Source organism: Loxodonta africana, chromosome 1 (assembly GCF_030014295.1).
Source record: "Loxodonta africana isolate mLoxAfr1 chromosome 1, mLoxAfr1.hap2, whole genome shotgun sequence".
NCBI classification, from domain to species: domain Eukaryota; kingdom Metazoa; phylum Chordata; class Mammalia; order Proboscidea; family Elephantidae; genus Loxodonta; species Loxodonta africana.
Genome location: NC_087342.1, coordinates 182007798 through 182069087, shown reverse-complemented (window position 1 = coordinate 182069087; position 61290 = coordinate 182007798). Strand labels below are relative to the sequence as shown.

At 38.0% G+C, this 61290-nt stretch overlaps 1 protein-coding gene across 2 annotated transcripts; it reads right to left on the bottom strand.

Annotated features, from left to right (window-relative positions):
- Positions 1-1602: 1602 nt before the first annotated feature.
- RSPH4A (radial spoke head component 4A) lies at positions 1603-17535 on the bottom strand. 2 transcript variants are annotated; one of them, XM_023540957.2, is made up of 6 exons: positions 16703-17535; positions 11621-11855; positions 5738-6475; positions 4296-4449; positions 3292-3409; positions 1603-1870 (listed from the first exon to the last, which is right to left on the bottom strand). In XM_023540957.2, exons 1-6 carry the CDS (start codon positions 17374-17376, stop codon positions 1636-1638), a joined length of 2154 nt encoding a protein of 717 aa, XP_023396725.1. In that variant the 5' UTR covers positions 17377-17535; the 3' UTR covers positions 1603-1635. The 2 variants fall into 2 exon arrangements, with proteins under 2 accessions (XP_023396725.1, XP_064123309.1); XM_064267239.1 differs by lacking the exons at positions 1603-1870; positions 4296-4449 and having other exon boundaries at positions 3090-3409.
- Between the last annotated feature and the right edge of the window lie 43755 nt (positions 17536-61290).

The following is a 61290-nucleotide window of genomic DNA, read 5'->3' as shown; positions in this document are numbered from 1 at the left end:
ATTTGCAAATCATTTTTCCTTAGTCCAGACCGGTTTCTATGGGATAAAGGAGGAGTCAGATTAAGAAAGTTCTTTGAGAAGTAACTAGTAAAAGATAAAATTTTGACTGTTCCTACAGTCTTTGAACAGGTGATGGAATTATGAACCCTCTGCTGAGAGAGAAGAAAAATTTAATATATGCACATACGGTATTTGCAGACCATATCACTTGTTAAGAATAGATACTCTAGATGAGTAGTTATTAATTTTTGGCCTCAGTATCTCTTGACACTTAAAAAATACCAAAATCACCAAGAAGCTTGTGTGAATTACAGCTTTTGATATTTACTGTATTAGAAATTATACGAGACTTTTTTTTCCACAGAATTAAAAAAAATTTTTTTTAAATTGTACTTTAGATGAAGGTTTACAGAGCAAACTAGTATCTTATTAAACAGTACACATATTGTTTTATGACATTGCTTAGCAACCCCACGGCATGTCAACACTCTCCCTTCTCAACCTGGGGTTCCCTATTACCAGCTTTCCTGTCCCCTCCTACCTTCTAGTCTTTTGCCCCTGGGCTGTTGTGCTCCTTTAGTCTTGTTTTGTTTTATGGGACTGTCTAATATTTGACCAAAGGGTGAACCTCAGGAGTGAGTTCATTACTGAGCTAAAAGGGTGTCCGGGGGCCATACCCTCGGGGTTTCTCCAGGCTCTGTCAGGCTAGTAAGTCTGATCTTTTTTTGTGAGTTAGAATTTTGTTCTGCATTTTTCTGCAGCTCTATCTGAGACCTTCTATTGTGATCCCTGTCAGGGCAGTCAGTGGTGGTAGCTGGGCACCATCTAGTTGTACTGCACTCAGCCTGGTGGAGGCCATGGTAGATGTGGTCCATTTGTCCTTTGGACTAATCTTTCCCTTGTATCTTTAGTTTTCTTCATTCTTCCCTGTTCCTGAAAGGGCGAGACCACTGGAGTATCTTAGATGGCCACTCACAGGCTTTTAAGACCCCAGACACTACTTACCAAAGTAGAATGTGGAACATTTTCTTTATAAACTATGTTATGCCAGTTGAACTAGATGTTCCCTGAGGCCATGATCCCCACAGTCCTCAGGCCAGCAACTTGGTCTCTCAGGGAGTATGGATGTGTCTATGGACTTCCGTGACCTTGCCTTGTACATAAACTTGAGACATTTTTAAAACGTAAGACTACACAAGCATAAATTCTATAGCTGTAGTTATCAAAACAATGATGTAATCACATGCCATTTAGCCTTTGGAAAATCCATAAGCATCTAGTAGTAGTTTCAAATATAAAATTCCAAGTTTGACATTTTTAAGGAATAAAATTCTGCATATGAATATATATATATATATATGTATATGTACAAAACCAAACCTGTTGCCCTCGAGTCAATTTTAACTCAGCAACTGTATAGGTCAGAGTAGAACTGCCCCATAGGGTTTCCAAGGAGCAACTGGTGGATTCAAACTGCTGATCATTTGGTTAGCAGCTGAACCATAACCACTGTGCCACCAGGGGTGTGTGTGTGTGTGTGTGTGTGTGTATGTATATAACAATTCCCACATAAGATGTGTGTTTGAGTGTGTATGTATCAGCCCCACATAAGATACTGGGCTAATTTTATTCTTGTTAGTCATCATCATCATCCTCATCTTCATCTTCAGTTTCCTCATTTTTCTCAGCTGCAAGTGCAGCTGCTTCTTGTGCAGCCCTGAAAATCTGCTCCTCTTCCACACTTGGGTCATCCATTTCTGTAATTTCTGGTCCACTGGGATACTCTTGATAAACTGGTGGTGGAACTGGTGGCGTATAGTTGTGAGGACTATACTTATGACCCCAGCCTATGTAGAAATTTTCAAACTTTCTGTAAGTTAAAAAAAAAAAGTGTAGATGATCATTATATATTTTTTTGGTAAGAAAAATTGATCCATAAAGATAAAGTACCTCAACTTTATCAACCCATAATTTTTTAATACAATCCATTAAAAAATGCCAGAGGTGAAATATCTCCCAATAATTCTTGATCACAGGGAGTTATTTTGTTCCAGACTACTTAAGCTGATTGAGAAAACCATGGGGACAGACTCTGTCAAAACATACCCTACACCTAGACCACAAGAAAAAGGCCCTCTTTGATCATTTATGTCATGGATTGAATTGTGTCCCCCCAAAATATCTGTCAACTTATCTGGGCTATGAGTTCTAGTATTGTGTGATTGTCCGCCATTTTATGTGATTTCCCTATGTGTTGTAAATCCTATCACTATGATGAAATGAGATGGATTAGTGGGAGTAATATTGATGAGATATACAAGATTAGATAGTGCCTTAAGCCAGTATCTTTGAGATATAAAAGAGAGAAGCAAGCAGAGAGACAGGGTGACCTCATACCACCAAAGAAAGGAGTGCTGGGAGCAAAGCGTGTCCTTTGGTTCCTGCGCCGAAATGCTCCCAGACCAAGGGAGGACTGATGATGTGGACCTTCCTCCAGAGCCAACAGAGAGAGAAAGCCTTCCCCTGGAGTAGTCTCCTAAATTTGGACTTCTAGTTTACTGGACTGTGAGAGAATAAACTTCTCTTTGTTAAAGCCATCCACTTGTGGTATTTCTGTTATAGCAGCACTAGATGACCAAGACAATTCATTTTCAGAAAAAAAAAAAAAAAAAGAGTGCAAGAGTACTTAAGAGTTAAAAAGGTACAACTTCGGGAGAGTTAAAAAGAATTTAAAAGCTACTAATCCATCAAACTCTTGTCTGGATTATTAGGTAAGGCATATGGAAGCATAAGACAAATAGACGTTTATGTCCTAGATGAGAGATAAAAGGGCATTAATATCCTCTTCACCCTAACTCCCTTGAAAATGATAGCCTAAATAACTCATATTTTAACTGTTTTTATGAAAATACCTAACAAAAATGATCAAATGATCCTAGACTGAAGAAAATTTAAACATGTCTTAGTGTTTTTTTTTTTTTTTTAGTGTTACCACCATAAATCCATTGAAGTGAATGAATAAGTCAATTATCCAAATAATCATAGAGGAAAAAAAGAAATATTTTAGCTTAATTAACTGGACAATTCAGATGAAAGGGCAGAAGCCTAAATTACTCTGATTTCCTGACTTTAATGCTTTACTTACAATATAAATATCATTTTAGTCAGTCTTATGCCATACCTGACACAGCTAAGAGGAAAATGACAGTAGCTTAACATTCCAATGATAATTCATAATTTCCAGAGCTTAAATAGTCACAACAATGGCTTTGTAAGTGACCAGATACTTACTTGCCATTGGAAAAGGCATATGCTCCAGGCCAAAGGTTGGAACGAAGGACTGCGATAGCATATTGAGGAATGAGATTCGAGGATAGCCGTGTTGACCATGGGGGTGTAGTCTGAATCTCTATAGACCAAAGAGAAATTTAAAAGCTTAGTTCCTAACAGATCTAAAACAAAGCTGTGTGTAAAAGAGAAGTCGATTTTCTAAATCTTAAAAAAAGAAAATGCCCATACGTATTATACACCGAAAAGTTAAAACATTAACAGCTTAACATAAAATCAGGAGACTACTATATGTCATTGTTCTGGAACAATGAAATTTGAATGGAGGGAGTAATATTTAATGACCAAATGAAAGGTCAAATCATTATTATGAAAGAGACAAGCACATATACTCTAAAATTGAATAGGAAGAAACAAAACATGGGGAAGGTAGTAGATAAAAAACAGTACTTCATGTGATGTTTTATTGTAACTAACAATGCCAAGTGTTTATGGCCTGTAGAATGCAAGACACACAAGGATGATACACAAAATAACCATCAGCATCTCCAGTAAGAGCTACAACCAGCTTATGTTTCCTCCCCTGCATCATTCCTTCGACCTCTGTCAGAGAAAGTTGGTGTAGCCAACTGCATGCTTGGCTCCTCACCATCCCAGAACACATGAAGTAAAAAGGGGATGGAACCTTGGCTCCTGTTAGCTTTTCAGAGATTTCCAATTCTCATTTATTTACCATTAAATATACATAGCATATTACATAGCCCTGGTGATACAGTGGTTAAGTGATCGGCTGCTAACAAAAAGGTCAGCAGTCAAACCCACTAGCCACTCGGTGGGAGAAAGTTGTGGCAGTCTGCTTCCTTAAAGATTTACAGCCTTGGAAACCTATGGGGCAGTTCTACTCTGTCCTATAGGGTCGCTATGAGTTGGAAATTCGACTCAACGGCAATGAGTTTGTTTTTTGGTTTTATATTATATAGTTTATGCATCTGGTTATAGAAAATCACCTAAATCTTCAGAGATTGGTGTCAGAAGTGGAGGCCCCACTTCCTGTTCTACGTAGTCAGGCTCTTCTCCTTTTTCTTCTTCTTCTTTTTCGTCATCTTCTTCCTCCTCTTCTTCTTCACTTTTTTGTGTGGGGTTGAACCAATTACAGCGACCCTGGGAACGAATGTTGCAAGATTTAATTTTTAATGAAGACCTTAAAATCTCAGGCTATTCACTTGGAGTAAAGGCAGTTATCAGCATGATTCAAGCAAAGGTCCCACTGTATGAGAATTTAAACTATTCATTCATCTATCCATTCATTCAACACATTTACCAAGTACTATTTCAATCTAGGTAAATTTGTCAACTTCTTGAAGTTAAAAAACATTTATATTTTAAACTTAGCAGGACCCTAATGAAAAGAGTAATACATTTTCCAACCCTGTTGCCACTGAGTTGATTCTGACTCATAATGACCCTATAGGACAGAGTAGAACTGCCCCATAAGGTTTCCATGGAGTCGCTGGTGGATTCAAACTGCCAACCTTTTGGTTAGCAGCCATAGCTCGCTATAGCTCTTAACCATTGCACCACCAGGGAGGTCGTAATAAATAGTTTTTGTGAAGGAGGCTATTATACATTATATATGATTATTAATACAATAAAAATGTAACAAGGCTAGGTGTGGAGGTTTGGGGGTTATAAGTTTTCTTTTAATTATCTTTTATCTAGAGATGTCTAAGGGTATCTCTTACCTAGATCTAAGTATAATGATTTTCTACTTGTGAATGAGGGCCAAGATAGCAGATTGTTTAGAAGACTCTGGACCTGTTCTGCCTGGCCTCGCATCTGACCTTGCTACATATTAGCTGTGTTTCTTTTATCACATTTCCTAAACTCTGCATCTCAATTTGTAATATAAGGGTAATAATAGTGCAACTTTCATACTGTTATTGTGAGGATTAAATGAAATAATACATATAAAGTGTTAGAACAGCACCTGGCTCAATTGGGGCTATATAAGCGTTATACAGCACAGTTTGCTTGTTTTTGTTATAAACCTTTACTGTTCTTGATAAAACCTCCATTACTGCCACTGTATTATAGAAATAGAATTAAAGAACTGTTTCTAAAATGAATGCACCCGTATATATTTAACATATAAAAATAGTAATTTAATAACATACATACATATACATACATACAATCTTTATGTCATTTGTCAAGTATTGCATATAAACAGTTAATTTTATTCTCCATTTGAAAATAAAAATCTCTTTGAAAATGTCTCATCCATACTATTTGGCAATTACATAGTAGTCTGTGGTCTTACTTGATTTTTTAGGTCTTTTTCTCTGTCTAGAGTTTGAGGGCTTCATTTTGTTAATCTTTGTGCACTATAGAGAGAATTTAATAAATATTTCCTGATCAGCTGATAGACTGAGAATTGTAAAGCACCTACCTGAGGGAGAATATGTTGTACATGATGAACCCAGTTGGATAGGGATTCTACTAGATCAGTCACTGGGATGCCTTCGAAATCAGAGTTTTCCTCAAAGCTCTCTCGTCCACCTTCTACCTCTTCTTCCTCTTCTCCCTCTTCCTCTCCAAACTGATAGAATCCTAGAGGGCTGACGTGGGTCCCTGCTGAAATTCTGGCTATTTGTGCTCTTAAGTAATTGCTCTCATTTCCTGGGAAAGGTGGATAACTTACGACAGGGGCATCCAATCGCCCAGTGAAAAATTTCTTGATTTTTCTTGCAATAACAATTTGTGCGGGTGTAACTGATGGTAACTTAATCCATGGTCTTCCTGGTTCACTGCAGACAAAATAGACATATTTGTTGGCACCTGTTCTATTTTCTTCTTTTGGTACAGCCTGTGGGACCTTGTAAAAGGACTTTGGTAATTCATTGTCCTCCTCATCAGCCTCACTTTCTCCATTGTCCTTCTCTTCAGCTACATCTTCCTCTTCCACCTCTTCTTCATCTTCTCCCTCACGAAATTCTACTTCAGCTACAATGTAATTTATTTCCAGACCCAGGATCTTGCCCCAGAAACGACATCTGTGGATTGGGTGAGTGTCAGTGAGCTGCTTGAGGGCGAGAAATATGCGGTAAGTCTCATCTGTGCCCAAACCGACTCCAGCTTGCTCGAAATAGAAAGCTGACTCCATTACATTTGGAAGAGGGTTTTCTGCCTGGGAATACGAACACTGTAGTTAAAATTTTATCCATAAGAGAACTGCTTGCTTCCCTTTTCTTTTCTGCACATGTTGATACTAGCTCTACTTTCTCACTCCACTAATTGTTCAACATTTCTATAAAGATTTAGATCAAACTGGGATAATTCATGAATTTAAATTCCTCTCATTACTTCTACCACTGTATTTTATACTCATTAATATACTGTAGTAGTTATTTTATGTGTATATTTTAGGCAAAAATAATTTAATAATCATTATTAATAATAACCATTCAACATCCCTTTTTTATAAAAAAAATATTTAACTCCCATGTATGGACTCCCATGTATATATGTATATACACACACACACACACACACAGACACTCATGGCATATCTATATCTATCAAGTTGTTGGGTGTGCAAATGGTTAACAGGTTTGGTTATTAACTGCAAGGTTGGTGGTTTGCGTCTACTCAGAGATACCTTGGAAGAAAGGCCTGGGGATCGACTTCTGAAAAAGCAGAAATTGAAAATCTTAAGGAGCACAGTTCTACTCTGACACATATGGGGTAGCCATGAGTAAGAATTGACTCAATGGCAACTGATTTTTTACTGGTTATGTCTATATCTGTATAGATATGTGGTATCATTTTTTCTCTGTAATGCATATTTATTTTCCTAAGTACATATATCTCATATGTAGGTGATATATAAGGTAAATAAAAAGCAATATGCTGCCCTACATTTAGGGTAAATATATAATATACATTAAAAGGAATATATAATAATTGCTAAGGCATGACTTTCAGCAAGCAACCTTGCTTAAAGTGAAGAGGACTTGAAGCACTTACTAATGAAGATCAAAGACCACAGCCTTCAGTATGGATTGAACCTCAACATAAAGAAAACAAAAATCCTCACAACTGGACCAATGAGCAACATCATGATAAATGGAGAAAAGATTGAAGTCAAGGATTTCATTTTACTTGGATCCACAATCAACAGCCATGGAAGCAGCAGTCAAGAAATCAAAAGACACATTGCATTGGGTAAATCTGCTGCAAAAGACCACTTTAAAGTGTTGAAGAGCAAAGATGTCACCCTGAAGACTAAGGTGCGCCTGCCCCAAGCGCATCATATGCATGTGAAAGCTGGACAATGAATAAGGAAGACCGAAGAAGAATTGATGCCTTTGAATTGCAGTGTTGGCGAAAAATATTGAATATATCATGCACTGCCAAAAGAACGAACAAATCTGTCTTAGAAGAAGGTCAAACAGAATGCTCCTTAGAAGCAAGGATGGCGGACTGCATCTGACATACTTTGGACATGTTGTCAGGAGGGATCAGTCCCTGGAGAAGGACATGATGCTTGGCAGAGTACAGGGTCAGCAGAAAAGAGGAAGACTCTTGATGAAGTGGATTGACACAGAGGCTACAACAAAGAGCTCAAGCATAACAAGGATTGTAAGGATGGCTCAGGACCAGGCAGTGTTTCATTCCATTATGCATAGGGTCGCTATGAGTTGGAAACCAACTCGACGGCACGTAATAACAAGAACAAGGCATGACTACACTTGAAGACAATGTAGTGATCAGATACTTGCCCTTACTTATAATAAATAAGTTTAGATTTAAAATAACGAAGAAAATAAGAAATAATTCCGTAAAAGAGGTACAGGGAAATGAATAAGCAGAGTCTCAAGTGAACACTGGAAATTAAAAAAAAAAAAAAAAAAATGTGAGAAAGTAGGAAATAACTTTAACTGAGGGAGGGATAACTTCAGGACAAATCCTAGATTCTCAAGGTGGAGAAACTGCAATTCTTCCCAATGACCTGGTCTTATTTCTAACTATAGTGTCAAAATAGGTGTAAAGACTTTGTCAACTCTCAGCTCCTTGATATAGGATTGTAAAACTCTTTCTTTGGCATCTGCCGTACCACTCACTATTGATCCTCTAGGACTATTTCTTCTTAGTTTTTTCAGTTGCTTCTTTTTTTCTTCATTACCTCTTGAAAGTTGTTGTCCCTCAAATTTCCTTTTCAATCATCTCATCTCTCAATATCTTATACTTTGAAGATTTTTTCCCACACCACTTCAGTGATAAGTGTTTTAAAAAATTTCTCTCTTTAACTCTGATTTTTTTCTCACATGTTCCACACTTGTAGTTCCAGCTACATACGAGAAATTTCACAGACACGTTGAGTTAAGATTGTATTCATATTTCTCTCAAAGTCTTTTATGTGTATACCTTATCTTTGCCAATGACATCACTATTCACTCAGTTTCTCAAACTGAAAAGTTCAGTCATCTTTGCTTTCTCTGACTCCCTTGAACTTTCATATTTAATTAGTTGGTGCCTATTGGCTCTGCCACCTTAAAATTTCTTGGCATCATTCCCTTCTGTTCAACTCATTCCCACCACCCTAGTCCCCATCCTTACTGATTGTCCTGTTACAAAAGCCTTCTAATGCTCTCCTTACTCCTACTCTAACTCCTTTCGTTCTCCTCCACGTTACTACCAGAGTTATCTTTCTAAATCCAAAGTCAGACCATGTTTTTCTCTATTAAAAACCTCTACCGGCTTCCCACGGTATACAAGAAAGAAATTTCTTATCAATGCAGAAAGAGTAGAGTCTGGCTTTCACCACCTTGTTTGCTTCATTTCTGTCACTCACTCCCAGAAACTCATGATCTACCTTTCTAAATATTAAGTACTATTTCCCAACTTTTTATTGATCCTTTTGGCTGGAATTTTATTCCTTATAGTCTTTACCTGGTGGACTCCTACTTATCCTTAACCATCATGACCTAAATGAAATATCACCTCCACTACAAACCCTTTCCCAATTCCAAACAGCACAGTTATAGCTGTTGTTAAAAGAACGTAATAGTTACTACCTTTTAGTAACTTCTTGTTATGTGTCTCTTTCTCTCATTCTCATTCAGGTTGTTGATACCTGATTACCCCTGAGGCTTGGAAAGGTTTAGTCACTTGCTGAAAGTCACACATTTAGCAAGTTATTGAGCTAAGATTCTAACTCAGGTCTAACTCCAAAGGCCATGTTCTTTCCACCACATCAGGCTATCTCTATTGCCACACTAATCAAATGGCTTTAATTTGTTGCCTCTTTCACTAGATTGTGGGCAACTTAAGGTCAGAAAAACCTTTATCACGTGTGTATCTCACTACTTGTCATGAAATAGGTAGTCACAGATGTTGGCAAATGAATGAGTGAAGGAATAAATGAATGCTGAAGACTAAGCACAGGAATTCTGCCGCAGCCAAAGACAGGAATAGAAACATGATCACTCTAAGCATATAAGTCCAGGACACACTTGGTCACATAGCTCATATTTCAGTGCTTCTGAGACTTGCCTGTCTTCTTGTTGCTGTATACTTCCTCTCTCCGAGATGAAGTTTTCAATGTCCTCCTGTTGACCCAGATCTTGTAGGCTCTAAAACCAATCCTATCTTTTGTTAGGAAGAATTTATTGAATCCATTTGGGGGTAGAGGCTTCAGGATCAAAAGAGATTATTTGTGTTCTCACTCCATAACCTAGTTCTAGGACACAGATCCCCAACTTGTAATGCTGTGCCTGGTCGAAAGCCCAATGCTCCATTCTTATGCTGGAGCCTGACCTTTCTTTGATTAATTCCTCCACGAGATTGCCTGCCTATCTGCCTAATACCCACATGCTGTTTGCTTCCAGACTCATCATCACTGTACGTGAGTACATACAGTGCCAAATGCCACCTTGCTGAAACAGTCCGATGAAACAGTCAACTGAAACAGTCAACTCCTTAACGCCTATCATCTGTTCCCTCTAAGTACTCTGGATCTCACTGTGTCAAGTGGGCCTCCCCCAAAGGCTGCCAAGCCCTAGAAGGTTCACCTACTGTCTAGGTCCCTGCCCTTCCTAACACTAAGCCATTTTCTGACTATATCTTATCCCAAACAACAAATTCGCAAGTATATAGACAGATTTAAACCATCTAGTGGTAACAAATCGTGGAAGCTCAGTCAATATGTATAAATTACAAACATACAAGGCATTTAGGAAACAGAATATTGGGTTTTATTTTGAAACAATTGAATCTAAGGTTTCAGTGATTCAACACATTTTATTCTCTAATTGTGACTTTTGTCCTCTGTCAACAGCTTTCTCTGCAAATACTTTTAACAATTTGCCTATAGAGGATAAAAGAAATATTTTATCCTTCTCTGCTTGCATCATATCCCATTGATATGATGTGCATAATATCAAGAATAATATGAACACATAATGTGCATATTATCAAAAAATAATATGAAGAGCTCACCTTGGAAGAGAATGCAAATGACATTTGGAGTACTTCTAACTTTTCCAGTAAATTAAAGGGAAAAATATGCAACTTGATATAAAGCCTAACTTTCAATTATTTGACATTCATTCATTCATTCATACAACAAATGTTTAATAAGAAAGAGCTTTAAGCCCAGATCTGTCCTAGGTCTGCTGGAGATTATAAAAGATGAAGAAAGCATTTTCTCTGATATCAAGGAACTTAGCCTCATAGTCATACAAGAAACAACTAAGGCCTGTAAGATAATAAAACACAATGTGAAAAAATGAAAAACCCCTAAACAAAGAAATGAGTGTTATGAAATGAGGTTGACTGGAAAAGCTGGAGAGATTTAAGAAAAAATAAAATTCAAATACTGTTTCCAAAAACCAAACCCATTGCCCTTGAATCAATTCTGACTCATGGCAATCCCATGTGTTTCAAAGTTGAACTGTGCTCCATAGGGTTTTCAAAGGCTGTAATATTATGAAGGAGCCCTGGTGATGCAGTGGTAAAGAACTATGGCAAGCTACGACTGAGCCAAAAGGTCAGCAGTTCGAATCCACCAGCCACTCCTTGGAAACTCTATGGAGCAGTTCTACTCTGTTCTGTAGAGTTGGAATTGACTTCATGGCAACACTTTTGGTTTGGTTTGAATTTTATGGAAGTAGATCGCTAGGCCTTTTTCCACAGCACCACTGGGTAGATTCCAACTGCTAAACTTTTAGTTAGTAGCTGAGTGCAAACTGTATTTAGGAGGTTATAAAAGACAGTTGGCATGAATTTAAAACCCCAAAATTGAACTACTCAAATTTATAGAGTAACTTACTATTTCATCTTCCAGATCTTGATCAGCTCCTTCCAGATTTCCCTGGAGAAAAAGAGCCTTTTGCTTCTCTGCTATTTCATATGTTGGGAGCATCTCATTCTTATTTTGGAGTGTATCTAATTTTTTACTAAAACGTGCCATCTTCACATCTTTGCTAATATTTTCAATGATTTCGACAGCATTTTCAGGACGCTCGTCTAAGATCTTGGTCAGCAAGTTAGAAAGATGGTCATATCTACCCCAAAAGAGAAAATTACAGAGAATATCCATGTCAAGCACATTTGAAGAACCATTTTTTTTTTTTCTCTCAGTTAAAAGGCTTTTAGGGAACTTCAACAACTTGAAGCCTTCTGAGATTTTAAATGGATAAACATTTAGGGTAACTTCTAACACTACCAGGAAGGACATTTTCTAAAATTTGCCTTAGGAAATGTTTTCAATATGATATATTTTTTAACTTATTAAAAAAAATATTACACCAAGACATGAATTCTACATTAGCTACTACATTTTCACACTTTGTATCTGAGATTAAACTCTCTTGGTTATATATTTAAAAGTAATCAATGTTATTTTTCACTTTTTTACCTTAAGTTTTTTCTCATCCTCCTTCCCTGCCTTCACCAAATCCATTTTGATTTCTCAATTCTGTTGACTCTAAGATTTGTTCTCTTCCTTCCCATTTCCTAAGCCAATGATCACGTCAGTGTTTTCCAGACATATAAGAAATACACTTCATATTGCAACCCCCCTGCCCACACACAACTGAAAGAAGAGTGTCATCAGATGCTGCTCACTTTTACTGAAATGTCGGGTGTGCTAATATTGTTTCCTATTCCATGAAAAACACTGACTAGCTTTTTATTTTATGCCTGGATTAGTGAAACTATCTTTAATCTCTCCTTAATTCATTACATTCTACACATAACTGCTAGACTGCGCTTTTTCAGATACCAGTTTTACAATGTGACTTTGCTGTTAAAGAACCTAAAATGTCTGTTAAAATATTCTCTTGTTAAATAGGCTGCTAGGAGAGGTTGTAGAAGAACAGAATCTTAAGGATTTGTTGTCTGATTTGGTTCCGAGGTTTCTGGAATTGGTTTTCAAGTCTGGTTGGATTTAAAAGCACTAGTGGCTCCATCTACACTAGTAAAGAGGGCACCGTTAGTGCATGGTGTGATGTGGCTATAGAGATATGCGAAATACTGCCATTGGACAAGCCTAATCATAAGAGACAAAGTTCTGGGTGATTGTATATTTGATACCTTAGAACATTTTTGTCAAACTGACGAGTATAATGATGTTAGCTGGTTATACCTACTTTCACTGGGGAAAGAAAAGAATGAGCTAAGGGCGTCGACATCCCGGCTCCAGAGTGCAAATACTGGGGAAGACAGATGTCACCTGAGGATCACCAAGAACCCAGGAGTGCCGGGGGCCACCAACAAGGAAGGAATCGACACTGCTGAGACCAGACTTCTAGCCTCCAGAACTGTGAGAATAAATTTCTGTTCTTTAAAGCTACCCACTTGTGGTATTTCTGTTACAGCAGCACTAAGACTGAATTTGTCCAATATCTGTCCAGTGTTGAAACTTGCATAAATTGCCTGACTGGTAGACATGCATTATATCTCTCCAACTTCATTTCTAATTATTCATCCATTTAGAACTTCTGCCACAGTGAGGTAAATATACTGAAAATCGCTTTCATACAAGTGTTGTGTCCTCCCTAGGAGTTTTTGCTCTGGGTATTCCCTGCTGTGTCCCATACATATCATTTATCTCAAGAAACAATTTAAAACCCATTTCATCCTCAAGGCTTTGCCACTGAAATCATTCCCCAAAACCAATTTTCCTCAGACTGGATCTTTTTGAGATCACTGATATGCTACCATGTAATTAGGCACATTATCTACTTCCTATTTCAGCAACCGCATTAGGCTCTTCCATGGCAGAGATGAGGATTTTATTTTTCATATGTCTCCTCCCTTATGTTAAACAAAATCGATGCTCAATAATTGCCTACTTTTCCATTAATTGACCCTACCTACTATTTTATGTGTTTTCTTTATTGTCTGCATTTATCTAATGAATTTGAGGAACTTCAAAGATGTAGATTATGTGGGCAACCAATGTAAAAAAAAAATACTATGTTTTGAGTATTGAACTCAATTGAACAGTACTGAAACTCTTGGAGAGCTTCTCCAACTGAAATTATTACTGCTCACTAGACAGTAGCTGGGTTTCTAACTGGAGTGTTTAATTTTCTCCAATGTAGGCTATGTTTGACATCAAATTAGGGACACGATGTCCAAATTTAATTTTACTTTCCAGGTGTCAGTATAACATCTATATGTGCTTTAGATATAGTTCTTCAGACCAGATATGGTATGTATATTTTTAAAAGAAGACCATGTCTGAAAATGCCTTCATGTCAAGTTATAAACATATTTATTATATTTTAATTCATAACTATAATTAAAAAAATTTGGATTTATGAATACTTTGTTTTAATAGAATGGCAGAAAGGATGGAAGCAATTTTTTTCTGAAGACTTTTTATTCAGTGATGCAAAACTAATACTAGATCCTGCGTTTTAGCTATTGTTATAATTGAAAAAAATAGCTTTTATGGTTGTTAAATAAAATCTGCATATAAGTAAAGCCATCCTTTACCAAGCAGTGTTTAACTGTAGTCTCTGAAGTATTTAGAGGATGACAGTTAATATTATGGAAGATATTCATTTATTACCTCAGAGGCTTAGTATTTGGAAATGAAATTATATCTAGATATTTAAGTAATATCAATTATAAAATAATTCAGTAAAGGAAATTTTCCCATTTTATGTTTTGTATTCAGGTTTTAAATTATTAGTGAATTCCCAAGTATTAAAGTGAGCTCCTTTGGAATTTTAACAAAGTTTGTAAATTCATGCTTGTTACTTAACAAGCATTAAATGACAAGTAGTTTATACATGAAATTCAAGTAGAATCCATTAAAAAAAAAAAAAAAACAGTTGTTGAGTCCATTTTGACTGATAGTGACCCTATAGAACTGCCCCTAGCGTTTCCAAATTGCAGCTGGTGGGTTCCAACTGCTGACCTCTGGTTAGCAGCTGAACTCTTAACCACTATACCACCACGGCTCCATTTACTGAGTAGCAAATCACATCCTTTCAGCTTAAGTAAATTGTAGTTAAAAAAAAAAAAATGACATAAATAATATTTTAGATTGTTCAATCTTGGGTTTGGTGAAAGATTTCTGACCTCAAACATTAATTGCTTTTTTATTGTTTAGACCATAGAGTTTTATCTCATACTTTTAAAAAGCCTATTAACAGCTTCACACATTTGCCACATGCTGTGTATTCAGTAAGCACTCAGTGTTTACTGGTTAGTCAGGAAGCACCTCAGCAGAATATGATGAGAACTGAATTAGATTCAGAAGGTCTGAACTGTATTCCCCGTGTTGCCATTTATTTATTCATTATTTCTTTGCTTTATTCAATAACTATTTATTGGACTAGGCTTCCTTGAAGAAGGACATCATGCTTGGTAAAGCAGAAGGTCAGCGAAAAAGAGGAAGACCCTCAACAAGATGGATTTACACAGTGGCTGCAACAATGGGCTTAAGCGTAAAAACGATCGTGGGTATGGAGCAGGACTGGGCAGTGTTTTGTTCTGTTGTACACAGAGTCGCTATGAGTTAGAACAACTCGATGGCACCTAACAACAACAAGAGGCACATAGTATATAGTGATGTATAAAACTGACACGATACCTCAGCTCTTAAGGCTTGCAATCTAGTGGGGGAGTCAGATATTATAAAATAAGTCTATAAACATATACAAAATTATAAATGGAATTAAGTGTTATGAAGAAAAAGAATAGCAGGTTATAATAGAGTTACATGGAAGCTGGGTTCTGAAGGATGAGGACTGAGGAAGACTTAGACAAAGACTTAGGAAGACTTGGGGAAGAAGCCTTCTGGGCAGAGGGAGCAGCATAAGAAAAAAAGAGGCCCTGTGGTTGGAGCATAGTGATGGAGGGCATGGTGAGAGCCAGTGAGTGCTGTGAGTCAGCAATCTTGAAAAAATTAATGAATTTCTCTACGTCTCAGTCCCCTCATTTTAAAAACAAGTAGGTTGTATTAGATGTTTTCTTCTAAGACGGTCCCATCTTGCCCTGAAATTCTGTGACCCTGTCTATGATTATGGAACTCTGGAAGCAAGAATCTCTAAAAATCTGTACTCAGTTTTGAGTTCTGAAATTAAAGCAATAATGGGATGACCAGAACATGCCTGGACTATTGGCTACCACATTTTAAGAGAGATTTGGGTAAAACAGACTGTATTCTGAGTGATCTGTAGTGACTTACTGCCCCAGTTTGCCTACGACTGAGAGGTTTCCTAGGATGTTTACTGCCATCACGATTAAAAAAAAAAAAAAAAAAACGCAAACCTGTTGCCGCCAAGCCAATTCCAATTCATAGCGACCCTATAGGACAAAGTAGAAATGCCCCATAGAGTAAACATCAGGATAGTCCAGGGAAAACCAGGATGGCTGGTCACCCCAGTACTAGCCTGTGTTGCAACACAAACCCAAGTCATGCAAGGACTAGAAGGCTTAGATTGGAGATATGAGCTCCCTTTCGTGGTGGACAATTTTTTTTTTACAAGCATCTTGGCGATATGCTTGGACTTCAGTATTCTTATTGTCTTTTCCAAGCCTCAGACCCTGTAATTCCTAGGGTTTATTTCTGTGTGCCTAGGGTGCTTCCATAAAGATTACAGCCAAGAAAACTTTATGGATAATTTCTAGTCTGTAACACATGGGTACACCATGAGTGGGAATCAGCTTGATGGCACAAGATAAACAACAAGCGTATTTAAAGAAGCCAAAAGAATCCCCATCAGCGATCTGTTTTGAGTAGTGTGATAAAAAGAGTTATTAAGTCCCTAACTTCTTTTTGCTAATACAATCTTTCCAAATATATATTTCCATTCATCCACAGAAACCCACCCTCACACGGTCATACTCACGCCCCATTTTGCTTTGCAAAACTTTTCTCTCCAAGACTTACAAGTTTAAGCCCGACTTGCTACTGGTCTTCAGTAGGTAAGCCTTAGCATTCTGAACAGCAATCTCAAGCATGCTGGGAGCTGCTTCAGAGACCTCAGGCTCAGCCTGATCCAGGTCATAGTTACTGCTTGCGTCTTCCTCCTGGAAAATATTAAATCTCAGCTCTTTTTGTTCAGACTTGTTATAGCTCACATGCCCTGGCCCATGTAGGTGAAGATTTGGTTGCTGAGACTGTTGAAAGGCTTTTCCCTCTAACTGGATTGTTTGATGAGTTGATTCTTCTTTATCAGGTGTTTGTTCCAAGCGATCAGAGTGGGGTGTCCCAGCTTCCGGAATCACACTAGTGGTCTTGTCTGATGGCCATGGTGTGGCAAAGTCCTGTCTGGCCAGATCCAGGGGAGGAGGACTGGAAGAGAGCTCCTGAGGAGGGGCTGGGACAGGCAATGCGCCTGGTGCTGTGAGATCATCTGCAGGTGTCCTGGCTCTAGACTGGGGGCTCCAAGGCAGGCTGCTCCTGGGCTGGGGTCCTGTTTCTGGCCTCTGCTTGAATTCCAAAGGCTCAGGTGACTTAGGCTCTGGATCATGGGAAGAAGCTGCTGTCATTTCTTCCCATGGCCCCCCTGTTTCCCCTTCTTGGTTTTCTTCTTCCTGCTTCAGGGAAGTTGAGTCTTCCATGGAAGGAGTCAAGAGAAAATGCTCTGGATGAGGGGGCGGTAGATATGCAAGGAGGCAAAGCAGGCAATCAATCCCTTTGCTGAGGCCTCCTAAGTGATCTCAGGGCTCAGGTTGCCCAGCTAGTTGCAGCGTCCTCTCTCCATAGCAACCACCGGCAGGGATCCTCTAAAAAAAAACAACGCGTGCCTGTTGCAAGAATTCTAGAGAGAAGACAAAGAAAGATGAAAATGCTTGTCTTGTGATTTGATGGAATCCCTGCTCCTCTTCTTAACGCAGCCAATCCGCCCTGCACTCGGCCGGCCTCGGCTGGAAACCTGAGAACCCCGAGGCCTACGCCCCAAGCCGTTTGTAGGAAGAGCTGCAATCCCCTGCGCGAGGATCTTAAGGGTGGGATGGTTCGATCCAAGTTCTGCAGAGAGGGATAAAACAGAGTGGCGTCCAGTCGATTCCGCAGAGAGGGGTAGGTCTTGCATTAATGGAGGAATAACGCATTTATACAGGGTGTGTGTGTGAGAGTGGGTGAGAGAGAGAGAGAGAGGGAGAGAAAGGAGAAAGAGGAGGAGGGAGAGGGAAAGGGACTCCTTGGGAATCTTGGAGGTGCAGGTGCCAAGAGGACCACAGTGTGCTGAGGTACAGAGCCCAAGATTGACAGAGCTCTCAAAGATGTCTGTCCTGTGCCAATGAAACTCGAGGGGCATTTGGAAAATGGACGAAATCCCGACTTTTGCCGTTTCCCCTTACATGAAATCCACCGTGTGAGTAGGCAGAATACTACCTTTAAGGAAAAAGCAACAAAGAACGTTATCCCATAAAAAGAAAAAGTTCATGAGTACCTGTTTTCTAATCATTGAAATTCAAATTAACCCTAAAACTATGTTGGCATAATATAACCTTTTTTCGGTCATAAAATGTGAATTCATAAGTTTGCAACGATTTCAGGTCATGGTTATGATTATTAATTCATATTATATAGTCTCCAACATAAAGGACTAGAGGATTGTACCATATCGCTGTAAACTAAAGTTCTTAATTTTAATTTTTTCTGTATTTCTCTCTTTTTTCATAAACCAACTAATACTTGATATTTGACACTATGTATGGTTTCCAGTAAGCACAATGTCAATAATAAATTCTAATTTCAAGGAAGAACATAATACTTGCCCCCTCCTCCCCAATTTCATGGAGAATCATGGAATCCTTGAATAATTTCATAAAAGCTGTGAACTTTTACCCCTCCCAAAATACACATGCTGTGCACACACACAAAACGTTGCACAATTTTTGCTGGTATAGGAACTTATTGAAATCAGATTCCCTAGATTTAGAACACTTGGAATAGAGCCTTGGACAAAATGAAAGATCAACTAGAACTGTAAGTTAGGGATTTCCGGTAATTGATGTAAGGATTGAAGGGGTTAACATTTGTTCCCCCTTGGTGGTCCTTTCTCTTGTTTCTTGCAACTAGCATGATATGGTAGAGGCTTTTTTTTTTTTTTTTTCTTTTGAAGGGTGGTATGGTCAGGAGAAAGGACACGTGAAGGAATAGGCTTAGAGCTTGCCTGTCTCTTCACTTTAGGGGGGGAAATCAAATGAAATGTTACAAAGTGGTATATGCACAATGAATAATCTAATAACCTATTCCTTATTTCAGCTTTATGTTCAGCCTAAAGCTCTAGCTTGACTGACTCTAGTAATCCATCATTCTTCTTAAGCTAAGAACCAAAGGTCTTAGAGTATTTATCTTTCCAGCTTCATCTTGAACCACTCACCATTTCTCTTTCTGCAATTCTGTCAGTCTGATTTTTCTTTCAGTTTGCAAATGTCCTATGTTCCTTCTTACCTCAGACCCTTTGCTCATACTGTGTCCTTTGCCTGAAATGTTTTACCCTTTTCTTTTACTTAGAGAAATCTTTCCTGATCCCACAGATGATCCATTTTCCCTGTCATGTGCTGTCATAGCACCCTACACTTTTCATTCATGGCATGGATCACTATTTGTAATTGTAATGGACTGCCAGTGTTTTTGCTAACCATTATTTATTCAGCCATCTCCTAGTACCCATGCCTTGAATTACAGCCTGTGTGTTTCTAGTGGATTATGGCGTGCAGACCTCAGTTAATTAGGTGAGTTCATTCACAGTAATTGGTGATTTCTTGGTGATATGATTTCCCCCCTCTCTGCTCACTTTTCTTTTATCTCATCTAAGATAAAAGGTGGTGCAGGCAACACCCCAAGGAAACTCCCTTTACATTGGATCAGGGCTATGACCTTAGTAAGGGTGTTACAATCCTACTGTAATCCTCTTTAACATAAAATTACAATCACGAAATGGAGGACAACCACACAATATTGGGAATCATGGCCTAACCAAATTGACACATATTTTTGGGAGACACAATTCAATCCATTACAATTCAGGTAGCTAATACCTGTTTATCTTACTCATAACTGGGAAAATCTGTTCCTGTTACTAAAGATTTTCCTCTCCCCCGCTTCAGGTCCTCTTGAGCATTTACAATTGGATTTTATCCAATTACCTCCAAGTATGTCTTATCATCAGGAGCCCTGGTGGCACAGTGGTTAAAGCACGCAGCTGCTAACCGAAAGGTCAGTGGTTCGAACCCACCAGCCTCTCCATAGGGGAAAGATATGACAGTCTGCTTCTGTAAAGATTACAGCCTTGGAAACCCTATGGGGCAGTTCTACTCTGTCCAATACAGTTGCTATGAGTTGGAATGTATGCAATGTGCTTGATTTTTTGGTTTTATGCCTTATCGTTATGTACTAGTTATTGTTTGCAAATTTTCTGAGTAGAATGAAGCTTTTTCATGTTGAAAAGCCAAAAATCTTACCATGGCAAAGAGGCTTCTAGAGAATGTTTTTCCTACTTGGTACACTCCAGTCAATATTTCTAGCGATGGGGGTACTTAACCTTACTGGACAGGTTATATGGACACTAACCAAAATTCTGCCCACTAATTGGCATTATCACTGTCCGTATCACCCTAAATTATCTGGTAATATCAAAAGAACCAATGGAATCCTCAAATTAAAACTTTGCAAATCAGTGGAAACTACTGGACTTCCCTGGCCCAGAGTTCTTCCATTGGCCCTTATGGCCATTTGCAGTATCCCTTTTGGAAAAGATAAGCTGATCCCTTATGAAATTGTGACTGGAAGACCCGTGTCTTTAGGTATTGTGCCTACACTGCACCTTATGATGCCTCATGCTGAGATGACTCAATATTGTAAAGCCTTGCTGCAGTATGCTAAAAGTTATTCCCAACAAATCATGGAAGTCTTCCCTGTTCCTGACTCAGAAGATCAAGTTCACCATTACCTATTTCCAGGTAACTAGGTATTCTGGAGATGTCGTAAAAGAAAAACAGCCCCTGAGCTGTACTGGAAGGGGCTTTTTCAGGTTCTTTTAACTACTGACACTACTGTCAAACTGCAATGTATTGAACTATGGGTAAATATTTACCAGCTTAAATTGGATTCACCTGACTCATAGTCCTGTATGCCAGTTGGAGACCTGAAAATCAAGCTAAACAGGAAGAGAAGTAGATAATGTCACAAGGTGGACAGCTTCCTCCCAAGATCAAAGACCAAGAACCTTTGAGATTCCCCTTTCTCATCCCTACCCTTGTCATTCTCAGTTTTTTTTTTTTTTTTTTAATACCTTCCTTTCTTGATATTCTGGTATCTATAGTGAGGATTTTCTTTATCTTTAATGCATTTTCCCTTTGCCTGGCTTGGCCTTGGAAGATAACTCTGTAATTCACATCTTTGAAGCCATAGCCAAAGGAGAAACCTTACCAACTGCTGGACTTGTCATTATAAGCCCCATTCTATTCATGACTCCCAATACCCATTGGCCCTTCCCATTACTAATTTTCACCTTGGAAAATATTGCAGAGTCCTCTGCTAAGGCAATAGGAGTCCAGGGAAAGTCTTTAGACTCCTTGGCCAATGTTGTCCTAGACAACAAGATAGACCCTGACTATTTCCTTGCTGAATAAGGAGGAATCTGTGCACTGGCTAATCTAGAAAACATACTGGGCATTGATACCTTGCCTGGATTCTCCTTACAACAGTAGGAGAGTTTTCGCTTGGATTGTGGGCTAAAAATGTAAAACCGGTTCTGTGAGATTGGACTAAATGTTATTGTCTCAACCCTGGAGAACACCCAACAAAGGCAAGAGCAGTTGCCAGAAGCCACAAAAAAATAATAGAGACTTTTTTTTTATAATAGAATTAGAAGAGGTAAAATCATCCTTGGGGTCATTTTTGATCTGTTTGCTTTCAGTGGGTTTGGGTCATGGGGACCTTTGCTCTGAAGTGCACTCCAGACAGTGGGTACAGGCAGTCCCCAGATTATAAACAAGTTCCATTCCTAAATTTGTCTCTAAGTTGAATTTGTACGTAAGTCAGAACAGTTAGGTACAGTTCGTATCGAAAGTCAGTTAGTCAAGTTTAGTCAAGTGTTTGTCTTAATATAGAGTATATAGTATACCTTTCTATGCATAAAAAGGGTTAAAGAAACACTTCCAGATACACTAAAACATCTTTAATGTAATAATACAGTAACAATAATAATAATAATAATTTTCAATGCATGTCACAAAATAGCACCTGTTTGTTATCACGAACTTTTTCAGGTACCTGAAGTTTTTAATATAACAGGCTTTATGGGGGTTCGTTTGTAACTATGGGTTGTATGTAAGTTGGACATTTGCAACCCAGGGACTGCCTGTATTGTTTTCCTAGTAGTTATAGTCTCTCTGGTGCATTGCCTCTCAAAAGTCTTAAATGTGTGTTCAGAGCCTCTAATGTATCTGTAGACAATCTTGCCAAGGCTGGAAAAACAAAAGAGATGTGAAACACATTGTGCACACACATTGTGACTTGCAAATACTGTGCCAACATCACATTGGAGCAACAATGTGGTGACTGAGAGTGATGCTCTGCCTTAAATTTTGATCATATCTCTCAAGGACTTGAGAGATATAATCAAAACTCAGGAACTGATAATCTAAATAATTAACTCCAGATGGATGCATTCATGCTGAGTCCACATCAGCACACCAGCCAAGACCAAGTAAAACCAGTAGCATTTCTGTTTGCCAGGACCCCCCACCAGTTTACTGTTTGTCAGGACCTCACTGATTTCCCATTTTTAACAAAAAGCAACTAGACCACTGAATAAGCAGTTTACACTCAAGCCAACAAATCCTCACCTGCCATCCAAGTAGTTAAAGTGTCCTAGATGCTTATTACCCTGACTCTTTGTTCCCCAGAAGCTCCAGACCGACTTTCGGGCCGTTTATACATAAGTGTAGTTGCCCGCTGTGTATACTGTTAAAACTGTGAAAGTTCCTTTCTGATAAATAGTAATATCAGAAAAGTCCCCTACGTGGAGCGTGTATTGGCCGGTGGCAAACAAGAGAAATCAAATCCTAATCTTTTGACAAACTTGTCAGGAAGCAGATGATTTGAGCTATGAGAAACTGAGCCTACTAAGTTCAGAAAGTTGCCTAGGTGTTATTCCTATAAACTCCTAAACGGTGGAAGTCCAAGAAAAATGCCCTTTTTTCAATTTGGTCCCTCAGGGGGTTTGGACGTGTCTATGGAGCTTCCATGACCTTTCCTTGGGCAAGTTGTGGTGGCTTCCCCAGTACCCTGTACTGTGTTACCCTCCACCAAAGTTATCACTTACCTATTGTGTATTTAGTGTTTTCCCATCCCCACCCATTCCTGCCCTCGTAACCATCAAAGATTGTTTTTTTGTGTGTAAACCTTTTCATGAGTTTTTACAGTAGTGGTCTCATGCAATATTTGTCCTTTTGTGATTCCTTTATTTCACTCAGCATAATGCCCTCCAGATTCCTCCATGTTTTGAGTTGCTCCACAGATTCATCCTTGTTCTTTATCGTTGTGTAATACTCCATTGTGTGTATGTACCACAGTTTGTTTATCCATTCATCTGTTGATGGGCATCTTGGTTGTTTCTCTTTTTGCTATTGTGAACAATGCTGCAGTGAACATGGGTATGCATATGTCTATTCGTGTGACGACTCTTATTTCTCTAGGATATATTCCTAAGAGAGGGATTCCAGGATCATATGGTATTTCTATTTCAAGCTTTCTAAGGATGTGCCATATTATTTTCCAAAACGGTTGTATCATTTTTCATTCCCACCAGACTGCATAAGAGTTTCGGTCTTGCTGCAGCCTCTCCAACATCTGTTATTTCCTGTTTTTTTAAAATCATGCCAGTAATGCCAGGGTAAGATATTGTGGCTTTGATTTGCATTTCTTTAATGGCTAGTGCTGGAAACCCTGGTGGTGTAGTGGTTAAGTGCTATGGCTGTGAACTAAAAGGTTGGCAGTTCAAATCCATCAGGCACTCCTTGGAAACTCTATGAAGCAGTTCTACTCTGTCCTGTAGGGTCGCAATGAGTCAGATTTGACTCGACAGCAACGGGTACAATGGGTAATGGCTAGTGATCGCCAGCATTTCCTCATGTGTCTATTGGTCGCTTGCATGTCTTCCTTAGTGAAGTGTCTGTTCGTTTCATTTGCCCATTTTTTAATTGGATAATTTGTCTCTTTGTTGTAGAGGTGTTGGATTTTCTTGTAGATTTTAGAGATTAGAACTTTGTTGGATTTTTAATAGCCAAAATTTTTTTTTTCCCAGTCTGTGGGTTCTCTTTTTACTCTTTTGGTGAAGTCTTTTGATGGGCGTTAAGTGTTTAATGTTTAGAAGATCCCAGTTATCTAGCTTATCTTCTGGAGTTTGTGTGTTGTTGGTTGTGGTTTGTATCCTGTTAATGCTGTGCATTAGGGCCCCTAGCATTGATGCTAGTTTTTATTCTATGAACTCCATAGTTTTGGGGTTTATAGTTAGGTCTTTGATCCATTTTGAATTAGTTTTTTGTATATGGTGTGAGGTATGGGTCCTGTTTCATTTTTTTGCAGATGGACATTCAGTTTTGCCAGCACCATTTGTTAAAAAGAGTGTGTTTTCCCAATTGATGGGTTTTGGGCCCTTGTTGAAGATCAGGTGGCCATAGGTGGATGGATTTATATCTATGTTCTCAATTCTATTCCATTGGTCAATGTATCTGTTGTTGTACCACTACCAGGCTGCCTTGACTACTGTAGCTGTGTAGTAGGTTCTAAGGTCAGGTACTGTTTGTCCTCCTACTTTATTCTTCTTCTTCAGTAGTGCTTTACTTATCTGGGGCTTCTTCCCTTTTCATATAAAGTTAATGATAAGTATTTCCATCTCTTTAAAAAATGTCATGGGTATTTGGATTAGGATTGCATTGTATTTGTAAATCGCTTCGGGTAGAATTGTCATTTCAATAGACAATGCTGAGTCTACCTATCCAGTAGCATGGTATGTTTTTCCATTTATGTAGATCTCTTTTGGTTTCTTGCAGTAGTGTTTTGTAATTTTCTTTGTAGAGGTCTTTTACATTCCTGGTTAGATTTATTCCAAAGTATTTTATTTTTTTAGGGGCTATTATAAATGGTATTGTTTTCCTGATTATCCTTTTCATCATTCTCTTTGTTGGTGTATAGGAATGCAAATGATTTTTGTGTGTTTATCCTGCTCCTCTGCTGAATCTTTCTATTAGTTCCAGTAGTTTTCTTGTGGAGTCTTTTGAGTTTTCTATGTATAGTATTGTATCATCCGCAAATAGGGACAGTTTAACTTCTTCATTACCAATTTGAATGCCCCTTATTCCTTTTTCTCACCTTATTGCTCTAGCTAGGACTCCCAGCACAGTGTTCAATAGGAGTGGTGATAAAGGGCATCCTTGTCTTGTTCCTGTTATCAAGTGGAATGTTTTTGGCCTCTCTCCATTAAGGATGATGTTGGCCATTGGTTTTGCATAGATGCCCTTTATTATGTTGAGAAATTTCATTTTTATACCTATTTGAGAGTTTTTATCAGGAATGGGTGTTGGACTTTGTCAAATGCTTTTTTCTGTGTCAACTGAGATGACCATGTGATTCTTTCCTTTTATCTATGTGGTGGATTATGTTTGATTGATTTTCTAATGTTGAACCATCCTTGAATACCTGGTATGAATCCTACTTGGTTGTGGTGTATTATTTTCTTGATATGATGCTGAATTCTATTGGCTAGAATTTTGTTGAGAATTGTTGCATCTATATTCATGAGAGATATTGGTCTGTAATTTTCTTTTTTTGTGGTGTCTTTGCCTGGTTTTGGTATCAGGGTTATGCTGGCTTCATAGAATGAGTTTGGAAGTATCATTTCCTTTTCTATGTTCTGAAATAGTTTGAGTAGTACTGGTGTAAGCGCTTCTCTAAATGTTTGGTAGAACTCTCCAGTGAAGCCATCTGGGCCAGAACTTTTTTTAATTGGGAGGTTTTTTTAAAATTACCTTTTCAATCTCTTGTTATGGGTCTGTTCAGATTTTCAACATTATTTTGTGTTAGTTTGGGTAGGTGGAGTGTTTCTAGAAATTTGTCCATTTCCTCTAGGTTTTCAAATTTATTGGAGTATAGTGTTTCCTAATACTCTGTTATGATCCTTTTTATTTCATTGGGGTCTGTTGTAATGTTCCCCATTTTGTTTTTTATTTGGGGTATTTTCATCCTCTCTTTTTTTTTGGCAGTTTGGTCAGGGGTTTTTTGATTTTGTTGATCCTTTCAAAGAACCAACTTTTGGTTTTGTTGATTCTTTCTATTCTTTATTTCATTTATTTCTGCTCTGATCTTTATTATTTCGTTTCTTCTGGTGGCTGTGGGATTCTTTTGCTGTTCTCTATCTGTTGAAGTCATGTAGCTAAAGTTTTGATTTTGTCCCTTTCTTCTTTTTTAGATACGTGCATCTATTGCTATAAGTTGACCTCTGAGGGCTGCCTTTGCTGTGTCCCAAAGGTTTTGGTATCATGTGTCTTCATTCTCATTTGATTCCAGGAATTTTTTTTATTCTACCTCTGGATTCTTCCGTTACCCAGTGGTTTTTAAGCAGGGTGTTATTCAGTTTCAATGTAATTGATTTTTTTCCCTTGCTCTTCCTGTTGTTAATTTCCACCTTGATGGCCTTGTGGTCAGAGAAGATACTTTGTATTATCTCAGTGTTTTGGATTTTGTTGAGGGTTGCTCTGTTGCCTAAGATGAGAATGTTCCGTGTGCTTTGGAAAAGAATGTGTACTTTGCAGCTTTTGGGTGGAGTATTCTATATATGTCTATGAAGTTAAGTTGGCTGTTTGTGCCCTTTAGCTTTTCTGTGTCTTTGCTGAGTTTCTTTCTAGATGTTCTTTCCTTTACCGAGAGTGCTATGTTGAATTCTCCTACTATTATTGTGGAACTGTCAATTTCTCTTTTCAGCGCTAATATTTTGTTTTATGTATTTTGGAGCCCTGTCATTGGGTGCGTAGATGTTTATTATGGTTAAGTCTTCATCATGGGTTGTCCCTTTAATCATTATATAGTTCCTTTCTTTGTCTTTTATGGTGGCTTTTGTGTTAAAGTCGTTTTATCTGAGATTACTATTGCCACTCCTGCTCTTCTTTTGAAGTTATTTGCTTGATATGTTTTTTCCATCCTTTGATTTTTAATAAATTTACATCTTTGTTTCTAAGATGTGTCTCTTGTAGACAGCATATTGATGAATCCTTTTTTTTTTATTTTATTTTTTATTCTTTCTGTCACTCTGTGTCTCTTTATGGGTGCATATAGGCCATTTACATTCAGTGTAATCATTGATAGGTGTGGGTTTATTCCTGTCATTTTGTAGTTTTTTTTTTTTTGTGGTGCTGATATTTTCTTTGTTCCTCTTACTCTCTTATGCTGAATTCCTTTTGTTTGTGGATTGCTTTTTCATTTCTCTTGTTTTTGTAAATTTTGTTTTTATTGAGACTTTATGTTTTTTCTTCTTTATTTCAATAGTAAGTTTGTTAACTTTCTTTGCGATTACCTTGAAATATGCCTTTATCTTCCTAGGTTTGAACCAGAGTATTATTACTTGGTATCGCCTTGCCTTCTTTTCCATTAGAAGTTCTATACCTATACCGTTGATTCCCTCTTTTATTGTTCTGACATTGCTGTCATTTACAGATTAACCTTTCTGGTTCTGTGTTGCAAATCTTTTGGTTTTGGATAGTCTTTGAGAGTTCATTTCCTACATTGGTATCTGGCTGGTACAATCTTGCATCCTAGATTCAGGCTGAGGTCTGATGTTGTTTGTTCTCAGACCGAAGGACTCCGTTTAATAATTCTTGCAAGTTTGGTTTGGTTTTTACATATTCCCTTAATTTCTGTTTATTTGGAATTTTCCTAATTTCACCGTCATATTTGAGTGAAAGTTTTGCAAGATACATCATCTTTGGTTGGAGTTGTTTTTCTTTCAAGGTTTTATATATGTCATCCCATTGCCTTCTTGCCTGCATGGCTTCTGCTGAATAGTGACAGCTTAATCTTATTGTTTCTCCTTTCTACGTAACTTTGTTTTTCTTGAGCTGCTCTCTCAGGATTTTTTTCTTCATTTTCGGTTTTAGTGAATGTGATTATGATATGCTTTGGTGATTTTCTTTTGGGGTCTATTCTATATGGGATTTGTTGAGCTTCCTGGATGGTCAGCTTTTCATCTTCCATGTTATTAGGGAAGTTTTCTGTCAGCAATTCTTCAATGATCCTCTCTGTGTTTTCCATTTTCTTCCCCTATGCTGGAACTCTGATCACTCGCAGATTTTTGCTTTTGATTGTATCCCATATAATTCTCAGGGTTTCTTCATTTTTCTTTGTTCTTTTCTCTGATTTTTCCTCAAATAGAGTTGTATCCAAGTATTTGTCTTCAATTTCACTGATCCTGTCTTCCATCATTTCAGACCTGCTCCTCAGCCATTCTATGACACTGTCCATTTCTGAAATCTTGTTTATCTTTTGGATTTCTAATTGTTGTTTTTGTATGATTTCTAGTTGTGAATTTATTTTGGCATTTTGTTCCTGCATCATTTTCCTGAATCCTTCCATTTTTTTTTCATTTTCCATGAATATGTCTATTTTTTCCTGATTTTTGTCTGTTTTTTGCCTCAACTGTTGGATAGCTCTGAACACTAGAGATCTGAATTCCCTTTTGGATAGTTCCAGTGCCTTTTATTCTACTGGAAAGTCATCTGGTGTTTTATTTTGGATGCATACTGGATTCATCCTGTCCTGTTTTTTAATATGTTTTTATATTGTCTGTTGTCTTTGGGACATTTAGTTGTTATTTTCTTTGTTTGTTGATGGTAGATTTGTTTGCTCCATCCTGCTTTTTTGTTTCATTTTGTTATATCTCAGCAGGCAGGCTGTGCATTCTTTGTTGTTTGCTTGTCTGTAGTTATGATACTTTTCACCTCTGTGTCCAATGGGCAGGGCCTGTCTATGATGCAGGACGGTAGGTCTGGCTGAAGGGGAGGGGCTGGGATGCATTGTTTGTGGCATGTACTAGGACCAACAGGGAGGGCCAGGAATCAGTGCTGGGAAGGTTCCAGTAGCTGTGCCTGTGCTGCTCAGAAGTGTGATGTTCAGTGCATGGTACAGATAGGCAGGAAAGAGGGGGGAGGTTGTGATGTGTGAAGCAAAGATGGGTATGGGAAGGAACAGAGAGAGGAGAGAGAAGCAGGAGCCAAAAACAAAGGAAAAAGAAAAAAAAAAGTGCTAAAGGAGTTTGCCACTGGAGTGGAGAGATGAGAAACTGATAAATGGAGAAAAGCAAAAAGGGAAAAAGAAAAAAAAATGTATAAAAATTTGAAAAAAGAAAGAAAGAAAAGCCCATAAGGATCCCACTGCTGTGGCCATGAAGACCGGGGAAGTGACTCCCAGGCTGTGCAGTATAGCCTGGCTAGAGGGGGTATAGATGTTACACAGCACCAGGTATTCAGGAGACAGGAAAAGAAAGTAAGTGTGGAGAGATGAAAACTGAGAAATGAAGAAAGTCAGAAAGGGAAAAAGAGAGGAAAAAAAAGAAAAGAAAGAAAAAAATAAATGCCCCTAGGAATCCCACCTATGTAGCTGTACAGACTGAATAGCCCCTAAGCCGTGCAGTGTAGCCTGGCTAGAAGGAGCTCCCAAACTGTGAAAGGAAAAACAAAGCAAAACAAGCAAAAAAAAAAAAAAAAAAAAAGCCCTAGAGTTCCCACCAGCATGGTGTCGTGGGCTGTGGGAGTTGTTCCCTGGTTGAGTGGGGCTTCACAGCCTTTCAAGAAGAAACAAAGACGATGCACAGATCCAGGTGTTCAAAAGAAAGGAAGGGGAGCTGGTGGGAGGTACAGAAGAAACCAAAAGAAACAGAAAGAAGCAACACCAGCGCAGGGTCCCGGCCAGTGTGGGTGGGGTGAATCCAAGCGTCCCAGGGCAGAAACAGTTGCCTCCCAGCCAAGAGACTGTGGCTGGTGGGGAGCAGAGGAGGCTGAAGGGGGGCAGGAGGAAGTGTAGGGGTTAGGAAAGTGCATATCACTCATTAGTGGGTTCTCTGTCTCCTGCTGGGAACTTCACGAAACTGCTTTCCCATACCCCATCTGCCAATGTGTGATGTGGGTGAGGCACATCCAAATAGCATGGACCCTGCAATTCTCTGCCAGACAAGCCACTGCAGCCAGCCAGGAAGCTCAAAAGTAGAGCAGTGGGGAGAGGATTGGTGGTGGTATCGCTGGGTACCAGGTGCTCTGTCTCCTGTTCAGAGCTCTGTGAAGCTGCTTTCCCATGCTCCCTGACCACCAATCCCTAACAAGAGTCCAAGATGTCCAATCCATGCTGTGTTAGCTGATATGTAACCTCCGCATGTCTCCTCACTCTGTCTTCTGTCAGTTCCTTATACCATTCGATGTTTGGCTGAGTTCTTTATCTCTTCATTTGATACTTTGGGTTCCAGGAATGTTGTTTGTCTCTGTTTTACTTAGTTTTTTGGACCTTTGCTGTGGAGGGACGTCATGGTGCCTCTGTCTATGGTGCCATGTTGGCTGGAAGAGTATGCTTATTTTTATCTACTGCTGAGTTCTGTTGCTAATAGTTCAGAATTTTTGTGCCTATGTTTATGAGAGATATTGGTCTGTTGTTTTCTTTGTGTGTGTGTGCAGTCTTTGTGTTGTTATAAGGGTAATGCTGGCCTCATAAAGTGAGTTGGAAAGTTCTCCCTCATATTTTCTGGAGGAGATTGTGTAGAATTGGTGTTATTAAAAAAATATCCAGTAAAATTTACAGTGAACATGTCTGGGCTTGAAGAGTTCTACTTCAGAAAGTTTTTAAATACAAAGTAAATTTTTTAAATAGTTAGAGGACTTTTCAGATCATCTCTTTCATCTTGGGTGCATTTAGTACTTTGTAATTTTAAAGACTTTTTTCCATTTTTTTCTAAGTTGTTGAATTTATGTGTGTTGAGTTCTGAATAGTATTTCCTTCTTATGCTTTTAATGTTTGCAAGGTCTATACTCATATCTCCTTTTTCATTCCTGATACTGATAATTTGTGTCTTCTCTTTTTTTTTCTTTTGTCAGCCTTGCTCTTAGTTTATCAATTTCACTGGATTTTTTTTTTAACAGCTTTTGGTTTCATTTATTTTCTCTATTACTTTGTATGTTTTTAGTTTCATTGATTTCTGCTCTTATTTCAATTACTGCTTTCCTTCTGCTCACTTTTGGTTTATTTTAATTTCCTTTTTCTGTTGTCTTGAGGTGAAAGTTTCGGTTACCAATACGAGATTTTTTTTTTTCTAATATAAGCATCTAGTTTTACATATTTTCCTTGAAGCACTCCTTTAAGTGTACCCCACAGATTTCGATATGATTTATTTTTTTTCAGTTGCATATATTTTTAATTTCCCTTGAAAATTTGCCTTTGACCCATAAAATACTTGTTTTATTTGTAAAATATGTTGATTAATTTCCAAGTATTTGGAGATATTTTTGCTTCTATTTGTTGTTGATTTAATTTCATTACTGTCAGAGAATATACTTTGTTTGATTTACACTTTTTAAACTTGTTAAGGTTTGTTTTTGACAGAGGATATGACCTATCTAGGTGAATATGCAATGTACACTTGAAAATAAGCACCCTATAAATGTCAATTCAATACCATTGGTTGATGGTATTGTTCAAATGTTCTACAATTTCAATGATTTTATGTCTAGTCAATATTATCTCTCAGTCAGTTATTGAGAGAGAGGTATTGAATTCCCTATGATTGTGAATATGTCTGTTTCTCTTTCCAGTTCTGTAAATTTTTGCTTCACATATTTTGAGGCTCTGTTGTTAAGTGTATACACATTTGAGATTATTATATCTTCCTGGTGAATTAACCCTCTCATCACTGTGCAGTGTCCCTCTTTGTTCCTGTTAATTTTCTTTGCTCTAAAGTTTACTTTGATGTCTTCACCATGCATGCATCCTTGCCATGATGATGGATCAGGCTTGGACATCACGCTTGGTAAAGTACCAGGTCAAGAGAAAAGAGGAAGACCCTCAAAGAGATGGATTGACACAGTGGCTGCAACAATAGGCTCAAGCATAACAACAATTGTGAGTGTGGCACAGGACTGGGCAGTGTTTCATTCTGTGGCACATAGGGTTGCTATGAATCAGAACAACAACAACAAAGTTTACTTTGTCTGATATGAAAACAGCACTTCTATGTATTTTTGCCACCACTTGTCTGTCATTTTGTCATACTATGGTGGCTTATATGTTGCTGTGATGCTGGAAGCTACACCAGTGGTATTTCAAATACCAGCAGGGTCACCCAGGTGGACAGGTTTCAGCAGAGCTTCCATTCTAAAACAGACTAGGAAGAGGGACCTGGCAATCTACTTCTAAAAAAATAGGCCAATGAAAACCTTATGAATAGCAGCAGAACATTGTCTGATACAGTGCTGGAAGATGAGCCCCTCAGGTTGGAAGGCACTCAAAATACTACTGGGGAAGAGCTGCCCCCTCAAAGTAGAGTTGACCTTATGACATGGATGGAGTAAAGGTTTTGAGACTTTCATTTGCTGCAGTGACATGACTCAAAATGTGAAGAAACAGCTGCAAACATACATTAATATTGGAACATGCAGTGTAACCAGTATAGGACAACAGGAAGTTGTTAAAAATGAAATAGAACACTTAAAGATCCTACGCATTAGTGAGCTGAAATGGATTGATACTTTCCATTTTGAATCAGACAATCATATGGTCTACTATGCTGGGAATGAAAAAATTGAAGAGGAATGGTGTTTTCTTCATTGTTAAAAAGAACATTTGGAGAACTATCCTGAAAAACAGTGCTGTCAGTGATAGGACAATGTCCATATGCCTACAAAGACTAGTTAATACAACTATTATTCAAATTTATGCACCAACCACTAAGATCAAAGATGAAGAAATTGAAGGTTTTTACCAAATTCTGCAGTCTGAAATTAATCAAACATGCAATCCAGGCACATTGATAATTATTGGTGATTGGACTGCAAAGTTGGAAACAAAAAGAATCAGTTGTTGGAAACTATGACCTTGGTAAAAGAAATGATGCCAGAAATCACATGATAGAATTTTGCAGGACCAACAACCTATTCACTAGAAATACCTTTTTCAACAACATAAATGGTGATTGTACACGTGGACCCAACTGGACAGAATATACAGGAACCAGATCGACTACATCTGTGTAAAGAGATGATGAAGAAGCTCAATATCATCAGTCAGAACAAGGCCAGGGGGCAACTGAGGAACAGATCATCAATTGCTCATATGTGAGTTCAAGTTGAAGCTGAAGAAAATTAAAACAAGACCATGAGAGACAAAGTACCACCTTGAGTATATCCCATCTAAATTTAGAGACCATGTCAAAAATAGATATGATGTGTTGAACAATAATGACCAAAGACCAGACTAGTTGTGATATGACATCAAGGACATCATATAGGAAATAAGTAAAAGGTTATTAAAAAGACAAAAAGAAAGAAAAGACCAAAAGGATGTCAGAAGGGGCTCTGAAACTTGCTCTTGAATGTAGAGTAGCTAAAGCAAATGGAAGAAATGATGATGTAAAAGAGCTGAACATAAGATTTCAAAGGGTGGCTTGAGGAGAAAAAGTAAAGTATTCTAATGAAATGTGCAGACTCAGAGTTAGGAAACCAAAAGAAAAGAACATGCTTGGCATTTCTCAGGCTGAACGAACTGAAGAAAAAATTCAAGCCTTGAGTTACAATATTGAAAGTTTCTACATGGGAAACATTGAACAATGCAGGAAACATCAAAAGAAGATGGAAGGATACACAGAGTCACTGTACCAAAAAGAATTGGTTGACATTTAACCATTCCAGGAGGTAGCACTTGATCAAGAACTGATGGAACTGAAAGAAAAAGTCCAAGATATTGGTGAAAAACATGGCTCCAGGAATTGAAAGAATACTAATGGAGATGTTTCAACAAATGGATGCAACACTGGTGGGGTTCCTTGTATGCCAAGAAATTTGGAAGACAGCTACCTGGCCAACTGACTGGAAGAGATCCATATATATGCCCATTCCAAAAAAAGGTGATCCAACAGAATGTGGAAATTATCATACGATATCATTAATATCACATGTGAGTAGAATTTAGCTGAAGATAATTCAAAAATGGTTGCAGCAGCACATCGACTGGGAACTGCAGAACAAGGAATATCATTGCTGATGTCAGATGGATCTTGGCTGAAAGTGGAGAACAGCAGAAAGATATTTACTTGTGTTTTATTGACTATGCAAAAGCATTTGACTGTGTGGATCATAACAAATTATGGATAACATTGGGAAGAGTGGAAATTCCAGAGTACTTAATTGTACTCATGCAGAACCTGTACATAGACCAAGAAGCAGTCCTTTGAACAGAACATGGGAATATTGTGTGGTTTAAAATGAAGGAAGGTGTGAGTCAGTCTTGTATCCTATCACCATACTTACTCACACTGTGTGCTGAGCCAGTAATCCAAGAAGCTTGGCAATATGAAGAAGAATACGGCATCAGGATTGGAGGAAGACTCATTTACAACTTGAGATATGAAGATGACACAATCTTGCTTGCTGAAAGTGAAGAGGACTTGTAGCACTTACTGATGAAGATCAAAGACCATAGCCTTCTACATAAAGATGACACCTCAACATAAAGAAAAAAAAAAAAAAAAAACCCTCACAAATGGTCCAATAAGTAACTTCATGGTAAATGGAGAAAAGATTGAAGTTGTCAAGGATTTCATTTTACTTGGATCCATAACCAACACCCATGGAACCAGCAGTCAAAAATCAAAGACATATTACACTGGGCAAATCTGCTGCAGAAGACCTCTTTAAAGTGTTCAAAAGCAAAGACATCACTTTGAAGACTAAGGTGCACCTGACCCAAGCCAGAGTATTTTCAATTGCCTTATATGAATGCAAAAGCTGGACAATAAATAAGGAAGACGAGAGAAGAATTGATGCCTTTTAATTATGGATGTTGGTGAAGAATATTGAATATACCATCAACTGCCAGAAGAAGATACAGGTTCGTCTTGGAAGAAGTACAGACAGAATGCTCTTAGAAGCAAGGATGGTGAAACTTTCACATACTTTGGACATGTTATAAGGAGGCAGCAATCCCCGGGAAGGACATCATTCTTGGTAAAATAATGGGTCAGAAAAAAAGAGGAGGACCCTCAATAGTGACTACAACAATGGGCTCAAATATAGCCATGTTTGTGAGAATAGTACGTGACTGGCAGTATTTTGTTCTGTTGTATATATGGTCCCTATGAGTTGGGAGCGACTCGACAGCACCTAACAACAACATTTATTTTTGAATTATGTTATCATGGTAGAGCTTGTCCTATTTTCTTTTTTTTACTCCTAACCTTTTTATATCATTATATTTAAAGTGAGTTTCTTATTGATAGCTTGCAGTTGAGTCATGTGTATTTATCTATTCTGTGAAGTATGCTTTTCATGGATTTTTAAAACAAATTTTATAAGTCTAAATAAAAAAATGTTTTTCTGTAAGTCATATTTTTAGAAATAAACATGAATCAGTTAAATAATGTTATCACAAAAGATTTCCAAGCCAGTGTGAAGAACTAATATTAAACCTTCAGGTATAATATAAAATAGAATTGGCCCACTAGATTCTATGCAGGCTTCAGCAATTTCCCACTAATATATTTATGAAGACTGAAAAAAGAGACTGAAATTATGATACCAAATGTATGACTGAGAATTTCCCTAGTGTTACAACCCAGGAGGTCATTTTCATGTACAAAAAGTTGTCTACAGAGTCTTGGATTTGGGGAACACATTATAACTTCCTTATAGGGTTTTTCTCACCAAATGCATAATAAAAGAAACAAAAAATCATAAAAGGTAGTAAAATAATTCATCAACACCAAGCAAACAGGGACAGTGGCAAATCTTGTGCTATAGCTAACAATAAGAACAAGAATCACAAATGACACCACGGACAGAAATATAAGATTCTGGAGTGGAGCAAAGAAGCACTGCACAGAGAGGTGGCATAGCACAGCTGGACTTCTAAATCTAGTCTGCCTTCTTAGCACCACACTAAGCTACATTACTGAATAGATAAGCTTCTCAGAATTCTTAGTAATATAATCAGTTCTGGAGATATTTAAGTGGTTATCTCTATAGTTTTGCTCTTCTGACTGAGGAGTGCTGTGGAAATTATTGATGGGTAGAAATGCCAAGGACATGTGTAAAATGCCAGCAAAGGACCTAGGGTTACTGTGTCTTCCTGCAGTAATGGTATATCTCTTGCAACCTCATCATAATTAGGAAGTGTGAACCCTGGCATATGGCATTCAAACAAATCTGTGAAGCGTGATGAGATTGTAAGCATTGTAAGACAATTACACATAGCAAGTGTGAGTCCCCCATAACCCACACTGGGTCTTGCAAAGGCCTGAAAAATGTTTCATACATCAAATATTTAGCCCTTATAATTTTTTTTTTTTTTTTTTAATATGTAGCTGGGTCAGGGTAGGGGAAGGGCTTATGAAAGTGGGAAATACACCAGTCAATACATAGTCAAGAAACCATTCACACTCGGTCAGAGCCCAAGACTGAAATGGAAGAAAAACAAACAAAAACCTCAACAACAACAGAATAGTAAAATGTGTGGGAATTATGTACTCATACTAAAATATGAACAACAATGAAAGAAATTAACATAGTGTCTTAGTCACCTAGTGCTGCTATAACAGAAATATCACAAGTGGATGGCTTTAACAAAGAGAAGTTTATTTTTTCATTGTCTAGTAGGCTACAAGTCCAAATTCAGGGCATCAGCTCCAGGAGAAGACTTTCTCTCTCTGTTGGCTCTGGAGGAAAGTCCTTGTCATTAGTCTTCCCTCTGTCTGGGACCATCTAAGTGCAGGAAGCTCAGGTCCAAAGGGAGTGCTCTGCTCCTGGCACCACTCTCTTGGTGGTATAGGTTCCCATGTCTCTCTGCTCGCTTCTTTCTTTTATATCTCAAAAGAAATTGGCTCAAGACACTACCCAATCTTGTAGACCTCATCGGTATAACTGCCATTAATCCATCTTATTATATCATAATGATAGGATTTACAGCACATAGGGAAATCACATCAGATGACAAAAGTGTAGACAGTCATAGAATCATACAAGGGAATCATGACCTAGCCAAGTTGACACATATTTTTGGGGGACGCAATTCAATCCATGACACATAGCATGCAAAGGATAGGCAAAGAGCCCGATCAAAAAAATAAATACATCCCAGAGAACAGAAGAAAACCTTGCTTCACATGCTTGAGGATTCAATAGGAACATGAATTTTTAAAAAAAAATAGGTGAAAGAAAAAACAAAAAAATAAGCAAGGAGACCTTTCAAAACCATAAAATCTGAAACAATTCATACAGAAATAATAAATACACTAGGAACAGCAAAGAACAAAATTGACTGCTGCGTTTTTCTCTCTGTTTAGTGCACAGGTACAGACAAAGGAATGTGAAGAGTTGGACTGAACAAGAATTCTGGCTTAACCAAAGGAGAAAATGATACAAGAGAAGGCAAAGGAGTAGGAGGGACATGCAAGGGAATGATTATAATGTTTGTCCATGGAATTTTTGCCAGCTAAGGTTTGTTTTTTTGAGGAGGCAATTGAGGCTATAAGGGGCTGTTAGGCCAGTAAAAGATGATAAAGCAAATGGATTTTAGGTTTCCGGAGAGATCAAGGGTGGTGGAATTGGGCTCTTACCTCAGCAAATTTCCTCTTTAGTCATGTCTTGGATCTTGTTATTACCAATAAGCACAGCCCTTACATGGTCTCGATGTCAAATATCTCACCCTCTGATCACTGCTTTCTATCATCATATCTCTCTGTCTTCTTTTTTCTCCTTCATTACACAATCTGTTTCTGAGAAGTAACCCTTCATTAAAAATGATGCAAAATTGGAGCTTTATATCAGGAGAATCACATGCAATTATGATTTAGTAGCCTGCCCTTTGTGCGTTAAGGAGTAACAAACCTAAATAGGTAGGGAATCTGGATGACTGAGGGGCTGGGGTGGGGCAGGGTGTTGTTAGAATGTATGAAGAATTGACACTCACGTATATATGCATTTTATGCCTGCCTCTCTTCACCTGTCATTAATAATTTAATTCATCCTCATCATTTATGTTTATTAAAAAAAATACACATTCAGCCAAATTCTGCTCTAATACATGTGTTGAGGCATATAATTAAACATTAAAGTTTCCTCATACTGATTTGTGAGACTCCTCACCAGAAGTCCACTTGTTTATTTTGCTTTAGTAACTACACCACTTCTGAAGGTCAGGAGAGGGGACCTTCTGTTAGAGTGGTGGCCAAATGGGACCAAATGTTACCCTTACCCAAGAGACAGAGTTAGAGGGCAAGTTTTATAAAACTTATATAGAATGTCTTTCCATCAAAATGATAGAAATATTTTTTGTCTTTGTGGCTTGTGCTTTTGGTATCATATCTAAGAATCCATTGCCAAAAACAAGGTCTTAAAGCTTTAAGCCTGTGTTTTCTTTTAAGGGTTTTATGGTTTCAGTTCTTATATTTGGGTTATTGATCCCTATTGAGTTAATTTTTGTATGTGGTTTGAGGTATGGGTCCAACTTTATTCTTTTCCTGTGGAAATCCAGTTGTATCACCATCATTTATTGAAGAGATCTTAATGGTATCTTTTGATATGCACAGAAATTAGAAGAACAACTCAGAGAAATTGGAAGAAATTAAATGTTAAAATAAAGAGCAACAATTAATAAAATATGTGGCAAATATTCAAAAGAAAGGAAAACAAAATCCAAAGTCCATTTTCTAAAAGGTCTAAATAAATTGATAAAAATCACTCTAGAAGTTTTGGGGGAAAAAAGTACAAAAAGTACAAGTAAACAATATATAAGAATGAAAATGGAAACCTAACTACAGATGTAGAGAAGAAAATAAAAGATATCACTAGAAATTTACATTTAATAAATTTTAAAAGAGGTAAAATTATTAAATTCCTAGAAGTAATTATGAAACTCACTCAAGAAAATGTAGAACATCCATAAAAGATCTTATATGTATAAAAGAAAATGAATCGTTTTTTAAAATTATTTCCACAAAAGGATACAGAGTTGTCAGGAAGTAGCTTCTAGGAAAGTAGCATTTAAATTGAGTCCTAAATGATGGTGGAGGGAAAGAATCATGAAGTATTCCACTTCAGAGGGAACCAAACCAAAAAAAAAAAAAACCAAACCCAGTGCTCATAGCAACTCTATAGGACTGGGTAGAACTGCCCCATAGAGTTTTCAGGGAGTGCCTGGCACGTTCCAACCGCCAACCCTTTGGTTAGCAGCCTTAGCACTTAACCACTACGCCACCAGGGTTTCCTCAGAGGGAACAGCTACTGTCAAAACCCTATATGGAAAATGGCTTGTGGTATTTGAACAGAAGCAAGTATGGGTGTACATGGCATGTAGTGAGTCTGAGTGAGAATATCTGGAGTGTAGGTCAGAGAGACAGAGAGGAGACCATCAGATAGAGTCTTTTATAGCAAGGTTTACAGTAAGAATAAATGCTTTCTATAGGAATTTGGTCTGCAAGCAATCAAAAGTCATTAGAGGGTTTAAGTAAAGAAATATGTTTGATATATATTTTTTAAAAAATCAGTTCTATTTCTTCTGAATACACTGTAGAGGAGTGGAAGTAGAGATATGAATTGAGAGGCTTTCACAATATTCCAGGTGAGCAAAGATAGAGGTTTGTTCAAGGGTCTTAATCAGGACTAGATTACCCAATAAGCAAGGTATGCAATGCACATGAAAGATGTGGTAAAACCCATGTGAAATTGCTCACCACAGATTAGCAAGTAAATACAATTAAGCTAGTGTGTACCTTGCGCAGTGCAAGCCAGTGGATACTGTCCTTGACTGGTGAATCTGCCCCTGGTCTTAATGGAAGAGGGTTAGACATTTGGGGTACATTTTGGACTTATAGGTGACAGAAAAATTGGGTTATGAAGGTTGCAAAATGAGAAAAAAAGTGAGATAACAATTTCAAATGTGTCTAGAATTTTTAAAAAATTTCCAAGTGTTTGATTTATGTATAACAAAGGCTGAATATGTTTGAATTAGTTTGAAAAGGTAGGAAAAATCAGATAATAAATGACTTTTGCATCAAGTAAGTTTACAAACATTTGCAAAAGGTATAGATAGCTATAGCTGAAACAGAAGAGATATGAATTTACCAGGTCTTAAGATCAAAGATTCAGTCTTGGAGGAAGTAGAGACCTGGCAGTGTTTTCTAATGTTACATGTAAGGTCAGATCTGGCTGGACAGCAACTAACAACAACAAGGTGAAAGAATGCAAGAACCTAGAGAAAAAGAGAATTTACTAAAATATACTAAAGAGAACAAAACTAATCACACATAAATGATCAGGAATCAAATTTGCATCATTCTTCTTAATAGTACATGGAATATAGAAAACAATTCTGAGGAAAAAATTATTTCCACCCTAGAACTCTTAGGCAAATTATAATTAAAGCAGAGAAAAAAAGGAAGCATAGAAGAATCAGGGTTGTAAAAGACAGCATGAATTAGGATTGTTAAAAGAAATCAAAATTTAGTTATGCACCACATCATGTCCGTTCGGGCAATACCTGACCGCCTATAGGCCCATGGTCTCATTAGGTTATAATAGAGCTCAGAACTCCTGATTGGAGAAAGGGATATAGTGGACATAACCAGACAGAGAGCACACAACACACGTATCTCATGTCTCTAGTATATAAAGAGATTGTGCAGCCAGGTGTATAATGGTACAGCAAATAACGTGGTGTTCCCACAACGTCTAAATCGTGTAACATTCTATTTCATGGAACACATCGTGGATATTAAGCGACACATGATTGTATAAGAATTTACTTTAAAGGCCAGTTAAAAGACAGAAAACATAGAATAAATCAACATCCTAGCTATATGCTGTATACAAGACACTGCTATTAATAACAACAGTAAAGCAATACCTGGAATTTCTATGCCCAACTTTATTCGAAAGAATCTTGAAACATAAAATTAGAGAATAAAAAATATTTGTTAAGATGTGTGACTTATTGGGCCAAAAAGTATGACTCAATCAATTTCAAAGAATGATAGCAACAGTGCAAACCAATTCAAGATTTAAACTTATTGTCTACTTTTCTCCTTCCAGAAATAGTTAAGATACTCAATATTATGAACTGAATTGTGTCCTCCAGAAGTATGTGTTGTAAATCCTAGCCACTATGCCTGTGGTTAGAATCCCATTTGGGAATGGTTTGAATTTGTTATGTTAATGAGGCAGGATAAACCCAGGGTGTGTCTTGAGTCAATCTCTTTCAAGATATAAAAGAAGCGGATATTTTTTTAGGGGAAGATAGATGCCAAATCAAGTGGAAATATCAAAGGAAACGGAAACAAGAACCTTGCCCCAGAAGGACAGAAAAAGAAAGCCTCCCCCTAGAGCCCACACCATGAATTTGGACTTCTAGCCTCCTACACTGTGAGAAGATAAATTTCTGTTTATTAAAGCCATCCACTTGTGGCATTTCTGTTATAGCAGCATTAGATAACAAAGACAGTAAATCATAGAATTATCCCCGCTTCCTGAAAGTTACCAACTCACAAGCCCATTTACTTAAATTCTCCTCAGAATCATTTTAACAAAGCCCTAATCCTATAATAAATTCTTCCCAATGGTCTCTTACTGAGCATCACATTATTCCCTGTGGAGTGTGGTCTCCTTCACTGCAACAAGTAATAAAACAAATACTCAAAGAAAGGTGTGTTCCTGGTGTTCTTCAGCTGAAAGATGTTTATATTTTCATTAAATTAATAACAAACCAAGGAGACTTTAAAATATATAAATTTTATTTATTGAATTTAATTAATTTATTTAAACATATACTTATTTAAAAATATATTTTATATATATTGGTAACATGTATATATTATTAGTTGCTATTGAGTTGACTCGACTCATGGAGACCCCACGTGTGTCAGAGTAGAACTGTGCTGCATAGGGTTTTCAATGGCTGATTTTTTGGAAGTACTTTGCCAGGCCTTTCTTCCAAGGCACCTCTGGGTGGACTTGAACCTCTGAACCTAAAACTCTTTGGATAGCAGCCAAGCTCCTTACTGTTTGCACCACCCAGGGACTTCAAAGCAAGATTACTATGCAGCAATTGCAATAAAAGGGAAGAAGAAGGAATACTGTAAGAAAACACAGGCATTCAACACCCTTGGGATGATAATAAACAGAAGCAGCTGGCAGATTCTGGCATTATTTTGTTGTGAGAACAATTCGTTCTTTACCATGGAAGGAAAAAAAACAGGAAGCAGAGTGAAGGGCTCCACTGGAAAGAGACTGAACTGTAACCAGAGGGACCGTTCATTAAAGGGTGTGTCTTAGTCTGGGTTCTCTAGAGAAGCAAAGCCAGTGAAGAGTGTGTATGTATGTAAGTGTATATGTATATATGTATATATATATATATATATATATATAAAGAGCTATGCCTGCTAACCAAAAGTTCAGCAAATTGAATCTACCAGCCACTCCTTTGAAACCCTATAGGGCAGTTTTGCTCTGTCCTATAGGGTGACCAGGAGTCAGAACCGACTTGATGGTAACAGGTTTGTTTTGGTATATATATGTAGAGAAAGACAGAGAGAGAGATTTATCTCAAGGAAATGGCTTATGCAATTGTAGAGGCTGGCAAGTCCCGAGTCTGTGGATCAGGCGTCAGGCAGGAGGCTTCTCCTCACTCACATAGCTGCAGGGGCTGATGAATCCAAGACTGGCAGGTCAGACAACAGGCCTCTGGCTCACAGGCTACAGAGGCTGAGAATCCCAATATTGGCAGGTAAGCTTCTAGCTCAAGTCCCAAAAAACCCAAACCCATCGCTGTTGAGTCGATTCCAACTAATAGCAACCCTATGGACAGAGTAGAACTGCCTGAAAGGTTTTCCAAGGAGCGCCTGGTGGATTCAAACTGCTGACTTTTTGGTTAGCAGCCATAGCTCTTAACCACTATGCCATTGGGGTTTATATATATATTTATTTGTGCCTAGGATTTAAATCAAAATGTAAAAGAAGCAAAAACGGAACAAAAAAGTAAAATGAACTCTGTTGGTCCTGTAATTTTAAGTCATTCTAATGCATACATTTATAGGTGATTTTCTACTGCCTCGGATTTGAAGTTCTTCATTAATATCCCAGATAAATTTAGTAGGAAGATCATTTATCTTTTCCTGAAATACATTGTCAAATCTCTCATTCTGTGAAACTATCATGTATTTTTTCAATTGTGCCTGGAAGAAGAGAAAAAGCGAATTTATCAATTTATCATCATGTAGAGTAGAGTGAACTGAAACACACATTAACACACACACACATTATTTACAGAAGGTAAGTGACAGCTCTTTTAAAAAATTAAAAAAAAGTTTTTAGTTACCTATAATGAATCTGCAGCCCTGGTGGCACAGTGGTTAAGAGCTCTGCTGCTAACCAAAAGGTTTGCAGTTCAAATCCACCAGCCACTCCTTGGACACCCTATGGGGTAGCCATACTCTGTCCTATAGGGTCTCTATGATTCGGAATCCATGGCAATGGGTTTGGTTTTGGTTTTTATAATGAATTTGTTCTGTATGCTAAGCATTAGAGGGGGACACTCCAGTAAAACATGATTTTCTTGCTTTTAGTTATCAGTGAATGTAAGTTATAGTGAGGGGTGAAAGTGAGTTTCGAGTTTCAAGTGAGTTTTGCTTAAATAACGTATATTTTGTTGAGTCTTCATATTTCTGGTCAATGTTATTACTACTCTTCCACTTTGAATTTTGGGAAGTTTGAGGTAGTTCCTGAATCAGGTCCTAAAACTCAATATTTCCATTAATGATCTCACATAACAATGGACTAATGGTCAAAAAGCCTCAGTAAAAGAATATTGACATTACTTCTATTTCCATCTTAAAGATTCTTTAGTTATATATAAAGAAAATGAACTATGTTACTGAAATGACAACATGGGTCACTTGAGTGAACGTAATATAATGCATCAAAGTCGAACTATTTGAAATATATTTCTGTGATGAATTATCAGACTCATCTGTACTCTGATATGTCAGCATTGCTCTACAGCCCCGCTCTTCACACCGTTTCTTCTTTGTTACTGGCTTTCCAGCAGCATAATTACACTCTTGGGCACAAGAGTCCTTTGCACCAGTAGGATCTCAACTGAGACAGGGGCATATATCTGAAGACTAGCCTGGTCACAACTGTATTCCCCTATCTCTGTTCAACTCTCACTTCTTACCCAGATCTTGCCTTTTGATAAAGCAAAGGTCCTATCTCAGCAACCAACCCGTAACTGATAGACCTGAGACCCTACTTTATCTTCTAATTCATACCCAGTGTGATCATAGGTATAAAACACAATAATCTGGAATGAAATCAAGTTGCAACTCCTTTACAAATGATTTTGCCTCTGGCTCTTAATGGCTGGGAGATTCTTTATATTGACCTTGTCCTTAGCTTTGATATTAACTAGCTCTGTGGCCTTGGGGCCAGTAATACCAGCCCAACTTGATATTTCTGAGGTATGTTGGGGGCAGGGATTGTACACAGTAAATGCTGTATAAATAAGGGTAAGATTATAATTTAAGTTTGAATAGTAATAGGGAGAACTATCTTAAGTAGTATACATTTGTAATTTGTAGTAACTTTTTTTACACAACAACACTCAGTTTATGAAAGACAATTGGATCACCTGTAGGCACTCTATGGTTTAGAGAGTTTGAAGAAATATCACTACTTCCCTAAAGAAGTTTAAACTGTAGTTTGGATAATCAGGTAACTCCAAATATAAAAGAATACATAAAGAAATAGAACTCACTGGTGGAATTTAAAATGCATGTCCAAATGAGGTTCAATTGAATTAAATGTCAAGATGAATGTTGTAGGTGGTAAATTTAAAGATGAACTGTAAAGTTCTAAGGGGAACTAGATTAGTAAGAAGCATGGAGCATGAGAAACCGGAGAAACCACACATTTGACTAGTAAAGATTCTTGAAGCAGAGGCCATGGCTCAGGTTCATAAAATCAAGAGTTGAGAGAGAACAAGGAGGTCTCCAATTCAACCTCTCATGATGTGGGAACCTCCTTCACAATAGGCTAACAGAAGACCACACAGTTTCTGATTAAACCCTAGCATTCCAAAGGGTGAACCATTCCTGCAAGAGTCAATACAGTTTTCAGGCAATACAATTTGCAGGAAAGCTTTGATCTATTACAATGAGCTAAAACTTAGGCATGAAAGACCTTGAAGTCTTTGAACAGCCCCTTGTCCTTGATCATGTTAGGAACTGAGTTCCATGGAGGGTACCTGCTGTGTTCTAGGCAGGTTGCATACTTCATTCAGTAAATATTCACAATTTGATTGAGCAGATATTATTATGCCTATTTTACAGAAGAAACCAGGCCCCTAGACATGCACTAAAGCCAAGTTTATACAGTTAATATGAGGTGAACCCAGAATTTCATGCAGGTTTGATTCTGAAACTAACAATTTCTTTCCCGAGTAACATTTGAGGCTGATCAAATTAGCTTACATTTGCTGCATGTAAGACCAATGGAAGAGAACAGAGGCCAGAGTGGAAAACAAGTATGAAAATGTAAAGAAAATGGAAATACTAAACAATTGAGTAATGAGCATAATCTCGTGAACGTAATGTAATCGAACTGATGTAAAAATTTTAATTATAAAGGAATCTGGGAATTTACTAGAACTAGAACTGGTCTAGGAAAAGAACAAAGAGCAGCAAAAGGAGACAATAGAGCATCAGACTATCTATCAAAGTAATCACTACTTTGCGTGATAAAGGAAAGATTTCATCCAGAATAGGAAGTCTACCAGAAACACTTACATAGGGGAGGGAAATGAATGAGAGATACTTTGAAAATGGGCTGCTTGGACCCAGGAGGTCTTTGGGTGGATATGCCTGGGCCTTGACTGCCTCTGTCCCCTTTGCACCTGAAGAGAACACCCCCACTGTCTCTGTGAGTTGTGGTGTCCACTCATACAATGTGGCTACTGGAATCCCCAGAAGCAAAGTGGAATATTTGAAGCTCTCCAGTGCAGACAATGGACACATTAACCTTTAGAAATTAATTTTACTTGGTGAATCAGCTTTGATCTCAAAAGATGCCCATATGTTGTGAAAGGTCATTTATTATTAAAGTTTAAGAAAAATTCTAGTAAGATCCCTTATGAAGCCACTAGGTGCACTAGTATGCAGTGTTTGATTGGTACCTTTCTCATTATCTCTGACTGCCTCCTCCTGGTTTGCTACATCAGCAAAGTGGGGGCCTACTGGGTTGTTCTCTTCCTGGTCACTGGCATCCTGGTGTTTCTGCCGGCGGTTTTACCATCTGTTCATCACCTTCAGCACTCAGAGAGGCTGTTGGGGCTATGCCTACCATGACCCTCTGACCTTCTGAACTGTAACCAGCACCCACCTCAGCCACGAGGAGAGGAGTCATAGATGGGACTATGACCATAAAGCATGGACAGATGTGGAAGAAATCTTAATGTAAGGATTAAGGACTTCTGCAGTCTCACAGATGCTTAGTAAACTATAACCACATTTTCTAAATCCATCCCAAGAGACCAGTGCATAATTAGCCAGAGAGCAAATTAGGCCATGCTCTCTTTTTCACCTTCTGGCCCTGGCAAAAACTTCTGACAACTTTTTCCAATGGACACGTATCGTGGAAGAATAGCAGTATTAATTGTATAAAAAATGAAACAAAACAAAGTCATTGCTGTCCATGCGATTCTGAATCACAGTGACCCGATGGGACAGAGTAGAACTACCCCATAGGGTGCTCAAGGAGTGGCTGAGAGATTCGAACTGCCGACCTGTTGGTTATCAGCCAAGCTCTCATCCACTGGGCCACTGGGGCTCCGTTAATTGTATAGGGAAGTAGAAAATCATTCTGCAGAGCAAAGTGTTGCCACCAACACCTTACTTACAGTTGTACATTGATTTAAAACAGTCCTCATTGCCAATTTGCTCTTCAGGCAAATTTTAAAATGCAGTATGTCTGATTTCATATTTAAGTAATTAATTTTGATAATTATTGAGTATCTTATACAGCACACTTTGTATTCTCTCTTTTCATTCTATGAATGGTGTTCGTAAAATCAAATATCAATTTAGAGAAAATGAAAATAGACCACTACAACTGTGTTGTGCAGAGGAAATCATGAGCTTTAGCGTCACACTGTATAGGTTCTGAAGCCCAGGTGCAAACTTTCAAGCTTGAAGACCTTAGGAAAATTACTTCAATAATCCTAGACTAAGTTTCAACGTAATTCTTAATGTTTGGTGTCAGTAAGTGTCAAAGTATTTTATGTCAAAAACACATAAAATTAGGCACTCCTGAAAGCATTAATCCCTCACTGTAAAATACGGTCCTGTAGAAGATTGCACATAACATTGCATACAGCCAGAAGCGAGTGCAGATATTTACTGCAAGTTAATCTAGGGAAGTTGGCCACTCAAGAGAATTAGACAGCTCATGTGGAAAGTTATGATCTGGTTTAAATCAGGACACTGGGTTACTTTTTATTTGTATTAGACTTCCCCTCTTAAGACATGTATAAAGGTAGGATAGTCTCATGATTTGTGGGGCTGAAGCATGTATAATTTGGAGGGTCCCCCTCAGAAACAGAATACAAAATGATGACTATAAAGTTAGTATAGGGGCTAGCAAATGGTCCGTGCGAGGCAGAGCCCTAAAGCTTAAGCTTCATTAGCTTTATGGTAAATCTGGCTCTAATGGAGAAGGTGGGAAAAAGATCGAGAGAAGTACTGAATGTGGAGATATATTAGCTGTTCAGTCTCTAGCTCCAGATTAGGGGAAACAATTGATAAAGTAGCAATGTTTTCTCAGGGGAAAGTTACCGTCTATAAAAAAAAGAACGAAACTACTTGTTAAAGCATTGTGTTCTCTTAGATAAAGGATTCAGCCTTGGATTTGTGAAAGATAAAAAAATAATGTATTTTCTTGGGTAAAGAATATTGGCAATTCATAAAGGAGAAGAAAGATAGTGTCAAGGTACACTTAGGATAAACAAAAAGTACCCAAGTTAGGAAAAGTCTTGGGTAGTCTTCCATGAGTACTATGTTATGTAGTACCCAGGCACATAAATGAATGAGAAAAAGTGATAAATTTCTAAATATTACTTTAAAATTTTTCAAAATTATCAGAGGTAATAGGAGCATGATCATACTGGACATGATACTAGAAAAGATTCTAGAAGATACTAGAAATCAAGAATTGTTTTAATTCCAGACACTGTATCCATACTGTATATGATAACTTAAAAATTTTAGTTTACCTGGTCATCTATTTGCCCAGTCTTGCTAAATTATAAATACATATATTTGCTATTCTTGTGTTAGTCAAGGATTGCAGCAATTTCTAGAACAACATCTTTTGAAACAATTAGAATTCCAAGTATTACCCAATAGCTGTCAAATCATAGTGAACCGACTTACCAAAGTGAGTCACTGGGCACAAAAGATTTGGGGAGAGAGTGAGAAGACTTCAGCAAAACTCATCTACATGACAGAAAAGATTTAAAAGAATATTTTGATAGTAGGCCAATATTCATGATATTGAAACAAAGCACAACAATTTATTAGTAACTTTTTGGATCTAGTGGTAGTCTTCTGTCTGTTTTTTTTCATGGCCCGTATGGACATAATTTGCTTTGAGATCTTCTTTCATGTTTTTGAAAGCAGCATGTTTCACTTCAGATTTCATATCCTCATTAGTCAATTGCTTTCCAAGAAATTTGCTAATTTTTAACACAGCACTTCTGAGGTCCTAAAATTAAGTAGATCATGCGTGAATACCAAGACAAAGATAATATGCATATCAGAGTAAAGGCCCATATGTAACTGGTTGTGTGACTAAGGATTCTGAAGGGCAAAATATAGGTCAAAGACATAGGAGTGCATCCAATACAACTGAAAAAATGTAAGGAAAATACTGAGAAATCAAGATGAAATACGAGAAGGAGCTCTTAACAACACATTGCGTTCATCTCTGCCTACCTCTGCATGCATGAGGCCTACCTGACAACCTATTTAATAATGCAACCTGCCCAACACCCCTCCTTGCACACCTAATGACCACTGCCTGCTCTATTTTTTTTCCCCAGGGCATTCATTTCTTTCTAATAAATTGAAGCGCTTACTTTATTACATTTATTCTACAGTGTATCTTTCCTTACTAGTATGTTAGCTGCAAGAGAAAGTTTTATCAGTTTTGCTCAGTACTTAGTACTGTGCCCAATATATACTCAGCATGAAATAAATATATGTTAGATGAAAGAATAAATTACTGTTTTCTAACAGAAAGGGAAATATGGAGGCGTAAGAATAAATTTAAACAATGCATTTTTTAATCTTCTAGTCATGTTTCACTCATTGACAACCTAATTTTTTTTTTTTTAAATCTAAAAGGCATTCAAAATCAAACCCATTGCTGTTGAGTCAATTCCAACTGATAAAGACCCTATACGACAGAGTAAATTTTCCCCATAGGGTTTCCAAGGAGCAGCTGGTGGATTTGAACCACTGGCCTTTTGGTTAGCAGCCAAGCTCTTAACTACTGCAATATCAGGGCTCCAGAAGGTCTTCCAAAAAACCAAACCTGTTACCATCGAGTCTGACTCATAGTGACCCTATAGGACAGAGTAGAACTGCCCATAGAGTTTCTGAGGAGAACCTGGTGGATTCGAACTGCCAGCCTTTTAGTTAGCAGCTGTAGCACTTAACCACTACACCACCAGGGCTTCCCCAAAGGGCCTTAGGCGAGTATAATTTAGAAGTATGTGCTCTGGTAATGGTTGCACAGTATAGTGAATATAATTAATGTCACTGAACATGGTTGAAACTACAAATGTTTTGTTATATATACTTTACCGAAATGAAAAAAAAAAAAAAAGTATGTGCTCAGTCAATATCCAAAAGTTACAGGTTGTATAATTATACTTGTATAACATTTTTGAAATCAAATCATGCCACTGGGTGTCAGGGATTATGGTGGTGGATACATAAAACTGCGCAAGTGATAAAATTCCATAGAACACACACACACAAATATGTGCTTACAGTACTGATGAATTCTCAGTAAGACCTAGGGATTTTTCAATGTCAATTTCCTGGTATGGGTTCAGGTACTCTAGTTATGCAAGATGTTACCTTGGGGGAAGCTGGATTAAGACTGCATGGGACACCCTGTCCATTTATTTTGGCAACTTTGTATAAATTTACAATTATTTCAAAATAAAAATTAAAAAATGCCAAATTTGTAAATATGCCATAGTAAAATATGAGTTCAAATATGTATATATTTTATTTCCATGTCACTAGGTGATTTGCAAATAATTTTGTTAGAGTCCACTCAAGCATATTACAAACCTTCATTTCGTCATAGGTGATAAAGAGAATATCGAAGTCATACTTATGGGTGTGCCACCCTCTAATATGATCATATCAAAGTCATACTTATGGGTGTGCCAGCCTCTAATATGATCAAACCAGGAACTGCCCAACACTGGTAAAAACAGACATAAATAAATCAGAAATTCAAAAATCTAATAGCAAGACCTGCAGGTCAGTACAATTCATGCTCACTATCCAGATATCCTTTATCTTTCTGATTTGTGTTCAACCAACCAATAGTTATTCTACCTGACAGAGAAGGCCAAATACAAACTCTCACTGGACAGAAATGCAGCAGAGACACAGGAGTGAGCAAAGACCCAAGCAGGCCTTTCACAGTCACAATCTACCTGCTGTGACCCTGGTCGATGGACTGATCTGTGTTGAAATCTCATTTCCTCATGTACCTTGAGGTAGTAAGGATATCTGCTTCTGAGGAGGTGGGGAATAAAATATCACAGAAGTAGTATCAACTTGCACTCATCACACCAAGATGGCATTCAATATATACTTCCTGTGCTCATTATTTAAACAACTAGAAGTAGCTTGTTATAATGCTTCTCCTAATTTTAAGGACCTGGGATTTCTGTGAAGTCACTAAATTATTTTTTGTCTCCACATCATGGCCTTTTATCCTTGTCATCATTTCCTTCGAGGGTCTCTTTCATGGTATGGAATCCTGAATAATGTCATAAACGACATATATTGTGTCCTCTGATCATGTTACTTTCTTCCTGAAAATCTCTTTGCTGACTACATGAAAGTCACCAAGCTGGATGCTCGTTATATTTCGTTAATAGGTTAAATATTACCTTCACCAGTGAGAAATATTTCCATAAATCCCTCCTTTGTCTTTGCCTCCAAAATTAGTGGGACTCTTTTTGAAAAGTGAAAATATGATGTCATCACATCTTTAGGGTTTCCAATACATACAGAATCTGAAAGTAAAACAAGGTAATTTTAGCTGTTCTAGGTATACAAGAATTCTAAATGTTATTAAACAGATTACATTTGATGAAACTTTTAAGAAGTTTTAAGTACTAAATAGGGATATTCAGGCAAATTCTCCTAACCCAAATAAGGATTAAAATACACCAGCATAATTCCAAGTTTTACACTTATCAGCCATGCTTCCTCCTCCCAGGTCCTCTAAGGATCTTGAGAATGTGGTACTAGTTCAGGACTGTCTATAACCTACTTCTGATCCAATTCTTTAAAGAAGATAACAGATCTCCATATCTGGAAGATATTCTTCTTGACATTCTGGGCATCCCTTATACTTTGAAAAGAAGAAAGAGGTAGAGAAAGATATATAGAGATATATGTAGGGGTTTGATCTTTTATTCTGGCTGCAGCACCACAACCCTACCTGAAGGTTTCAGACCTCTGACCCCATGCGTTGCCCTGTGTTTCCCAAGACACAAGGCAGAGTATAAAGTGCTCAAGATGAGCCTTGACAAGGTGTTATGAGCCACTGTAGAGGACACACAAAGATAAAATGTTAAAGGCTGTTGTGCTCTCCTAGGATGAGGAAGAGGGACCCATCCAGCACATTCACATTTCAGTATGACAGCATTGCATCTGAGGTGTCTCCTCTTAATCACTGGCTACTTTCTTGTATGGTGTAAGCAGGCAATCAAATGGAAAACTAGAAGATGGAATAAAGGAGAAGAAACCCACAGGAGAAGACACAAGATGGATCATTTGCCATTAAGTTATTTTACTAGCGAAGACACAATCTTTGCTAGTAAAGGCCGGTTTTAACTAATTGAATCTATGTAAATATAGCTGTCAGGATTCAGTTTTTATGCTTATTTATTCCAGAAATAGAGTATGGCTCACTCAGTTAATAAAAACGTGTCTCTTTGAACCAGGCATAATACAATTGCAACTTGCTTTTCCCTTTTTGGCTTTCAAACCTTTGGGAACCAAGTAATAAGTTATGTGGCTGGTTTAGGTAAAATGATGGTCTGTTGTAATAATCAATTTCCTGATTATTGTGTTAAATCCATGGAGCTCTCTTAGAGTTTATCAAATTTTCAGTTCCATCATGATGGCCATCATGCAAAATTAAGTTCACTACCTGCTGAGTCCAGCTAATACCTGCCCCCCTCCAAAAAAAAAAAAAAATCCCAAACTTTGCATTATTACCGAATTTAAAAATAAGATAGAAGGTTTAAATATTATCTCTCCCTGCAGTTCTTACACTGGTTAAGTTTTTTAATGGCAAATAACAGAAACTCTGGCAGCCAGTTTTTAGAGAAGGAATGTATTTCAAGAGTCTTGGAAAAGCTCAAGGGCTGGAAGAAAGAGCTAAGAACCAGGAGAGCCCTAGAGTCCTCAAGAACGAACTCGACAAGTTTTAGCCTCATTCTCTCTGTTAAAATTTTAAACTTCAAGGGCAGGAAATCTCATTAGCCTTGCTTGGATCAGAGCCCGTGTCCTCAATCTGTGCTGTAACAAGGAGCACAGGTGGCAAAACCATCCCAGTGCAAGGCCCTTTGTAATCTTGGTAGAACTTGAGTCCAAAGTGATATAAGTACAGTGTTTCTCATTTGGCCATTAAAAATTATTGCTGGAAAGAATATACAAGAGTAGAGAAAGCAACATTTAATGAAAGATTGTATACTGTAAAGGGGGATATTTTATGAGAGGGAAATTAAAAGTGGGCGGATGATGGTAACTTATCCCTGGCCGTTCTTTTCAGTCTCAAAGGCTTTTGTTTTGGCTCTGTTATGGATTGAATTGTGTCCCTCCAAAATATCTGTCAACTTGGCTAGGCTGTGCTTCCCAGTATTGTGTGATTTCCACAATTTTGTCATTTGATATGATTTTCTTGTGTGTTGTGAGTCCTGCCTCTTACGATCTGAATGAGGCAGGGTTAGAGGCAGTTATGTTAATGAGGCTGTACTCAATCTACTAGATTAGGTTGTGTTTTAAATCATTCTCTATTGAGGTATAAAAGAGAGAAGCAAGCAGAGAAACAGGGGGACCTCATAACACCAAGAAAGTACTTTCAGGAGCAGAGCGTGTCCTTTGTGCCTGAGATCCGTCTGCTAAGAAGAACCTAGACCAGGGGAAGACTGATGACAAGGATCTTCCTCCAAGCCAACAGAGAGAAAGCCTTCCCTTGGGGCTGTGCCCTGAGTTTGGACTTCTAGCCTCCTAAACTGTGAGAGAAGAAATTTCTCTTTGTTAAAGCCATCCACTTGTGGTATTTCTTTTACAGCAGCACTAGTTAGCGAAGACAGGCTCCAAATATATTACAGACTAAAATTATATGATCTAGGTAAGCTAACCAGATCTAGGGGTAATATCCACAAGCCAGAGGCAGTGAGTGAGGAAACAGGATCACACAGAACTGAGTTCAGGAAAAAGGATGGGAATCAGAAGACAATGTCTGCATCCTAGAGTAGTGCCAGCTCACATTCTAAGGTCTTTCACGTCAATAATCAGTGACTGGGAATTCTTAGCCTCCCTCAATGCCACAAAAGAAAAATGATTTGTACTTTTGAAAATGAAATGAAACCTTCTATTCAAACCAATCAGGGTGCACACAAATTCACACATCCTTCCTCTTTTGGGGTATTTTTTTTGGAAATAATTATCTTAGCAATTATTGATATATACATTAACATGTGTATTGAAAATTAAAATAATCATGATTTACCTTATTTTAGATAAGAAATAACAAACACATCACTGTCTCTGATTTCAAAACCTTCCAGGACGGTTATAAAACTTGAAACAGCTTTTGGGTGTCAAAAGTTATAGTCTTTAAAGGGTAGCAAACGATGATGATTTTCCTTTATTTTTGTCTCTTTTGCCATTGTTTGCTGCTCTGCTACCAAAGCTTAGTAATATTTTGGAAAAGGTAGAAACTTGATTTTTCTATTTGATTAAAGGACTTCAAATTAGATACTGTCTTAGGCTGGGTTCTCTACAGGAACAAAACCAGCGAAGCCTATATATATATATATAGCTATTATTATTGTTATGTGCGGTTGAGTCAGCTCCAACTCATAGGGACCCCAAGTGCAACAAAACGAAATGCTGCCCAATCCTGGGCCATCCTCACAATTGTTGCTATGCTTGAAACCATTGTTGCAGCCACTGTGTCAATTCATCTCATTGAGGGTCTTCCTCTTTTTCGATGACCCTCTACTTTATCAAGCATGATGTTCTTCTCCAGGGACTGATCATTCCTGACAACATTTCTGAAGTATGTGAGATGCAGTGTCACCATCTTTGCTTCTAAGGAACATTCTCACTGTACTTCTTCCAAGACAGATCTGTTTGTTTTTTTTTGGCAGTCCATGGTATATTCGATATTCTTCACCAATACCACAATTCAAAGGTGTCAATTCTTTGGCCTCCTTATTCATTGTTCAGCTTTTGCATGCATATGTGGCAGTTGAAAACACCGTTGCTTGGGTCAGGCACAACTTAGTCCTCAAGGTGACGTCCTTGCTTTCTAACACTTTAAAGAGATCTCTTGTAGCCTATTTGTTCAATGCAATGTGTCTTTTGATTTCTCAACTGCTGCTTCCATAGGTGTTGATTGTAGGTCTGAGTAAAGTGAAATCCTTGACAACCTCAATCTTTTCTGTTCATCATGATGTTGCTTATTGGTCCAGTTGTGAGAATTTTTGTTTTCTCTGTATTGAGGTGTAATCCATACTGAAGGCTGTGGTCTTTGATATTCATTAGTAAGTGCTTCAAGTCCTCTTCACTGTCAGCAAGCAATTTGTGCCATTCGCATAATGCAGGTTATTAATGAGTCTTCCTCCAATCCTGATGCCCTGTTCTTCATATAGTGCAGCTTCTCGGATTATTTGCTCAGCATACAGATTGAATAGGTATGGTGAGAGGATACAACCTTTACGCACATCTTTCCTGACTTTAAACCATGCATTATCCCCTTGTCCTGTTTGAACGACTGCCTCTTGGTCCATGTACAGATTATATTCGTTGTCCATAATTCTCCCGACAGTTTCTTCGAGACATTCTTGGCTTTTATTATAAAAAAAAAAAAAAATTTTTTTAGGTATCTTAAAAATCTTCCAGCCTCCATCAATCACTCAATTCCAAAACCATTTCACATTTTAGGAATTTATTAGAGCAGCACCCGATTTCAAGTATCAAATTCTGCCTCATTTATCTAGTGCTGCTATAATAGGAATACCCAAGTGGGTGGATTTAACAAACTGAAATTTATTTTTACTCAGTTTAGAAGCCTAGAAGTTCAAATTTAGGGGACCTTCTCTGTTTTTTTTTTTTCCTCTGGGGGAAGGCAATCTCCCTCTGTTTGCTCTGAGGGAATTTTCTTGTCCCTTTTCAGCTTCTATTTTTATATTCCTTGGTGATCAGGTGGCGTGCACCTCTGCCTCCATTTTTTCTTGCTTGCTTGCTTAATCTGCTTGTTTTATGTCTTAAGACACACCCTACACTGATATGACCTCATTAACGTAACAAATAAAACCCTATTAAAAGTGGGATTGCATCCACAAGTATACCAAATCAGAAAACCAAAACCCTTGCCATAGAGTTGATTACCACTCATAGTGACCCTATAGAATGTAGTAGAACTGCCCGCTAGGGTTTCCAAGGCGCAGCTGATGGATTTGAACTGCCGACCTTTTGGTTAACAGCTGAGCTCATAACCACTGTGCCACGAGGACTCCTTCCACAAGTATAGGTTTGAGAATCACCGGACATATTTCGTGGGGAACACAATCCAATTGATAACAAGTACATATAAGAATCACACCTTAATGCAATAGTTTTCCTCACTCAAATTTAAAATGAGGGGTGCTGAGAAGCTATGAACTTCCTAAAATTAGGATAGTGATTTGCTTTCATATTTTGACTCCAGAGTTAATTCACTGTACTTGGAGGCAACTCACTTTTGACCTCTAGGCCTGGTACCCTCCCCCCTACCCCGCCTTCCTACAAAAGGTGCCACCACCAGCCCTCCCAAAGTTGTACAGGAATTTCTCTGCTTTTTTCACTCAGGGGTTTGATAGAGGCCTGACTAGATTTCAGATACTATGCTATGAACTTTATGTATATGAATGTGGTTGACTTTCACAACAAGCATAGAAAATTGTGATTACTTCTAATTTTACAAAAAAGATTGCCGAGAGAGATCAACATGCAAGTAAGCGATAATTGGCAGAATGCAAATCAATGTCAGTCTTAATCTAAAACCTAAATTTCAGAGCCTTTCCTATAGATTTCAGAGCCTTTCCTATCAGTTGTCATGGCCTCCCCTGCCCTTTAGATATGATAATGGTTTGTCCTATTATATTTACTATGTTGCTCTGTGGAAATGGACAGTCCTTGCCTGGGCTGTGTTAAAATTAGACTGAGACAGAAAGACGGTATCATGAGCAGGTCAATGATCTAAAACTCCAAACGTAATTAAGAAGAAAAGCAGCTAGAAATTTGTAAACTCAACTCTGTAAGAATTCTGAAAAGCAAGCAGAGGGCTACAGCAACTATCCATACACTTAAACAATAAAAAGATACCTTTTAAATAGTACAAAAACTTCTCTTTAATGTTTCTGCTCTTCCCCCTCCCAGCCTGGCAGCAGCCATGACAATAACTGCAGCAGAGACACACTACAGTCAACTTTCTCCGTAGGGGGCCTGATCTCTGCCTCTGGAATGAGCAGTGCAGGCTTTCCTGGCAGACTGTTTAGTGTGTCTGTTCTGATCTACCTGGTCGCTGCCTTAAGGACCAAAGCCTCAGTCTGGCCTAACTCAGAGTTTACACAGGACAGGGGAAAGAGCAGTGAGAAACAACTGAAAGCTGTGACTCTCCTTAATTGCCTAGGATTAAATGGTGCAACTGAAGCAGACAAGTAATTTCTAAGAACTGAAGGGAGAACCCAGACTTAGAGTTTCTTGTAGAAATAGTGCTTTCAAAAGCACCATGTATATGAAAGAATTGAGAATGCCACACACAAGCTCAGAGTTATCACAGTGTAGTATTCTAAGACCCTAGTTTTAACAACAACAACAAAATACAAAGAAACTGGAATTGGTGACTGAGAAATCGTTTCTATGGAAGGCTGGATCATGGACAGAATGTTGTTATTATTCTTAGCTGCCATTAAGTTGACCCCCAAATCATGGTGACCCCGTGCACAACAGAACAAAACACTGCCCAGTCCTTTGCCATCTCTATGATCAGTTGGGGATTGGGCTGTTGTGATCCATAGGATCTTCACTGTTTGATTTTTGGAAGTAGATTACCAGGCCTTTCTCCCTAGTCTGTCTTAGTCTGGAAGCTCTTCTGAAACCAGTTCAGCATCACAGCAACATTTAAGTCTTCACTGAGAGGTGGGTGGTAGTTGTGCATGACGTGAATTGGCTGGGAATCGATCCCAGGTTGCCCACGAGGAAGGTGAGAATTCCACAAATGAGCTACCACTGCTCTAAGTGCAGAGATGGTCATTGTTGTTGGGTGCTGTCAAGTCGGTTCTGACTCATAGAGACCCTATGTACCACAGAATGGAACACTGTCCAGACCTTCCCCATCCTCACAATCCTTGTTAGGTTTGAGCCCATTGTTGCAGCCACTGTATCAATCCATCTCATTGACAGACTTCCTTTCTTTTGCTGACCATCTACTTTACCAAGCGTGATGTCCTTCTCCAGGGACTGACTCTTCCTGATAACATGTCCAAAGTATTGGAGACAAACTCTCTTCATCCTGCCTTTAAAGGAGCACACTGGCTGTACTTATTCCAAGACAGATTTGTTCGTTCTTTTGGCCATCCTTTGTGTATTCAATATTCTTCACCGACACCATAATTCAAAGGCGTTAATTCTTCTTCAGTCTTCCCTATTCATCTTCCAGCTTTTGCATGCATATGAGGCGATTGAAAACCATGGTTTGGGTCAGGTGGATCTTAGGCTTCAAGGTAACATCTTAGTTTTTAACACTTTAAGAGGTCTTTTGCAGCAGATTTGCGCAATGCAATGTGTCTTTTGATTTCTTGATTGCTTCTTCCATGGATGTCGATGGTGGATCCAAGTAAAATGAAGTCCGTGACAACTTCAGTCTTTTCTCCGTTTATCATGACGCTGCCTATTGGTCCAGTGGTGAAGAGTTTTGTTTTCTTTATGTTGAGGTATAATCCAAACTGAAGGTGGTAGCCTTTGATCTTCGTTAGTGAATGCTCCCAGTTCTCTTCAATTGCAGCAAGCAAGGTTGTGTTAACTGCATAACTGAGGTTGTTAATGAACCTTCCTCCAATCCTGATGCACCATTTCTCTTCATATTAGTCCATCTTCTCGGATTATTTGCTTGGCATACAAATTGAAAAGCTATGGTGAAATGATACAACCTGATGCACACCTCTCTTGACTTTAAACCATGCAGCATCCTCTTGTTCTGTTCAAACTACTACCTCTTCATCCATGAACAGGTTCCTCATGAGCACAATTAAGTATTCTGGAATTCTCATTTTTTGCAGTGTTATCCGTAAGTTGTTATGATCCACACAGTTGAATGCCTTTGCATAGTCAATAAAATCCAGGTAAAAATCTTTCTGATTTTATCTGCTTTCAGCCAAGATCCATCTGACATCAGCTATGATATCCCTCGTTCCATGTCCTTTTCTGAATCCAGCTTGAATTTCTGGAAGTTCCCTGTTGATGTACTGCTGCAGCCCCTTTTGAATAATCTGCAGCAAAATTTTACTTGTGTGTTATTAATAATATTGTTCTATAATTTCCACATTTGATTGGATCATCTTTCTTGGGAATAGGCATAAATAAGGATCTCTTCTTTTTTCCAGTCAGTTGGCCAGGTAGCTGTCTTCCAAATTTCTCGGCATATGTGAGTGAGCCCTTTCAGCGCTTCATCTGTTCACTGACACATCTCAGTTGGTATTCCATCGATTCCTGGAGCCTTGCTTTTCGTCAATGCCTTCAGTGCAACTTGGACTTCTTTCTTTAGTACCATCAGTTCTGGATCATATACTACTTCCTGAAAAGGTTGAAAGTCAACCAATTCTTTTTGGTATGGTGACTGTATATTTCCTCCATCTTCTTTTGATGCTTCCTGTGTCATTTAATATTTTCCCCCTAGAATCCATCAATATTGCAACTCAAGGCTTGAATTTTTTCTTCAGTTCTGTCATCTTGAGAAATGGCAAGAGTGTTGTTCCCTTTTGGTTTTCTGTCTCCAGGTCTTTGCACACGTCTTTATAATATTTACTTTGTTTTCTTGAGCTGCCATTTGAAATCTGTTCAGTTCTTTTACTTCATCATTTCTTCCTTTTGCTTTGACTACTTAATGTTCAAGAGCAAGTTTCAGAGTCTCTTCTGGCATGCATTTTATTCTTTTCCTGTCTTTTTAATGACTTCTTGCTTTCTGCATGTGTGTTGTCCTTGATGTCATCCCACAGCTTGTCTGCCTCCTGATTGCATGTTCCATGTTTTTCAAACTGCGGACATTGATAAAAATCTTCAGTTTCTTCAACTTTGCCTTTAGTGGTTGCTGCATAAATTTGAGTAATAGTAGTATTAACTGGTTTTCCTTGCGGATGTATGGGTATTATACTATCAATGACAGCTTTGTACTTCAGGATAGATCTTGAAATGTTCTTTTAGACGATGAATACAATGCCATTCCTCTTCAAGTTGTCATTCCCGGCATAATAGGCCATATGATTGTCTGATTTAAAATGGCCAATACCGGTCCATTTCAGCTCACTAAAACCTAAGATATGGATCTTTACACATTCCATTTCATTTTTGATGGCTTCCAGATTACCTAGATTTATACTTTGTACATTCCACATTCCAATTATTAATGGATGTTTGCAGCTGTTTCTTCTCATTTGAGTCATGCCACATCAGCAAAGAAGGTCCCAAAAGCTTGACTCCATCCACGTTGTTAAGGTCAACTTTACTTTGAGGAGGTAGCTCTTCCCTAGTCATGTTTTGAATGCCTTCCAAACTGAGGGGCTCATCTTCTGGTGCTATATCAAACAAAGTCCTCCTGCTATTCATAAGGTTTTCAGTGGCTAAATGTTTTCAGAAGTAGACTGCCAGGTCCTTCTTCCTAGTCTGTCTTGGTCTGGAAGCTCAGCTGAAACCTGTCTGCCGTGGGTGATCCTACCAGTATTTGAATACCAGTGACGTAACTTCCAGTATCACAGGAATGCACAAGCTCCCGCAGCACGACAAACTGACAAATAGTAGGGTAGTGAAAGAAAATAGGAGTAACTATATAAAATAGATTATATTGGTAATATCCATGATAATGATTAAAATGGTAGTATGCAACTTGCGTTTTTAAAGTGTTGAGAAAATATTGTAAATATTATGTATTTTTCAATTCCTTAGTTAGATATAAAGAGTTTCTGGATGGCACAAATTGTTAAGTACTCAACTACTAACCAAAAGGTTTGCAGTCCAAACCCATCCAGAGACACCTTGGAAAACAACCGTAGTGATCTGCTTCAGAAAGGTCACAGCCTTGAAAACCCTGTGGAGGAGTTCTACTCGGCACACATGGGGTCGCTGTGAATCAGAATCAACTCAAGGGCAACTAACAACAATAGCTAAGATCAAATACCAATAAAATATTGATCCATTCACATTATATTAAATTATAATTACTATTAATCCAAGGTAATCCATGTAGCATTTATAAATGTAATAAATTACTTAAATAAAAGGATGTAAACATTTCGGCATAGTGAAAACTTAGAAATTATGTTTAAATTTCAGTTTTACAAAAAGATGGTGACATCAACAAGGTTAAATTACATGTAATGACTGACATTAGAAACAATGCTATAAATATAGCCCCAGGCTTGAAGAATAT

Coding starts and splice junctions, on each gene's coding strand:
- RSPH4A (XM_023540957.2), bottom strand. CDS start 17,376: ATGGAAGACTCAACTTCCCTGAAGCAGGAAGAAGAAAACCAAGAAGGG. Junction 11,856..16,702: donor AGCAAGTCGGGCTTAAACTT/GTAAGTCTTGGA, acceptor CTTTTGGGGTAG/ATATGACCATCTTTCTAACT. Junction 6,476..11,620: donor AAGATCTGGAAGATGAAATA/GTAAGTTACTCT, acceptor TCGTATTCCCAG/GCAGAAAACCCTCTTCCAAA.